Here is a 69,167-nt window from a genome sequence, read left to right on the forward strand (position 1 = left end):
AAAGGCAGACCAGACCGTAAGGGGGATTCTTTGCCTGCTCGTAGCGTCGCAGCCAGGCTGAGAAATAAGGATTTTTTAAAACTGGACCTGTGGCCAGTAGAACCTAGGTAGTTTAATTAAAAAACTGGCCACTGGCCACTCACCATTTTTAACCTCAAAATCAGGCTTTCATCATTTATGGTCAAATTATCTATTCTTGACAATATATGTGCTAGGGCATAGGCTTAGTAAGTTAGTTATTTTGGGTATTTCAAAATTTTGGAGAGTTAAATAAAGAACTATAAATCTTGAAGGGTAAAAACTTTGAATTTAGCATTTATTTTTTAAACTGGCCCAGCTAATTTTTAAACTGGCGATTGGCCTGTGATAGTGCCTTATTTCTCACACTGGTCGCAGCTACGTCGCGCCTCGAAACGGTAGACCGTTTCGACAGGACTTTTGGAGTCGACTTCGATCTATGTAAGAGGCGACCCAGCGCAACTGGAAGGCTGTGGTCCGTAACAAACAGAGCCTCCGCGACTATTCTGCGAAGGAAAGACCAGTACCCGAACCCTTGTACAATAGGTCAAATCCAGGCAGATTTTGGTGGGTTCCTATGTAAGGATCCTTAAAACGTATGTCCCGAAGCTGAGCTATGTCACGAAAATAATAATTTTTCAAATAATCATAATCCGTTAGGCTAATACCCAAGGCACCACGTACCTTAGGCACAAGTCATCTAGCGACTTTTAATGCCCTAAACAGGTGCCCGGGTTACAATGCGTAGGAGGGTGGTGACAAGCCCTTCATGCCAAGCGAGCCAACAGCTCCCTACACTAACTATTATACCGTTAACTTTTACAAGTTTTTATGGAAAGGGGAAACCTAAGAACTCGGGGAAAAACCCCTTTAACCAGAACTTGTAAATTCTAAGCAGAACGAGTGGTTCCGAGTTTTAACCCAGTGCCTCAAGGTGGAATCGAACCCGGCTCCTCTTGCTGCGAGGTGAAAGTGCTAACCACTCCGCCACTCCACAAGCAACAAGTCTGATATGTTTTTCCCTTAAACCGAATCAGTGAAAAATCCATTGATTTCATCAGTGGTGGGGCCCCCAGGCCGTAGCTAGAGAAAATGGCGCTAGGGGCGAGCTGCAATTTTGGCGCCCTCTAATATAATAATATGGAGCAATTTTGGCGCCCCTATACCCTATGCCCCCGGCCGCCCAGCCCTAGCTACGGCCCTGGGGGCCCCACAGGCCAGTAGCTAGTCCTTAATCCGGCACTGGTCAAAGCGCGAAGTGAGGTGGCGGAGTGGCAGCTAAAAGAACCGAGTTCAATCCCAGCTTGTGGCACTGGGTGAAAACTCTACCTCTCTCCTCACTGGATAAAGGGGTCACCCACCGAGATCTTCAATTTCCACTTACCATAAAAACTTGTTGAGGTTAACGGTAATAGTAAATGTTGGCTCGTGTGGCATGAACGCTTTGTCATAACCCGGCCACCTGTATTAACGGAATTAAAATTCGCTCGATGACTTGAATGTCTTGGGTATTAGCATAAGCCTATCATAAGGTCCCCAAAGCAAAGGTCTACCATAGGGGCCCATATTAACGGCGTTGTCCTGGAGATAAGAAAAATAACGTACGATGATCGGGCCGTAGCGCCATCTTCGTTTTCAAAATTTCCACACCTAAAATATTATCTTACTTGGTAGAGCAGCCACACTCGGGTTGATAAATGCCACACAAAACGCGTCTAAATCTCAAATTTAAAAACTAAATACCTTCAGAAACAAGTTATACAGGGTGTTAACTAAAAACGATACAGGGCCAATTACTCAAAATGGGTTTTATGTAAGAATTCGAAATTTGCAGGTTACATAGAAGGTGCAGGGAGACAAATGTCAATGAAAATTTCAATGACCTTGAACCAGGTCTTCAAGGTCATTAAAAATATCTCGAGAACCATTAGGATTAGAAGAATGGTTCCAATTAGAAATGTGTTCTACGTTTAATTTTAAAACTCAACAGCTTTGACCCGATCTAATTTGACCAATGGGAAGCCGATAAATGGTAGACCAAAAACCATAAGGTTATGTGTGGTATTCTAATCAAGACACGACATTTAACGGCTTATAAATCTAAAACTACCAGATCTAATGGATCAAAATTGTCGTGACACTCTAAACTGAATGGGGGAGTTCAAAATTTGTAACTTATGATGACATTGAAGCATGAGTTCAAAGTCATTCAAAATTTATCTCGAGAACCATTAGGATTAGGAGAATGGTTCCAATTAGGAAAATGCCCGCCAATGTTTTTTAAGTCAACTTATCTTTTACCCGAGGTAAATAAACCAATAAAACTCCAAAATTAAAGTTAATTAATTAGTTTAAGACGTACCAAGTATTTTTAATAACAAAGTACCACAAAACTAAGTAGACAACTTAGACGTCGATGTCTTAGCGTATTTTAATGCAAATCCCCGCCGTAGTACCAGAGAAGCTCAGGCAGAATTGGGAAAGTTAATCTTCAGTTTTTTCATTATTTATTTATTTATTTATTTAAATTATTTGTAAATAATTTTTACGTTTATTAGTTGCTTATTTATTTCAATTACTTGTTTCGTTTCTTTTGTGTTTAAAACATTTAAATTCAAAAAGTTAATAAAAATACTTGGTACGTCTTAAACTAATTAATTAACTTTAATTTTGGAGTTTTATTGGTTTATTTACCTCGGGTAAAAGATAAGTTGACTTAAAAAACATTGGCGGGCATTTTCCTAATTGGAACCATTCTCCTAATCCTAATGGTTCTCGAGATAAATTTTGAATGACCTTGAACTCATGCTTCAATGTCATCATAAGTTACAAATTTTGAACTCCCCCATTCAGTTTAGAGTGTCACGACAATTTTGATCCATTAGATCTGGTAGTTTTCGATTTATAAGCCGTTAAATGTCGTGTCTTGATTAGAATACCACACACGACCTTATGGTTTTTGGTCTAACATTTCTCGGCTTCTCATTGGTCAAATTAGATCGGGTCAAAGCTATTTAGACTTAAAATTAAACGTAGAACACAATTCTAATTGGAACCATTCTTCTAATCCTAATGGTTCTCGAGATAAAATTTTAATGACCTTGAAGACCTGGTTCAAGGTCATTGAAACTTTCATTGACATTTGTCCCCCTGCACCCTCTATGTAACCAGCAAATTTCAAATTCTTGCATAAAACCCATTTTGAGTAATTGGCTCTGTATCGATTTTTAGTTAACACCCTGTATTATTTCAAAAAGCCAGTCTTAGGTTCTGATCAATCATTTTGCAACGATAAGTGTTAATTTTAAGTTTGAAAGAGAATAAAATGTTGAATAAGCCTTGGCTACGGTGCTACCCCTGCAGCACAAAAGAATTGTTTCAGAGTCGGGCCGACGTCGACGAATTATTAAAAATCTGTGGTCGGCCGACCGTACTATTTTGAGTCTAAATGTCCTACCTTTAACGTTTGACTGTATGCCAACTTAAAAAAGTAATCCACTGTAGCAATTTGAGGTCGGCAAAAAAGCTCGATCAGCATGGTCGGCCGACAGTTGGCCGACCTTCCTTTTTTTAGTCGAAATGTCCTAGCCGCATATGGGGCCGACAAATATTGTCCTAGTAGAATAATGGTCGGCCGACCGTCGATCGACTAGAAAATTTTACTTAATATGGATATATAACCGACTCTTAAATGACTACTGGCCGAATCTGAAATAACTCTGAGCCGACTTCAAGTAGACAGTTTAGCGACTCCGAAACGACGTTGGGCCGACGACCAATTTAACCGTATTTCCGACTCGGACCAAAAAATGTACCAATTTGATTTCCTAAAAAATATTTAGCTGTGTTTGTATTGGTAACATCTTTTTATAAGTTTGTAATCATGAATCATCGATTTATCGTAATTTCAGATTCAATCCCAAAGGTTTAAGAGACGGATAATGTTTTAGCAGTGCTCGCAGAACATTCCCTCGATTTGAATTAACAATATATTTCCCTAAAATATTTAATTACACGAATATGACCTACTTGCGTTAAGAGATTTTTGAAAAAGCAAACATTTTCAGGCTGAATATATGATCTTTTTCGACAAAATAGAGTAAAGAAAAGAAATTATTTAAAAAACTGTTTTAATTTGTTTTATTAAATCGCTAATTTTCACAGTTCTGTGCGATTAATTTAAAAATAAACTGTTGGATATAAGTCGACCATTAGTCGTGTTATAAATGTGCAATGGCTTTTTCAAGTCACGAGAGCAATTACAATTTAAGGTCCACGTTCGGATACTAATTAATAGTTGCATTGATAAGACTTATTGGGTCGGTAAGTGGTCCAATCTATTAGGTCACCATACCGACTTTAAAAGGGATAAAAAACGTACTTACCTGCAATTATCGCAAAAACGTTTACGACTTTTAGAGTCGGCATCTGGACTAGGACCGAAAAGCGATTTTACGACCAAACCCCGAGCCTAAATCAACTCTCTGTAATTAAGGTGCGGCGTTACAGGGTTAACAGACTTACCAAAGATTGTCAAAACACGTGGAATAAAAGTGACTACTCATATTTTATTCTACGTGTTGGTTGGGTTCGAGTAACAATCTTTTAAACATTGGCGGCTATTTTCCAAGATGGCGGACAATCCTACAAGAATTGATTCCGGTGTCTTTGTTTTTCGTATAAACCCTCTAGCATCAGAATCGATACGCAATAGAAATACGCAATTTTAGGCAGTCGGCTCGACGACGTTTTGGAGTCGGTTAACCATCACATTAATAGTCGTTATAGAGTCACGGTTTGAAATTGGGCCGACTGTGGCCCAACGTCGTTTTGGAGTAAGAAACAGGTACATTTTTAGTCGGCACAGAGTCATGGTTTAAAGGCCGGCCGACCATAACTCCCTAGGGCATTTCGACTGAAAAACCAAAGGTCGGCCGACCGTCGGCCAGCCTAGCCATTTGAGGGCTTTGTCAGACGTCGGCCCGAATTAAATGTGCTACAGGGCATAATAAGAAAGTTTGTTTCTTATTTACTATCTGAATTTCGTTACTCTTATAAATTAATACTAAACTTAGTAAGGTCGTTTTTGAGTCGGCAAGTAGTCCAAAATATTAGGTCACCATACCGAACTTAAAAGGGATCAAAAGCGTACTTACGCGAAATTATCTCAAAAAGGTTTAAGACTTTTAGAGTCGGCATTTGGACCAGGACCGAAAAGCGACTATTCGACTAAAGCCCGACGCTAAATCGACTCTTTGTGCTACAGGGGTAAGGGCTAGCGGCGGAAATATCTCCCGCCTGGTTCTAAGTTTAAAAACAATCGCGCACGCCTTCTGCGCATTGATCATGCAACGCGTGAAATTCATTTGGGGAAATGCCTAGTTGAGGATGTGGCCACTATTAGGTGCAGATTTTGAATACCTACCTCTTAATAACGGGTATGTGAAAAATTTGGCCTAGACCTTTGCTTATGGGGACGTCATCACAAGAAGAAAATCACCCCCTAGCGAGGTGCTGTCCAAGGCTGCGTGTGACGCGGTAGCAAGCGGACGCAAAACGGCGACGAAACCCTTAATGAAGTCTGTCTTGTGAATAACTCTCAGTAAAACTTTTGCATGTGAAGAATAGGAAGTGTCACACTAATGAACAATATTATACACTTATGCTGATGGCAGGGCGTTAAAGTCAACCGAAAAGTCGCCTATGTGGCTGGTATTTCGATGATGTCAAGCACATAACAGAATGCCCGGCTCTTGGCTGTGGACACGAAGGTCAACGACTGGAGAGTTGAAGAGTTTGACTTTTCCTTTGGGGATGTACTCGGTCTGAGTCTAGGATCTTGAGGTGGTGTTGGCCGTATTATTAAAATGGCGACAGAGAAAGATTGAATGGCGTAACAGCGCTCTACCTTAGTCAGAATATGCTTTCATTTGTTTATGTTAGGCGGTTTTCGTAATTGGGACCACTCCCCTTTTCAATTTTTCTATTTTATTTGATATATGTTTTTCGTTAATGCTGTGCCTTGGTTTATATTCCTTGGGCATCCAAATACAAAAGGGTGTATGTACGACACAAATTAAATCTCGTAACCTTTGGATTCGCTAAATCCGAATTTCGCAACTGCAAGACGTCGTCTGAGCAAGAAATAACATGTTATCATAAGTAATATAATACTCTTACTTTAATGAAAGTCTGTCTCAGAGCAATTGCACAATCGAAATTTTCGTTTCTCTCTGCTCACTTCATTGGCAAAATTACTGTCAGATAAGTCTGATGGCTATATATACGATCAGGAATCCATAACGCTACTTGGAATGAATAACGGCTTCGATTCCCCGCCGTTGTGGCGGAACATAGTAGGCGAATTTGACGTCATTTAAGGCAGTATAAGCGTTTTAGCCCCTCCCACAATGTTCCGCCACAAAATACCACAGGGTATATGGGGAGATACTCATTCCAAGTAGCGTTATGGATTCCTGATACGATTGAAAACGAGTTAAAGTTTCAAATTGGAAAATAACTATACCCACAAAAACAAACGGGGTGTTGTAGAAGTAAATTTTATGTTCCAATTCAACAATTCACCATCATATCTTAATAATAATAAAAATAATAATCAGCTAGGCTAATACCACAGTTCCTAAGTAAGTTTTATTTTTACTATAAAGCGTTTAATTTTTCAATAGAACTTGGCATTTCGGTATTGTTACATGACAGTTCCAAAGACAAGTAACAAATCGGTGAAAGTTGTCAGCCCTCAGCCACGTTATGGTTTATATGGTCGATCGTTGGCGAAACAGACTATAATTAAAAACGTAGCATTGCGAGAATAAGAAGTTTCATACTAATGTTATTATGCTACTTTTGATGTTATCTACATGTAGCAAAGCTGAAACCCAGCAGTTGGCAACATCCTTTTGGTGTCATAGACGTGTCATTTGATACTCGGCGCTGGGGTGGCGGAGTGGTTAGCACTTTCGCCTCGCAGCGAGAGGAGCCGGGTTCGATCCCAGCTTGTGGCACTGGGTGAGAACTCGGAACAACTCCTTCTGCGTAGAGTTTGCAAGTTCTCTCCCCACTGGTTTAAGGGGTTTTCCCCCGAGGTCTTCGGTTTCCCCTTCCATAAAAACTTGTCGAGGTAATAGTTAGTGTAGGGAGCTGTTGGCTCGTTCGCGTGGCATGCAGGGCTTGCTACCACCCTCCTACGCATTGTAACCCGGCCACCTGAATTAATGGCTTCAAAAGTCACTTGATGACTTAGGCCCAAGGTGGTGCCTTGGGTATTAGCCTAGCTGATTATGATTATGATTATGATTATTTATGGGCATTTTCTATTTAAAAGGGAAAAGTTATTAAAAGACATAACTCAGATAATAATACAGACTAGCAGAAACGAGTCTAAGTGGCAATGCGTCGCCACGCTCTTCCAAGGTAGCGTCTATGACAGTGCCGTATTAACCCCGGGCCAGGTCCCTATAGGCTTCGAGCTTCTTTAGACCCCTCAACTTCCCCCTCCTAGTTGTGATTCATGGGAGCCTGCTTGGCCCCTGTTCTTAGTGGGCAACTAGTTTTCAACCTAGTCAGTCTTATGGACATGTGGCTCTATCCCAACATGATCACACCTCAAATTAGAAAACAAATGACTAAGCCTAGTCGTCGTAATTGTTACCATCAGGGCCGTCTTTACCTTCCCTCCTGAGCTAATAATATCAGGCTCCCTTTTTTATAGGGCCGGGTCTTTACAATTAAATTAATAATAATCAGCTAATAATTATAAAAAAGTATTAAGGGCCAGACGGTACCCTACCGGAGCTCGGCGCCATACCTACCCCAATGCATGGCCTGGTTACCATGGAGGCAGTGGCGGAGGTTAGAGCAATGTCAGAAGGCCCACAATAAAGCTCAAACCGGGAGCCGCGGGTTATTGTTAATACGCCACTGCACGGGGGAACGCAAATCAGTGTAAAATTAGAATAAAATCCAAATATTAACTTTTTATAGCTTCTATTTCATCCAGCATAACCCTCTAATATATTCCAGTTCAATAAATTCTAATATGCGTAATTTCGTACCATTAAAAGTCTACTAGCTGCTAATAAGCTACCTATCTAGTTTTCGACAGCAACCAACAGAGAGCTTTAGCGAGAGTTTTCGATCGTAAATATTATTCGCTAGCGAAACGGGTATAGGTGGCGCTGCCGTCGCTACCCCTGCAGCTTGGTTTTCCAGCGTATAGTGGTGATCCAAATCAAAACAAATCCAAGAAATATGGCGGTTCACATTAACGCTAGAGGTGGGAGAAGTTGTGCGGTCCCTTTTTGCAATAATACTGCGCTTAAAAAACGTAAAACTGAAGAAAATAGTTAAGAACCAAAGCCAGGATTATCATTTCATAAATTCCCAAGTTGTAAGAAACTTTTAAATGTATGGTTAACAAAGATAAAGTCGGGGAAAAGGCCTAGTAAGTGGGCTCAGATTTGTAGCGCCCATTTTACAGCTGATGACTTCTTGGAAAGAAATGGTGAGATGCAAATAATATTAATTTTTTTAAAATAAATTAATCGAAAAACTCATCAATAGATGGTAGATCTGTAAGAAGACGTTTGAAATGTAACACCATTCCCTCCCAAAAATTGCCATGTAAGCCAATTAAAGAATCAACCGAAGTTAGATTAAAAGAACGAGCTCAACGTTACGTAAAGCGTTCTAAAGGTATTCTTATTTTATGGTAAACTTTTGTGAAATAATAAATAGAATAATAACACAAATTTAATTTTAAATCAAGCAGTTCTATGTTCAACATCACCAATAACAGATTCCATTGCTCCAAAAGTTGTTGAAAGCGCAAGTGAACCAGCTCCGGATGATAAAGTTTTTGTCATTATCAAACTTAGCTATGCTATCTGAAGTAACAACTGAAGCTCAAGGAAAGGACCAATCTCACAAACCATCTAGAGTAATAAATGCGTCTATTGGTGTTCAAGTTTATTTGGACCATGGAAAGTATTTTGCTGGGTCAAGAGTTGGAATTTCAAGCAATGGAATGAAAAATGCTGATTTTGTGTCTCTTACTGGCATTGGGAAAGAACTATTTGAAAGCCTTTCAAGTGAGGTTTTAGGGCTTGAAAACCAGAGCAAGCTCTAATTTTCTAATGCCTGTAAAATATAGGGTGCTGTTAACCCTAATGAAGCTTAAGTCAAATTTGACATTTGACGCTTTGGCTTCAATATTTGTCATTTCGAATCGAACAGTTTCAACATATTTCAAAAGAACCCTTTGTGCCCTTGCTGAAGTTTTGAAGAAATTTATCTTTTGGCCGGATATGGAAAATATCAGAAGTAACTTTCCTAAATGTTTTAAAGAGTTTAATAATACTCGCATTGTGTTGGACTGCTCAGAAGTACCTATGATGAAGCCCAACACATTTCACGACAGAGTGGCAACCTACATCCATTATAAAGGAACTCACACAATAAAAATTCTCATTGGAATTTCACCTTCTGGCATGATCACGCTCGTTAGCGACCCCTGGGGTGGAAAAGTAAGCGACAAGGAAGTCACCATTGAGAGTGGGGTCATAAATCTTTGTGAACAATTTATTGATGGAATTATGGTTGACAAAGGTATGCATAAAAGTGTAATATGCTAAAAAAATATTTTAAAACTCATTCAACTTAAATTTAGGCTTCCTTATTGAAGATGAATGTGCGGCCAATGGCATAGCTCTACACACCCCTCCATTTTTGAGAAAAATAACAGTTTAGTAAGGAAGAAAGTGTAAAAAATCAAAAAAATTGCATCAGCTCGTGTTCACGTGGAGATAGCCATTCAAAGAATCAAATTATTTAAAATTTTAAATGATAAATTTGACCTTGATTTAGTTCCCTACTGTGACGAAATTCTGAAGGTCATATGTGGATTAGTAAATTTACTAAAACCAATTCTAGCAGATGATAAATTTGATGATTAAGTTTAAATCTTATTTAATGACGATGATGATTATTTTATTAATTTTTATCAAATAAGTTTAAAAATCTTAATTGATCAAATTCATTTTACTTTTCTTATATAATACTAATTGGCACAGTACAAAATAGGAACTTTTTTGTTTTAAAAATCACTTACTCTTGACTAGTAATGGTAAATATAATTTGAAATAAAAATTGCACAATTTGACTATGTTTTGTTTCAAATAATCTTAGTCTCTTTGAATATCAATTAAAAGATAGATAGCCCTTGGGAGAATACAAGAAAAATGAGCATGTTTTTATGTTTAACACATAAAGGCCAAGCTGAATTTGTGCATAGTAGCTTCTACAATCGTTAGTTGGTAAATAAATTCCGTCTTTTCCAATTTTCAAGAAGTTAAATTTGTTTTGAGCGACAGCATCTTCAATTGATATTTTCTTCTTAATCTCGAGTAATTTTATCTCTCCATTTTCCATGTATAATCCATCTGGACTAAAAGCTAGAAATGGATTATTTAAGTTAATTAAGAGGCCATATTCCAATACTTTTTTAAGCCACGAAAATTTGGCCCGAGCAACTTTCTCCATTTTGTTCCCATTTTGATCCTTTTGGGCTTCCTCTAAACATCCGTTCTCCTTCTTCTAAGGCTCTTGGCTTTTCCCCAATGTATTTCCAAATTTCAACCATGGTGAGATTCACTATTATGGAATAAATAAAGGTTAAAATAGGATAATATAATAGAATACCAATTAAATGTTAGCATACCTTTTTGAGATGTCATCTTTTATTTGAACAATATTGCTCCAAGGCCTATTCTAACAATGTTTTAAGTAAATCCAAAAGGACTTCAAATCTTAATGACAGTATATAATTAGAACCAAACATTGTCTTTAAACTTGACATTCAATCCTACTTACCAAGAAAACACTAATTCGCTGTTAAAACGTATATAATACCATATCATCAGTAGCACACCACTATTTGCTGAATGCTGATCACCACTATACAGTTACACGCAGTGTGGATAGGGGGCGCTGCCGGAGTTTTCGTTAGCGAATTGCTTTTGGTCATTTGGTCGTTTTTTTATCTTTTTTTTGGGATTTTTAGCTATTTTTACAATGATCTTCGAATTTAATGCCCTTTTTGAAATATTTCATGGTTGATTTGGGCAAAAATAAATAATATTACATGGCGAACTTTCGAATATCTCTCGTTTTTGACGTTTATTTTTAAATATTGGAGAATTTTGGGTGGTTTATGGCGTTTTTGACTAGTTGTATCGCAGAATAAACATTTTAATACTTCAACATTTCATTCGATCCCAAAGCCTATGGGGTTTTACCCTGAGCGTACACCTCCTGATTATTTCCAAAATCTAATCATATCTCCCCCGTCATCGTGCTACTTTAACTACGTTTAAAGTTTTGAAGTATTTGAACAAAATTTACGTGTCACCACCGAAGGGTTTTTGAGTAGTTATAAATTTAAGATTGGTAACATAGGAACGAATATTTCGGCGAAATCCTTCCCCATACGAAGGGAGTTTGTTATTAACTACATCTGAGTTTACTGGACTTAAATTTGCATAATGGGTAATTATCTACTTTAAATAAGTGGTGCTATTTTAGTTCCTTTGGGGATTTTTTATTTAAATAAGAATATCCTTTTTTTCAGCTAGGATGAAAGACTACGTCAGATCACGTGGTTGATTGACGCAAAAGAGCTCAAAAATTAACGGGGGAAGCCCAAGAGGAGGGGATGAGAATTTTGTTGCTTGAAAAATCGTTAAAACTTAACGGTGCAAATCCAGATACAGTTGTAGCTTTCTAAGCACTAGGTTTTGTTTCCATTGAATAAAAATTGGCTAAAGGGGTCAGGGAGTCCGCTTTACTCTATTTCTGATAGACCTCTTTACCTAAAGCCCGCAGATAGAAACTGCCCGGCCGCGAATATTAAGGTGGGGGCCGCAATCTATCTCTGGGTCAGTGCGGTCTGGCCCTTTTACTTGAAGCTAAAACATGGAACTTCCAAATATACCCGTACTTTTAGTTACGGCGAATGTGGGATCTATTTTTCAGGATGTAAGTATGGTTAATTTTATGGAAATATCCTTAAGTATTTTTTCGAAGCTGTTACCGTTAGCAACAATTCAACATATCTTGAAAGGCCGACACGCCTAATGCAAGGCTTAGCATTAACCCAAATTTTCCAATCCATGCTTTACCAAGCCTTTGCTTTGCGTTTTGAAATTAATGATTTTTAATGAAATCTCATTTCGCTGATAATGGTGTCCTCTAAACCAAATATAATAACGGTAAATAAGTATTAGCGCATTATTGAGATTTTTGTTTAGATATGAGTTAGAGGCTGAACACCACAACATAGATGATTATGCTCACCTATTATTTGCCTAGGCCAAAAATGTAAAAAAAAACGTTATTTTAGTTGCAATAAAAGTGTGGGGTTTCTCACCATAGATAATGGAATTGGACCATTTGTTTACTAATGTTCCATTATACTTTGTTACTCAGCACTTGATATTGCAATTTTAAATTGAGCTGTTGATGTAATGAGGAAGTCTGTTTTCATTACTTTTTATAGAAAATTGCAATGATTAGGAAAATAGGCAAAAAAAAACATAGTGCAGAATTTACTAGTTGACTTTTTTTTTAAAATAATGCATTCTTATTTAATTCATAATTAAGAATTTAGTTGCATATTCTCTGTACTATTAAATATATTTAAATGTCAATAATTACATTTTTATAGCCCGATTTTTTGTTGAAAACCTGGGTTAAAGAGTTTTTATCAGTAAGTTTAGGTTTTATATTTCTTATTCTTCCAAACTTTGGTTTCATAATTTTTAAAATCTAATATTAGACAGTAAAGAAGTTTCAGCCTCACTTTCTGGCATTACATTGTCAAGAAGTTGGAGGAAAAAACTATGAAGAATCCATGATATACGTTCAAGATTTTGTCAGGTATCTCTTCGCTTTCAACCTCAAATACCATCCCTTGTTTAAGCTTTATCATCCAATATTCAATTTTTAGGTAATGCAAAATTTTATTCCCACTATTTAAGGACACTTATGGCCAGTGAAGAGTTAATGAACTTTGGACAAGTCCGGGTATTTTTAGATGAAGACTACAGCTGCACGGAAAAATTTACGGTAATTTATGAGTGAAACATCAAACGTCACTTCAGTCAAATAAAATCCGTAACAATTTTAGGCTCTAGGAAATTTATATTTTGTTCACAATTCAGTGGAATCCGTTCAAATATTTGACTTTCAAGGTAATTAAATTGGTACTTAAATTTTATTATTGAGATTAAATTTTTTTTTCAATAGAATTAGTATTTGTACCAGTAGTGGGAAAAGAGGTTCATTCTGGTAACATTGAGAAGGTCACAACTAAAGAAAAAGCCAAGTTTCCTAGAGAATTTTTTCCTGAGGTAGATCGAATTTATTCCACTTTTATAAAACATTTGCAAATTGTTTAATTTTATCAGAAGCTAATTAATAATTACCCCCTCCTTAGAACTGTTGCTCTAGGGTTGATGTGCAAATGGTTTTTCCCTGGGGATTGTTGTGAGATTTTAGTCCAGGTTGAGGAAAAATAATGAAAAACGGGGTCAGGGATGGGATTTATAATAATATATTTATTTATATATAATTCATGTATAAAAACTGAAAAATAGTGAATTTTGAAGGTTAGCTTCTGAGATATCACACTTTGAACTTCGAAAGTGCAAATGCATGAGTTATGAGTAATTTTCATAAAGGTGCTTTTGCACATAAAAGGTGGATGCACACATAAAGCTCGCAAGCGAATTTTAAGCATGCACGCATGCGTCGTTTTAAAAACCAAGCTCGCGCTCGAGCAAGAGAAGGGTGTGCGAAACTAGGATTTTTTCTAATTTTGCGTCTCTTCGCGTGTCATGCGTGCAGCCACCTTTAATGCTGGTGTTAAATTTCAAGCATTTTTTACTTGGATTTATTATTAAGAAAGTTCAAAGTTGTAAATACTTTCTTAATTTGTTAATTTTAAATTATTAATGAAGCAAAATTATTAAATCAATTTTAAAATTAAATTTTGGAAAAACACACTGAAATTGACACGAAGTTAGTGCGAGTGTCTTAATCTATAGTTTGCAGAGTAGTTTAACTTAAGCAAGTCTACAAGCTTGTGATTGTGTCATGAACAACATAGGGTTTTTTTTATGTCCAAGCTACAAATATATTAAAAACACACGGTTGTTACATTACAGGAGCTATAAACTTAATCTAAATAGATGAAAAACAGTATGTAAGCTACTGCGGATTAACTAGTAGTTTATCTCATTCGTTGTCATGAGTGAAAACGCTTTTTTATTCTCAAATTTCAGAATCGAAGAGAGTTTATAATAGCTTATTTTATTTTCTGATTCAATAACTTTTGAAAGCATATTAATTTTTAAAATCAAAAATTAGCTGGTGAGTGAGGTTCTTGGATGTTGTTACTGTGAAGTCACGCACCGTGTTAAGTTGATATGTGGTTGATATAATCTGGTTAATAATATTTTCACATGGTTATAGTTCCTATAATGGCATCATTAGTGCATATACATTTATTAATATGATTGTATGAAACGATCTATTAAGCCAGGCTAAAAAAATATATTGTTCATATTTTTACCTACATGGGATATGAATATTTCGGTGATACCGCCTACTAGCAACTAAGTCTTAAACGGGGTATGCTGTACACTTGTTGGTCGGTCATATATAAGTGTATTTATATCAATACCTATACAGTATTGATTTAAATTAATGTAGTGAATTGTACATTTGCTTGATTTAATTATCATCTTGACTACAAGATAGTCCGCACATTCAATTAGTAATTAATTAATTATCATCTTGATTAATTTAGCCTTTCAGTTTTCCCATGTGGTAAAGGCAATAATTTATATATACTTACGGAAAATGAATATGTTGTGGCTGATTTTATAGTTGCTCCCAATACACCACATGGTCTGTGAGTATGCTGCTCCCAATACACCACATGGTCTGTTAGTATGCTGCTCCCAATACACCACATGGTCTGTTAGTATGCTGCTCTTAATACACCACATGGTCTGTGAGTATGCTGCTCCCAATACACCACATGGTCTGTTAGTATGCTGCTCCCAATACACCACATGGTCTGTTAGTATGCTGCTCCCAATACACCACATGGTCTGTTAGTATGCTGCTCTTAATACACCACATGGTCTGTGAGTATGCTGCTCCCAATACACCACATGGTCTGTGGGTATGCTGCTCCCCTGCTCCCAATATACCACATGGTCTGTGGGTATGCTGCTCCCAATACACCACATGGTCTGTGAGTATGCTACTCCCAATACACCACATGGTCTGTGAGTATGCTACTCCCAATACACCACATGGTCTGTGAGTATGCTACTCCCAATACACCACATGGTCTGTGAGTATGCTACTCCCAATACACCACATGGTCTAAAACTTACATCTGCCAATGTAATTGAAACACACTCTTTAGAAATTAGACTGCTGTTTTCCTTCTCTAGTAATTTGGGAAACTACATTTTCCCTGCATATTCATTCTCACTGACGAGGAGTGTACCCGAGGTGTAAATCACCGATTTTGATGAAACTCGGGGGGTATGTAGACCTTGGGGTAATATGAATTTTCACCAAGGGAAAAGTTACGCTGGGCTTCGGTTTTGCTATGGCAACCAAAAATGTTTTTGACAACTTAAAATGAAAAAATCTACAGTTAAAAAAGCATGGGATTTTCTCGGTTTCACAGGGGGGCTACTTGATGAATTTCACCCAAAATTGTTCAAATTTAGCATTTTAGTTGAAATTAAAAATTTTTATTTTTTTGGGTTTTCTTATCTACTTAAGCTTTCCCCAATAATATTAGAAAACTTATTAGTGTTTCAATTTCAATAAACAACCCTTCATTTAAATTTTGTAACAAAATTGGATAAGCCTTCATACAAAAGTCCTTAACTAGTGCTGGGGGTGTTGGCTATAGAAAACTTATTTATTGTACAGATGTGTGGTAGCATAAAAATTTAAATTTAGCCAATTAGACTAGCTGTCAGCTATGGTTCCGCATATACTTCTATGTTCCCTCAGTTTCTCTTTTGAGATTTCAAATGATCAGGGTTATGAAAAAGCCTGTGTGCATGAAACATTCTGGTAGGATTGTCCGCCCTTTTGCAAAATGGCTGACATTTTCAAAACTCATGTAACTAGAAAATTACCAAGCTGAATTGAACAAATCAGAAGTCATTCTTATTCTACATGTCATACCTATCTCCTGAAACTCAAAAATTCATAAAATAACTTTACATCACATAAAAAAAGGGCAGGGGCGTGGCCTCTACTTTTTCCCAGGGCAGAGTTGTAGTTCACTCAGAATACTTATTTGCGATGCACGGACTCTTACGGTGTCACAGGCAGGTTGACTAAATATTCAACACCCTTTTGTTTTGTTTCCTATCTTGGCATTGCCATGTGCTTTTAAAATGGTTTTTGCCCCCGCTCTCATGAAAACGTTGCCATGCTTCTGAATAGGTTAATAAACTGCCATTTTTATTGTTTTTTATTAATAAATTTATGAAAAATTATTCAAATATTGCTGATTTTCCACCAAATTGTAGAAAATTTAATTTAAGAGGGTAGTATTAGGTTATGTGCACTGACTTCTTAGCATACCCTAATGGTCCTTTTGACATCCCAATAAAGAAACTGAGGGGACATCAAAGTATGGGCAGATATAGTTGAAAAAAGTAAAAAATAAAAATATTTGTACGTACGACCATACTTTTCAGGGGGGGGCATGTGCCCCCCCCTGGCTACGCCACTGCATTGTCTCCATATTGTAGTGGCTATTACCACTAATTTTTTATATCAACAACATAGCTAGCTCATGGTTTGAGACCCCAAATTGGAGGAAATATTTTTTATTTAGTTTTATAGAACTTGTTGTTTTTGATTACAAAATGTGTGAAATTATATTTATCTGCCTAAAAAAAATTTAATCTAATTTACTCTTTATCATAGAAAATTTTAATTTACCTCTTTTAAATCCCAAAAAAAACTAATATAAATTCATTTTATAATAAATATAACACATTTTATAGAAATCATAAAAAATAGGGGAATAATTCATTATTTGATTTAAGTACAGACTTAAAAATTATATTTTTATCCTAATAGTCATTCAGTTTTTGTGACATCAAAAAAGTTGTGTACTTTAATCTCAAAATTATCTCTGTAAATTTGAAATCAGCTTTAATATCCCAAAATTCGCGTTGAAATTCTATAAAAAAATTATCCTAAAAAAGTAGTTAAAAATTCCAGAATTGTGATCAATTACAAATTTTCTAAATCAGTTGCTTAACTCATGTCTGCCCATTTACTAAACAAACAAATTAATGATAAGCATGTAGTGTTTTGATAAATGACAAATAGGTATGCACCAATATGGGTACAGCCGATATATAGGCTATTCGTGGCCGATAATATCGGCTGATATTAACAAAGTTAATAATAATAATAATAATAATCAGATAGGCTAATACCCAATGCACCATCTTAGGCCTAAGTCATCAAGCGACTTTTGAAGCCTTTAATTCAGGTGTTATCTATCATAACCGTAGTGTACATTATAAAATCATTGTAAAAGACGGTTCAGTACACTGTCAAACCATTTTATTATATTTTTTCATGAACAAAGTTTGCAAGAGCATATCCGAATGTTTCTTCTCATTTTACATGATACATATTTTCTATCACAAATCGAATATCGTGGTTTTTTTTTTGTTTACACTTGGTAACCTCCTGTCTAATAAAAGGTATGATCTAGCTTCTCAAGTCTGGCGCGGCTTATCAAATAAAATATGAGAATTTTCTTATTTTTAAATGTGAAAAATATTTTTCTAATTGGCCAATATCGGTTTCGCTTAAGCCGATATTAGAAAAATAGGCCAATATATCGGTTACTGATATATCGGTGCATCCCTAATGAAAAACTAAGCGTTACAAAATCATCAAAATTTAAAACCCCTTTATAAATTTTTTTAATTTTTTAAGAATTGTAGCAACCCATTGCTTTACTAAAAATAAAACATTTCATATGTCCAGTACTTCTTCTAAAATTTTTGTAATGGTATGAAATCAAAATTTGAAATACAGTTTTTTTTTTTAAGTGTAAATGGTCCAGGAAAGGATTTATGAGAACAAGATGGATTCTCAATGGAACAACGTTCGACCTCATTAACATCCATTTATTTCACGATGCCTCTAATATTGTGGCAATGGAAACAGTAATTTTAAAACGCATTTAAGTTTCTTTCGTCAAATTTTAACTGGACTTTTCTTATTAATGTAGTTCCCATCATCTTATACCAAAAATAGGCGGCATGCATTCGAATATACTCTAAGGAGATTCCAAAATGATAATTATGGGAAGGTGCCATTTTTTATATTTGGAGATTTCAATTTTCGCCTCGACACGCCTGGCATAATCCATGTAAGTTGAGCATTTAATTATATTATCTCTTAATCTAGTTAATTTTTTTATTTATACAGAGATTGACTAATAAGGCATCACCAATTATGGTGAAAAACCCTAAAAACGGCGAAGTAGTTAAAGTAATGTACCGGGATCCAACCAATGAGAAAAGAGTTCTTTTAACTCTTGAGAAAAAAATGTTTGAAGTTGAAAGTCATGAAGATATATTTTTGAGGAATTCCCAAAAATGGGTAAGTACTTAAATTATCTGGAAACTAAAACACTAAGCTATTCACTGATATTTTCATGTAGTAATGGTAGTTGATGTTAGTGTAGTGATTAAACAGCATGACCAAAAAAATAACTGCATTGGTTTCTGGTGGTTGGAATGTTTATCTTCATTATGACCTAGTGCACTAAGTCGCCAGTGTTTGTAACTTGGTATATAAGGGAAAACTATTCAGATTAAGGTAGCTATTGTATGGGTTGAGATTTCGGTCGGGACTGAAGCAAGGAAAGAATGAAACGACAAAAATGAGGTCATGTTGGCATTTATTAATTACATTTACCAAAATGAAAAATAATATATTTTAAATATTTGATACTGAAAAATTATACTTTGAAATTTGAAGTATAATGAATATCTACATAAGTGTACGCTTATAACTAATTCTTTTTTCAATCTAATGTCAGTGACAGACTTAAACTGTTTCCTTGATTTAACATTTTCTATTACTGTTTGTGTAATAGGATTTTATATAAAATATTCTATGCCACCAGCTTTTATAAAGATAAAAAATGCTTACTGAAATAGCAAAATTGCACATACTTAGAAGCCAGGGCTCCTGGCTGGGTTTATTAAAAAAAAAAGGTTGGGATCTTGGCTTTTTACTAAAAATCATGAGTGTTTTAGTTTTTTTTGTTTATAAAATAGCTAAAAACTAATATTTCCAAAAATAAAATTGTATTTAGTTTCAACTATCCGCATCATATTTTAATTCTTTTTACTTAAATTACATTATTGGTTGATGGTGAATGATAAAATACAGTTTTGGAATTGATAATTAGTTTAAATTAAGTTAATTTACTAAAACTTGATTTAAACCAAAGAAACCTGCAGTTTTAGTTTTTATAAAATATTTCCAACCATGTTAGAAACAAACTGTCTATATTTAATGATAAAATTAATTGACTGAGGGATTAAATTTTTAACAGTATCTTCCAGGTATAAAAGACATCCCAAATGGAAATAAAACTAATATTTTTTTATGTTAGAGAGCTGTATGGAAATAGATTTTTATCATTTACTTTGATACCCAAGGGTAGGGATGGTTTTTATATAGAACCTAGGGGTTTCAGTCTGTAAAAATTGAGCTGAAACAAATAACCTATGACGATACTAAACTCAAAACCACAACATATTACTAATATGATATTAATGATCTTACGGGGACCCCGACCCTGACCCGGTAAGTCGGGGATCCCCGGGTTTTTAACCCCGACCCAACTCGGGTCGGGTTGTTAAATTTTTTGGTCGGGTTTTCCAAATAAAAAACAATTGAATAAACGCCCGAGCGAGCGCTTAGCTACAACCAAAACGGAGAAGGACGGCGCAAGCCACCAGCCTATTCTCTCAGCGACTTCTCTCGTTCGAAAGTACAAAGGTCGTGTCACACTCGCTAGGCTCTCCTCTCGTTCGCCATGATTTTGATTTAGTTTTTGGTTTTAGCATAAGTCTATAATATTGTTCAATAAGTTTGTCACTTTGGGAAAAATTGTACTGAGAGCTAGTAACGAATTGACGTCATCACAAGAAGAAAATCTACCCCTAGTGAGACGGTATCAAAGGTTACGTGTGACGCGTTAGCAAGGGGAATATTTTACTGAGACCTAGTAACGGAGCGACGTCATCACAAGAAGAAAATCTCCCCCTAGCGAGGCGCTGTCAAAGGCCGTAATGCAGTGTCTTGTGAGTAGCTCTCAGTAAAATTTTTACACGTGAAGAATAGGAAGTGTCACACTTATATTATACAATTATGGTTGAAGCGACTACTCTCGTGACTTTTGTAATTAAAAACCGCTTAAAAATTAAAATTCAAAAATCCCGACCAGACCCGGTTTTCCGGGTTTTTTTCTCTCCGCGACACTGACTCAAATGTCACCTCGTACGATCACTACAACATATAACATGGTTTGCTTTTAGAAGTCTTATTATCATACTTCCCAGTGATTATAATGGAATGAAGAACCCATAGATAGATGTACATTTATGTATTCTAAGTATATCAAAACCTTCTAAGCTTAATCTAAATACTGGAAAACTAAAAATTCATTATTACTCTTAGGACCTATTCGCACAAGCCAACATTTTAGCCTAACTTTTAATATTATCAATTAGTTTTGTGTAATAAAAACTTGGCCAACAAAAATGTGTATCCATCGTTTGCAGAACAGTTTTTTCCATTCACACAGAGCAACTTGGTTTGCAACTTCAAAATGTTGCCTTGTGTGTATAAGCCTCTTTAATCACCACTTAAAAACTCACATTGGTGAAGTTGTTCAAGCTGTAACTCAAATATCAATGATCTGGGTAAACTACCTATTCCAAAGGGCTAAATTTTTGCATATATTTTAGTATAATATTTTCGGTTTAAGTTTATAAGGCACTGGAAGAATAATTTTTTTCTTTTTATTAAATTGGATAAATATTTAGAGTATGTGTTTCTTTTTTAAAGCTTCAAGATTATGACAAAGAGGTCCAATCGTTTAGAGACCACATTTTTGAGTATCAAATAAATTTTCATCCCAGGTATTCACTTTAAAAGAAAAATAGTTTAAAGAAAAATAGTTATTTAATAGTTGTTATCCCTTGATTAGCTATCCATTTAGGGAAGATGCGGGTGGCGCAACATCCTACATGCGAACGCGATGTCCATCTTGGTGTGACAGAATTCTTCTGAGCAAATCAGCCAAAGCCCTTGTGATGGTTTGTTTTCGTATCTTATTTCCTCTAAATGTCTTGCACCCTAGTTCTCATATTCCAAAGTGATCTTATCTTTTTATGATAGAATCCTGAGGAAAATGAAAATTCTCAGGTGGCTTACCAATTATTAGGCGCATCGGTCTGCATGGGAGATCATAAGGTTAGTAAATATCTTACCTTTTTGTTAAAAACTTACTGCCCTCAGTAGCTGAGGCTGCTTAATACAAAGTGCATATTATCATTTATTTAAAACGATTTAACCTGCTAGTTGACAGGAAGGATCAAAATTAATACATTACCATTTTATTAATTTAAATTGAATGTGGAAGTTTTTTGTCCAACGTTTTTAAATATAAGCTTGAAGCTCCTTACTGTTGTGTAGCACCATCTTCAGCATAGTCGAAGCAAAAACCTTCCTCATTCCCTTTGCCTCAATTTTTTTCTTTCGGAGATAATGTTTTTTTTATTTATAGTGCTTCCATTTGAACCTAATCATTTTCTAACATATTACCATATCTTTTTGTCTTTAAATTGAATCTAAATCCAATGATGTTCTTCTACGTGGACAATATTTCTGTAACTGGACAGCCTGTATTGCTAAGCTTCAAACTCCGCCCTATGGCAGGTAGGCCTTCTCGTCCTATTTCCAATCCTCCTAGCCCAGAGCCATTCCCAAAAACCTTGTGTCGAAGAGCTATATCAACCCCTGGCCAACTCTCTATGAATTTCAACAAAAACAATGTATCAAATTATTGTCCAAATGGTGACACTTCTTCGGAAACTAGTAAAGAACTTGAAGCTCTTAACAGAGACTTCTGTAGAAAGGAAAAACCTACCCATCCTGCTGCTCGGAGGGTAGTCAGTGAAAGCGCGTTTCAAAGTCACGAAAGTTATTTTAAGAAAACTATTGATAAATTAAAACTTAATGGAAGCCCCTTTAATCTTAGTCGAAAATCTAGTAGATGTACAGGCCATCATTCTTCATCGTCGGAAGAATGGTACACTAATAATATTAATGCAGAAAAAGAGGACGACATTGATAATTTGCAACCCAAAATCAAAGAAAGTGGGTTGTTAACCAGTTCTTTAACTAGTGACAGAGAAGGTCAAATTGATGAGCCTCATATAGGCCAAAAACACACTCTTGCTTCTGACATTCAATCACAAAACTTAGAATCATCAAACAGTTTAAGGCCAAACACAGAAGTCAATGTTAAACAAAGTCCCAAAGTGGAAAGTGTGGCTTTTGAAAGCTCCCAGAATGAAGTGGTTTTAACAGCTTCTACCACAAGTCCTGTTTTGTCACAAAACCCAGATTTGAACTCTGTCAGTGCCAATGACCTTGATTCTTTGAGTGCCCCATCCTCTAGTTCATGCAAAATGGGAACCTGTTTGAAGTGTTGCTCTATTTTGTGATTTATTTTGAAACTCGGATTGTTCTCACACTTTGCAAATGTCTTGTTTTCTTCCAATTTTTTGCTCTTGAGTTTGAAGTTATTTAAAATTCTGCAAAATTGTTATTTTTGCATGTGAGTATTCATTTATTTTCTTACTCTTACTCTTACGAGCACCATGGTCCATATGGAGACCTAAAACATTTCTATAAAATTTTGTAGTTTCATGCAGAGACATTTTCTGCCACGTGTATTTTGGCTTTATTAACACGGGCATATAAGCAATTTTGTTCAATGAAGTGAAGCACCTCTATATCTTTTGGTCACTCCTTCAGTAAATCCTCACTGTATTGTTATTTTGAAATTTCTTACTATACCTCCACAAAAATTGCACTTCGGCCAACCCTTTTTGGCTTTCACATATCTGCAGGTAGACTGTGATAGAAATGTTTCTGCATTGACTTCTAACCGGACGGCGTTACTTAAGATGCACTAAATTTTGAATTATGTCAAATGCACACTCTAATCGTATAAGTTAATCTAATTGCATGATCTGAAATTAAAAGCAGAAATTTAGTAGTTTTAGTTATACAACTACTACATAAAAAAAATTTATTATGATTTGAAACAATTTTTTCTTTTCTTTTAGTAGGAATGTTGTAAAATAAGAGTACTTTTCCTTGCAGCCACATACCCATTCTTCTATATTAGACAGTAACAGATTGTAAGAAAACTGACTGTCTTACCTTAACAGCGGCTGCTTCACCTTAACAGTCATTGCTTTTGTATTATTGCCCAAAGTACTCTACATTATGGGAGTAAAGGGGGGAAGGAATGTCTGTGAATAGTACGCTTTTTAATAAACAATCTAGTAGCCAGTAATTGGCTGTGCATGATTTTCTAATGAAAAATATGCATATTTTTGGAAATGATTTAAGTCTCTTTTATTGGGCTTAAGTTAACCTCTAATAAAGAATGGTCAATTTAGAATTTAAATGGAAATATTTTAATTTCTTTCTTGTAGACACCCAATGTGGGTCCGGATACGGGTCTTCAGATGGGCTTTGTTCTGTTTCTCCCCTCACCCATCAATGCCAATCAACCTCGAGTATTTCGTCCTCGCAACCTACACAAGCTCTCGGTGCGTCTTCTGTAGCCAGTGACACTGTTACTCGTTATATTCACGTGAAATACCCTGGTTCTCCTGTACGTATAGTCAGAGAAACAACGGTTTAAAAAGAAAAGAAAAAATGGAGAGTCTTAAGTAGTCTTTTTCCATTTTGCCAATAAGTATCGCTGCCCTTAGAGGGATAATTTACTTTAAGTTGGCATTTAAAGGTAGCTTGGGGATTCATATTCCTTTTGAAAAAAGGGAGAACCTTTTGTTTTAAGAAAAAAATCCTTTTTGATGCAAAAGTACAAAAACGTGTTCTCTGAGGGAAAGTTTGCGGAGGTCATAAAATTGTTTGTGCCCTTTTCCTATGTACCTGTTTTCCAAAATAATGGTACATGGTATGTGTAATATTAATTTAATAATTTTGTTAATTTGGGTGGTTATAAAACAGAATTCAACCATGTAGAAGTTTTAAGTAATCCCAAATGTATTATACTTATGGTTTATTTAATTTATATTTGTTATTACTTAGGCAACTGCATGATATTAGTCGTACAATGTACTTCAAAAAAATATCAGTCATTATTTTTAATTGCGGGAAAAATCTACACTCCATAAATATTTTTTTAAGCAACTTTTTTTTCTAATTTTATATATTTTATTCTTTCTTCCGTGGGTTAAAATTATTTAAATTATTATTCTTTATATGTAATCTATCTACATACTCACTTGGGTTGTAATTTTAGACTAGGTTAGACTTTTTAATTAACCTAATACCTAGGTTGTGTTCTGATTTTTAATATTATTGGGAAGAGAAATGCTAGAACTTTCTCCTTAAAAAGGTCTTCGCTCCCTGCCATTACTCTAGGCTTTAGAACATTATGAAAAGAATAGTACAATTTATGGCCTATGCTAAAAAATACTACATAATATACAATATAAACTTAAAAAAACATGTGAAATATCAAAAAAATTGTGGAAAAGTTTTCAAATTATAGTTTAAACTAATACCTTCATTGTCAGTGTATATTATACATCTTAAGCCCCCAAAAGTTTTGGCGTTGTATTATGTAAAGTATAATTTAATTTTATACTTTGCTATTTTTGGAAGTTCAATTAAATGTTATTGTAAGGTTTTTCATCGTTTATGGTGATATGACGTTGCCCCAAAATTTATATAGTTTAGCTTTATTTGTAGTATACACTCGAGTGCCAACCGTAGTTAAGATAATGAAACAAAAAACCCACTTGGATGTATTTTAGAATATTCATGCTCCTGCGAAGTAGTTATCAATTTGCTCGTGTGTTTCAAAGTTTGTAATATAACACGTATATTAATAATTGTAACTTAAAAAATGGGTACAAAGTATATAATAATTACCAATATGGTCAGTGTGTATAAATTTGTGGCGAAAAAATATGCAACTGTTATTATCATCTTTAATTTTTACCAACAGAGATTTTTTTCTATATTCAATAGTGTTATTGGAGATCAAGAATGATTATTTTATACTTTTTTTTTATTTGAGCTAGTACTGAATCTCCTTTAGTTAACATTTCACTGGTTAAAGAGCACTTGAAAAGTTGAAATAGACAAAATGGTAGATTATTAGCTCAATCTGTAACTTTATAGCAAATTAAAATTTGATGTATTGGTTTTTGTGGTACTGGTAAACCCCCCACCGCGTGAAATTGATTGAATTGATATTGTAGATATAAATATCTTGTAGATTTCATATTTGTAACTTTATTTGCTGGTCAAACTTTCAGAAAGTTAAGTTTTGCTCCTTTTTTTTATAGGTTATTAGATATTTTACATATAAAATACTGTCTTTAGTGTAACAGTATAATTATGGCATAATTAGTGTCATTTTAAGATACCATAATTGTGTGTTTGAAATTTTAGCTTCACCTACTTAGGAGTTTAAAATCTTTCTAATTTAAAATATCAGTATAAAGTTAACCCAAATTTATATAAAGCAATATATTAAAGACTAAAAAAAAGTGTATTAAATTTAGCTAATTTTGTTTTTTCCATCCAAAAAATGGAAGTATTCCCAATTGTCACAATTATGTTTTGCCATATTTTAAAAGAATTTATATGACTATTTATACTTGTAAATATAAAACTTCTAGTCTTAAAAAAAAACAATCTTATTAGCATGCCTACTTCAATATTGTATAGACAGTTATGAGTAAAAACAAATTTGTTTTAAGAAAGTGACTTTTCAATTTCCTACAAAACTAGCCTATATAACTGATTAATCCACACCCTAGGAACCATAAAGCCTTTTGAAGTATTACAATTTCTATTCATTACACGGTTTGATTATGAATAAGCCCATAGTGCCTTTTGATATTACAAAGAATTAATAATAATAATAAAGTCTTTATTTACAATAATTTACCGTTAATTAGTTAATTACAGTAACAAGGATATCCCCTTCAACAGAGCTGATTTACAAGGGGGTTCCAAGAGCCTAGATTGACATAAAAAAAAAGCTTTGGAAGAGACAAATTGAAACTAAATTTAATTTAATTATTATCAACTTCAAGTGGAGTACGAAAATCTAGTATGTAGTCAGGTGCTTATTCATTGGAAACGAGGTACTTATATACCACAGTTTGGTTAAACGTTGATGGTCTAATGGGAATATTGAGAGTATTTAAAGCTTCTGGGGCGGTTGACTGTCGAGGCTGTCCTAGGATAGTCTCGCAGATAGCATTCTGTTGGATTTGAAGTTTTTAAGTTTAGTTTGTTATGCTAAACCGTAAAGAATGTCTGTAATCATACAATGGTTAAATAATTGACTTAAATATCATTATTAATTTTGCTACATCAAACAGGGCCGAAGAGAATGAATAGTCCCAGATCATATATTTACTTTCTCATAGGTTTTGAGAAGTTTTTAAACATCACTGAAAAGAAAACCTAACACCAGAAATTCAGCTGTTAGTATCTCATCCTAAAAGTAAAGTTCCCCTAGTGGTGTGTAGTGCAGCCTTTAAATAAAATTTTTTTCAAGAATGTCATTTTAAATTTTCTGAAATTAGGTTTTAATTAACTTCTAATTTATATATAAGAAATGAACCTTTAGAATTTTGGAAATATTAGGGTAGAAATGGTAACCCTATACATTTTAACCATATATTATAACCTGCTAATGGAAAGTGAGCTCATATTCTCGAAATACGATCCCTGATTTCACATTAGAACTAGGGATTCACCGATATATCAACCTATTTTTCTAATATTAATATTGGCCGATACTGGTATTAGAAAAATATTTCCAGGAAAACATTTAAAAATAATAAAATTCTCGATTAATTAACTTATGATAATATTTTATTTGACTGGCTGCGCCACATACGCCAGACTTCAGAAGCTAGATCTAAAACTTTTTTTTGTTACAGGGGGTGACGAGAATAAACAAATAAAAAACAAAGATATTCGATTTGTTATAGAAATTGTATCACCTAAAATGAAAAGAATCATTCGGATATGCACTGGCGAACTTTTTTCATGAAAAATTAGAATAAAATGGTAGGACTATATTGATCCGTTTTTTACAATAATTTTATCATATACACTACTGTTATGATAGATAAATTTGTTAATATCAGCCCATCCCTAATTTGTACTAAAATATTTATAATTAGTGTTTATCTACAAGATTAAACAGAAAATCAGTTTGATGTAAAATATAATTTATTTGTTAAAATAAGAAGGAAGTGATTTTTTTGAGATCTAACCCTCTAGGTTTTTTTTTATCAAATATGAAAATTGCACAATATACAAAAAGTACTGATTTCAAAATCTTTAAAATTCTTATATTTAAATGCCTTAACCAATTACTAGGCTTCACAACTTTTTCATCTAAAATCAGTAAAGTTAAAAAAATATATAAAATATCTAAAATATATTTTTACATCACTTTCACAAAGGAACAGTTTATATTTTAATCAATACTTATTTTTAGCTCTTTAACAGTATTTATAATTTTCACTTATTAACGAGTAGTAGTAGCTTTATTAAGGAGTTTTGTCTACTTTAAAGTAAATTTTGAACGTTAAATGTTTCACAGGTAAATTGACAAACTTCCTGATAATTTTGAAGATTTTTGTATTGTTGTATGACAAAGTTTTCATGCGAGTGTAAGCAAAGATAGTAAAGAAGATAAATCTTAACTGGTTTTCACAAAGTGTTTAAAATTACATGAAGGTTTGAAAGCTCTGCTTTATAGTTAGGAACTTATGCTTACTAATATTTAAAGATAGTGACGTTATCAAAAGTAATTAACTCTAATATATCCAGAAATTGCAGTTAATTACTTATCTCCCATTTTACTCAATACCAGTGACTTAAGTTTTGGTCATCATGAAAATGGGGTCAGAAAAAACACAAAAATATTCAATTAACAGGCTTGTTCTTAAACCTGCTACAAATGGTGCTTATCAGAAATTTCTTTAATAATGTGAAATATAAATATGATTATGACAATATTTCTCCAATTTTTTTTAGCACTGAGATTCATGTAGGAATTTATCAAGTTGGGCTTTTGTCGCTTGCAATTGTGTTTCCAGCATTCGACCTCGTTTCCAAGATTGGATATAATTTTCGTGTAATTGCTCTTGGTAAGAAGAGACTCTTTCTCTTTCTTCTTTCCAACGTTTACGATCTTCCTTTAAAAGTTCCCTTTCCTGTTTAAGCTCTTTTTTGGTTTCTATTAACTCTAATCTCAGCGCTTCAACTTCTAATCTCAATTGCTCTTCTTCACACATTGTTTGGCTGTTAGAATTCCAATTATTTTTCTGTTTCACCTGGAAACCATTTACGTTACACACAGACGATGAAATAAGACAAGTTTGTGTTACGGAGCTGCCATACTCCAATGATTCTGTCATATAACAGTTTTTCTCGCTTGCTTTTTGGGTTGGCAAAACTAAACTTTGTCGTCTGTTTGTCATATCTCGATCATTTGATACTCTCATTTCGTTAGTTGAGAATAGTGCTCCATTGTGGCAATTAACGCATTTCATGTTTGGCTACAAAAATAATGATCTTAATTAACATGTTAACTGAATAATTGTTAAATAATGAGGAAAATCTTATATTTAAATCGTTTTAAGCTTACGCAAATCAGTCATTTAGGAGGCTTAGGATATTGCGATATTCAAATTTTAAAAAGCAGGTTTGATATCAAAGATTTTAATGTTATTGTTAGGTTTTTGCTTAGCTCATCAAATACCCGGAACTTACTAAGTAACTCCTGGATCTGTAATTAATTACTTAAGTTTTCAATAATTATTGTTTTCCATGTGAAATGTGTTTTACCCATCAGTGCCCAAAAATTCGTACTTGTTTTTTTCTTACACTCAAATGGATTGGGATTTTTTTTTTGAGTGAGGATAATGATTTAATACTAAAGGAGTTTGCGATAGGGCAAATGTCCCTTTATTTTTGATTACTTTTGATATAAAAATATTAAAATTAATATTTACCTTTATTTCTGAATACTTTAAAATCTGTTTTGCGGTTTCTTGTCTCAATTCCTCCATCTTCTGTTCATAGTGATTTTTAATCTTATCTATCTCAGATCTCCAAATCTGTTCTTTTTCAGCATAAACTTTAACTATAACTTGTTCATTTTCTTCCAGCGTTCTTCGAAGTAATGATATTTCAGCCATTTTGTCTTTCAGAATTGTTTCAACGTCAGTCGAGTCCCTTCCACTTGCACCAGGCTGCCCAATGCTTATAGGTGAACTCCATAATCGTTTAGTTACTTTTGTACGGTTAAGTCTGCTTAAACGAGGGCTTTGGCAATGTAATGATTCATCACCACTGCTTCCAGCTTGTTCGTGGTCTTCGAGGAAGCTTAGCGACCTAACGTCCGAACAACAAGAGCCAGACCCAGAACCATAACCAGTTGATGGTGACGACCAAGTACTTAGTGGAGGCTGTATTGCGGTTGGTTGTTGCGATTCAGGTCGGTGAGCAACTGGCCGAATGATTGGATGATCTGCCTTTCAAGTTATTGAATATGTAAGTATCATTAAGTGATAATCTAATTTAAGTAATTGGTTCTAATACAAATATTTCTAAAAAAATTTCATGTTTGTGAAATTTTTAAAAATATTATACAAAATATTTTTAATAATAATATTTACTTGTGGTGCTGCTAAAACACCACTGATTGGTGGTAATTTTGGGGGACAGTCTTCACTTTCATCTTCACCAGAGAAAATTAATTCCTGCGATGCCGAATAAAAATCTTGAATTTGAGATGGTAACTCCATAAGAACTCACTATTTTTCATGAAAATTAAAATTTTTGTGATTAGTGGCTAGGTCAATAGTATATTTTCACTATAGAAACTTAACCACTTTATGGCTTAATTTTTTAAACCACCCCACCCCTTGTATATTTTAAATACTAGTTGATTTTTTTCCTGTTTAGTAGTAGTTTTAAGCTGATTTGCCCTAAAGGCTTTCAACCTATGAAGAAAGTGGATTGCCCAGGGCTGTAACTCGCCCCCGCGGAGTGTAATGATTGTAAAGTTTAGAGGAAAAAAGTTTAAATAACAGGTTTCACCCAAAGTAAAAACCTGCTCTTGAGTTTTGTTTAATATTTCACCCCCCACCCAACTAGAACAATACTTTTGTGATTAAAAAAATATATATTTTAAGTCCAAGGATTTAATTCAAATTAATAGAAAATCTTATTTAAGAAAATTTTCTTTTGATCTTATATTATTATTCTTCAATTTTCGAAATGTAAATAACATGGGAACAAAAGAACAATTTTGATCTGTTAAATAAATTTCGGACCCTTTCCGTTTAACTTTTTGTTTAAATCCAAAAACTATAAGATTCAAAAGGGTTTTACCCGCGAAAAGTACATAGTTAATTAAAAGTTGAAATATTTACTTACTTTAGCTATCTAGTTGTAACAAAATAAGTGACAAAAACTTTTACCAACTTCCAAGTAGCATAAAAAAGGACGCTTAAGTTACGGCGGCTTTTAAAAAGGAAGAGTCAGAGACGCGTTACGAAATCTGCTCGACTTTTTTCACCCCCCCCCCTCTCTCTCTTTTTACCGACCCCAGACGGTCGGAGGTCCGAACCATACCTTTGGGCCAATAACGTAGCGGCGGGCCAACAAGAAGTCGCGGCCGGCCCGTAACCAGCCGCAAAAATTCGGGGGTGATAAATTTTTTTGGGGGTGTGCCAATGCCTTGATACTAAAAATCGTAATTTTTAACTCTCACTCCTTAAATTAGTAAATATACCTAAATTAACTTTATTTTGTTAATTTCTAAATTATGAATCTCATCTTCGTTGAAAACGAATATTTTATTAAAAATACAGGTAACCGATGTTATAATTAATATGATATTAGTTGTTATTACTTTTTAATATAATTTAAGGATTCGCTTTTTTTCATTGAATTTAAAACAACTAATCTTTAAGATGATAACCTAATAGTTTACTTTAATATAGTAGGATACACGTCGATGAAATAGTAAGCATGATCTGCAGTCCTATGAACGATTTACCATTGTTGTAGTATAGTATTGTCCAATCACTTTTCGTGTATCCTGGTGTATCCCAAAAATACTAAGGCAATGTTATATCTGTCAAACCACTTTTGATTGGCTAATTCGGTATTTCTTCAATTGAAATATTTAAACTTTTGGTGCAGTGAAACGCGCGAAAACAAATTTTTTCGAAACTATAGTAAAATCGTTTTAAATATTCATCCCCTGGCGCCCCCATATACGGGCCTGAGTCGCGGGAACATGTAACAGGCGAAACCAGGACCGATATGAACTGGGATGTACGTTTTATGATGCGTGAAACTGGTAAGGAACACCGCGTAATAAATTTACAAAGCGTCGCAATTCCGCTAACTTCTTTGACATGGAGAGAATTGGGATTTAATAAAAAAAAAATGATTTAAAAATTGTAGCTCTTCAACTATTACCATAAGTTAATTGTTAATATTATACACTTATGTTATTATGGTTTAATGTTTTTAATATTTATTGAAATAACAAAAATGATAATGCAAAATTTAACATAAATTAGTACAGTTTTTAATTACTGTATTTAAAGTTTTTATTCATCTGATATGGAAATTTTTCTTGCCAGATAATTCCAATATTCCTTGCGAATCTTGTCGTGATTTTGAGCTAAGTCTTGGCACAGCTAGGTACGCAAAACTCCAGTTAATTATAATCCTGATACGAGGAAAAACCTATTACCTCTATTGCCCTTTGCGGTTGTTTAAGTTCTTGTAGGCAATCCACCATGAATGATAGTAAGTGAGGAGATCGACAGCCACTATTTTCGTACATTTCTTCACTCTCTTTCCAGCATTGATTAAAACTGGTCAAATGATTTGACTGTAAAAGTCTTTGATGCGTATCGAAATAAAGGGAAACTTAAAAATCGCGTTTCCTTGAAAAAAATGCAATTAATACTTCTATACCCTCTTAAATAGTTCCATGAACTTTCATTATGTGGTACTTCCTTGATTTTTTTCAACGTATAGCTATAGTTAAAACGAAATGTTTTTGATTAAACATTTATCATTAGTTAGATATTAAATGAACTAACTTTATTTCGGATTCCAACGTTTCATTATCATTTAACTGATTTGTTTCAGATAAAATAAAATATCTTTGGTTCCACGCAGAGTTATTTCTAACATCCTCAGTTAATAATGTGTCTGTGAATTCTAATTCCCCATCAAAAATGTTATATTCCTTTAAAAACCACTGTCTGAAAAAAAGTAAAAAGATAATAAATTCTAAAAGATTTTTTACATTGGTCTATGATTTAAAAAGATAAATTAAAAAAAAATTAATTAGTGACACTACTTTGTCACTAATTCATCATTTTTAAAATAGATTAAAATGTTTTAATAGAACCTGTGTTGCCATGCATGGTAATTTTTTGAATCCATGGCTAATATATTCGCTGTAAAAGCTTTTTCTTTACTAGGATCATTTAACCATTGGACAATTACTTGTCGGTGGTGCCTGATGATTAGAAAGGCAACAATTGAAAGAGTTTAAAATTTACCTACAATCATGTATATGAAATAGAAACTAACCAAACTTGGTAATTTTTTGGATGGTCTTCTATAACTTGGCCAATGTATAATAACTCTTGCTTTAAGTCAGTATTTAATGCTTTAAGAATTATTCTACGAAAATGCCTGATTAATTTGAATTAATTACACACACTATTATTTATTAAATGGTAATAACATAAGTCTGTGGATTAATTTTCATAAGGATGACTCTTATTAAAATATTTAATGGGACCCTATCTTAAAGTGACACGCGTAATGTCAAGAGAGATGGAGAAGCACCTTCAATCGAGACATTGATTGGTAAAAGTACTGTAAATATACTTATGGAACATTAATTATAGACTTATGATAATAATAGTATTAAATTACCAAACAGTGTAATTTGCTGGGTTTAAAATTGTACAGTCTCGTGTGAGTAACAAAGATCTTTCACTTTTTTCATCATTAAGTAGAATGGCTCGAAAATAATCAAATAAATCCACAACTACAGTAAAATATTGTACGTTCATTATCATAATTGAAAAATTTAATTACATTATATTTTGTTTACATTTTTCTGAATAAGCAATACGCACGACTGGAGCATCACCTTCATCTTGTGGAACTGGTGAAACATCATTCCACTCAGATCTGTTTTTATACATTACCCAACCATCGTCCAAAGGACTTGGACTTAGTTCATCGTAAAGATTAGCAGACATCCCAATTATCTTACTTCTAGTTTAATTGTTTAACTTGTATAGATATATTTGTTTTAGGGCCAGCTTGAATATCAACTTTGCTGTAAAGGATATCCTTGCGACTGTAATTTGTAAATAATAAATATTTAATTAGATATCTGTTTTTTAAGCCTTATCCTTTCAGTAATGCATCGTCTGCTTGGGTGGAGCTTTTTCAGTTTGCAGTAGCTTTGCCAGATCGTAAAACAAATAACCAAGATCCCAAAATTATCGCTTTCAGAAAATGAAGTATCGTACGATTAAAAATTCGCGGTAAATTTGAAATTTGTAAAAACACAACAATGACAACACAGCGTGATCTACTTGGGCGCATTCTTCTGCATAGGTAAATAGCTCTTTCTATAATATAGTCAAAACATGTATAAAAGTGGTATTTTTATTGCAAGAGCTGTTCAATTCTTTAATATAAACTGACTCATGCAATTTTTCACGTGGTCTATTAAATGCTAAAATATTACGCGCTCGTATCTTTAATCTAATATATAATGATGAATGTTTCTTTGTATATATATATATATATATATAGATTCCTATAGCGTTGTCCGCTATAGGAATCTACAGTTTTCAACTTAGGTCGACCACATTTGGTATACTATCTCAGCTAGGCTAATACCTAAGGCACCACTTAGGCCTAAGTCATCATGCGACTTTTAAAGCCATTAATTCATGTGGCCGGGTTATAATGCACAGGGCCGGACTGGCTAGTAGTTGGCCCCACGGGCTATGCAATCGTGTTAGCCCCATTTCCCATTAATGCCAAATATTTCCTCTTTGGCCCCCAATTTGAGTTGGACCCGATCTGATCGCCGGTTAGCCGCCTCGGTCAGTTCTGGCCTGATAATGCGTAGGAGGATGGTGGCAGGTCCTTCATGCCAACAGCTCCCTACACTTACTATTACCGTTAAGTTCGTTAACCTCAACAAGTTTTTTTTGGAAGGGAAACCGAAGAGCTCGGGGGAAAACCCCTTAAACCAGCAGGGAGAGAACTCAACGCAGAAGGAGTTGTTCCGAGTTTACATCCAGTGCCAAAAACTGGGATCGAAAATGCTAACACTCCACAAAAAAATCTCCATTTAAAAAAGCATGGGATTTTCTCGGTTTCACAGGGTACTTACTTAAAAAAATTATATTTTCAAAACTTACCCAAAAAGATAAATTTGACCTATTTTGGGTAAAATTGATCAATTTTGATTAAATTGTGACTCCCAAAATTACTAGGATGAATAAAAAGGTTAAAATCTAACGTAGTCCACCTTTTTACTGGTTCGTAACCGTTAGTGAGGATTTTTGAATGGAATAAAGGTGCAGTGGTATACTTATTTGTGATTATGTTACATATGATAATAGCTTTTGAATAAAAAATCTGGTCCGAACAATTAATAAACTGGTCTTTGACCCAGTGACCACCACTTATTTCCCCGATCCCTCTAAGCAAGGACAGTAGATACAGGGACGAGAAAGTGTATTGGCGGCCTCTGTTGGAATATATCACCTAAAACGACCTAAACGCAAGGAGAGTTAGTTGAAAACAAAAAAAATGGCGGTCACCTAATTTTAGCGGTTCTTGACGAGGCTTAAGTGTTCAAAACAAATGGGCATTTTTTATTTACGCTCGTAGTTTTATTTTTAATTTAACAGCAAAATGGTAAAAACTATAACTACAATAATACTGTCCATGGTGAACCACGTCTTAACAATGGCCGCGGTTTGTTTACATCTAACTCCCCGTGAATCTGAAGACGATTAAAATCGAATTTTTCCCCCTGCTTTCTCGTCCCTGTATCTACTGTCCTTGCTCTAAGGCCACTCAAAACTTTGGACTCACGATTTTTAGCGCCATCCCATGACAGCCAGAGCAACTACTTTTTTTTGGAATTTCGTCTGCTAGTGGTTTTAAACTTTGGAATTTCTCAGGCAGTAACGGATTTTAGTCGCGAAAGAATCCCGAACGGATTTTAATAGTGGAAACAAATTCAATATGAGTGTTTAAATAGTTTAAGTAGAATGCGTTTTTATAGGAGTTAAAAAAACTACCGCTTTGATAATTGTCGTAGTGATTATAAGAATATAACTTTTTACCCAGTCCCTAAACCTGGTAGGAAGCCGGGAGTAGTGGCTCACTCCTGTAATCCCAGGCGTCCGGGAGGCAGAGTTTGTGGAAGGTCGTGTGAGGACGACCACTAATCCCCCAACGGGTGGTTGTCATACTTCCGCCACGGGTGTCCCAACCCTATCCCCAAGTATCCCCCCGTTGGCGTGGCCGTAACACATATCTCGCACCTGATTAATCAAATGGACGAGCTGACTGAATTGTCCCACCCGTCACAATGGCTCATAACGAGCTTCTAAAAAAAAAAAAAAAACCTGGTAGGAATAGAGTAATGGCAGAAAATTTTTAAAAGTTGCAAATTTTCAACGCTAGATGTCAGTTTTTAACTTATGTCCTATAGTTTGAGGGTGGCATTCATGCTGCACTCCGATTTCCACTCCAGAAGACCACTTTCATCCTCCTAGGTCTACGTAGTAGGTAGCGATAGCTTGTAAAGTCTTTGAATAAAACTAACATGAACACGTAACCTCCCGTATTTTATAGAATATCATATTGGATAAACCATACGATGATGTCGCTGACATTAGAGTACACACAATTCATCCGATGTATGAAATCAAATAAATAAATATTAACCAACATAGTGCATTAAGAACAATCCTAATCACCTTGTCATTCTTCCTGTGAAAAATCTATTTTGTGAAATCTGTTTAATGGCAATAGGAGCAACAAACACTCCACAACACACAAGGAGAACGCAACCCGTCAAAAGTCGTGGATTTTCTTGTGTACATTTTTCATTGGTTAGATGGTTTAGCGCCTGCGGCCGTCGGAACTGGAAAATTCGGAAATTGTCTTCCCCCCGCCCGTAAAACGTGCAGGGCAAAGGTTCATCCAATGAAATTTGTACACAACCGTGCGTTACCGTGTTTAAAGGCTAGCTGCGTTCTCCTTGTGTTTGTTGCTCTTAGATGGCAGTATGAAGTAAAATTGTCTGCTAACACTCGCTACGACTTGTTTGTCACCGTATGTAGCGCCAATCATAACTAGCTTCTGTTAAACATTTTGGCAGAAAATGCATGTGAAATTCGTTGATCCACCATAAACAGTTATTTTTTTACAACATAGAAAAATAAATTTAAAAACTTTCTAAATAACCATATCTGTTGATAAAAAAAAATAAAAAAATTAAAGGGGCTCAAAAGTTCAGTGGCACAGGGGGGTTGACTCACGAATACTGGTTTTAAATGTTTCAAAACGAGCCAAAATATCCATATTTACCCAAAACAGGTAAAATGTTAATTATCTCTTTTAACATTAGATAAATTACTATTTAAATATATATATTTACTAGATGGGTAAGCCTGTCCGAGCTCTAAATAGTTGGGTTAATCGTATAATGCTTATAAGGTTGTAAGGAAATTTGTCTGAAATACATAATAAATAACTTTTATTCCTTTATTAATAAAAATAAATTCTACACCTAATATTTTCAGAGGTGAGCTGAACTACTACGAAATATTGAAAACGAGCTGTAAGTTACATATAGTATGAGGTATAAAAAACTTATTTCTTCCTTTTCCACGAAGGCCTCGGCCGTCAAGACCTACGTCCTTCCGATCCTCGACTACTGCTCGGCGGTGTGGTCCCCGCACACAGCGGCGGCCACCCATAAACTAGAGATGGTTCAGAGGAAGGCGGTTCGCTTCGCCACCTCCCTTGGCTACTCATGGGACGTCAGCGTCACGCGGGTTCTCATCAATGTCCAGTGGCCACCCCTTGTGTCGAGTCGACGTGTTAAGCGCCTTGTCCTGATTCACTCGGTCATCAATAAATCCAACGGCGCGCTCACCGACCTCTCTAACTCAATAGTCCCCTCTGCGGGGTGCTCGTGTCGCGCGGACTATGGTCCTGCCCTTCATGCGGACAAAACTTCGCAAACACTCCTTAGTTCCCTCGTCGGTCCGTGACTGGAACGCGCTGCCTGACCATTTGAAGTGTCTGCCTCAGACAAAAGTTCGGCCCGGCACTTCGGGAGTTCCTCGGTTTGCCATAAGTGCCTCTGTGTGTTTAATGATCATTTCATTTTACGTCATTTTACGTTACTTTTCTTGTAAATCTGACTGTATATACTTTTTTTTTCTGTATGTCTGCATTAAGTCACCACTATGTACCTTATCTTTTCTGGCGTGATGGGCACCGCCTTTTGCCAGTTAATAAAACTTTAGAACTTTAGAACTATTTTATGAAATGCACTAGCTAAGACACTTTGTGTGTTTAAAGTCAGTAAAGTGCGAAATTTACGGTTGACTCTGCCCGCCTCTGCCAAGGTCGAGTGAGGGGTTGGGGGGGATGAAAAGCTGCTTGTCTTTCTTATTTTTTCCAGCTCACTTGCGTTGCCCTAAGAACGTTATAAATAAATGGTTTATTTACCTTTCGAAACGTAGATCCTTAAATTGACAGCTTGCTCTAATAAGTAGTTACTTGTTATGTGATGCGAGCTAAATTCGTTAAACTCTGATGTTAGGGGATATGAAAAAAAACCCCGATGAATCAATAACGCTTTTCCATTATTATTTATATGGGTGCCTATATTATACATAAAGAAGGTCCGAACATTTAAGAAAATGAACCTCCAAGGTACGAAAGAGATGGCGATACTTTCGTCATCCGCCAAACAAAAAGCATGATCCATAGTTATAAGAAATGTATATAAAGGTCTAGATAAATTTCGGGGCGTCTAAGCCTAACATAAAATACGGAATTGACACCTAGCAGACACCGAGGAAGGCGCGTGACCAACAGCGCGAGCTCTCTTAGCATTTTAGTACTAAGTGCTTGACCTTTCCGCACATTGAGTTGGGAATATTAATCTAGAGGTCCAATCGAAACGCCAGATTTCAGTATTTCGCGAAACAAGTTTTTTAAAATAAGAATACTGTCGTCTGCTCCGAAATGACGAGAAAACGTTATCATTCTACCCGTGGCGCCGTCTATCTCTCTATGGTTCGTTCAAATAAGACGCGTTTTCTGGCAAAAAGATTTTGTTTTTCAAAAATAATGGATGGCGCCACGGGTCATATAATAACGTTTTCTCGTCATTTTAGAGGAGACGACACATTCGTTATTTTCAAAAACTTGTTTCGCGGGGAGCAGATTTGATTGGATCTCTAGATTAATATTCCCAACTCAATGTTTCCGCAGGCCGTAGTCTTTAGACACCATCTGTTGGTGACTTTTAGTATAATTTTAAAGCAGGAGACAATGGCTCTCGCGACGATAGCACAAGCTTTCTTACTGATAGATAGCGCCTTATAAGGATAGCCTGCAGAAATTACGCGTTTCTGCTAGCTGTCACCTCCGTATTCACTCCCTTTGAAATATTTTATCTAGACCTTTATATACGTTTCCTATATATATGGCATGATCAAAGCTACAGTCATAGATAAAATAACTTCGTATATAGATAGGAAACTTCATGTTGTAGAAGTGACGCCAGAATTTGGCCGACATCTGGTGGCGGCACCCGAATATTATTATTTGGTGAAGTTCGCACTACACGAAGTCCGTACTAGAACCTAGGTGTAACTCAATCCCAATTGCAAAGGCTTAAGCGAGCTATATGTATTAAAAGTACTTTTTCTTGAACTGAGAGCAAATTTAAAAAATAGCACTAAAGAAATAGCATTCAGTAAAGATTTCAAGTTTGTTTTAAACGCTATTTCTGGTATATTTGAAGACATTCACCTTGCAAAATACGTTTATTCCCAAAACTCCGACCTCAAATTCCTCAATACTTTCTACACTCTTGAGAACACAGCCAACTGGCGCAGTCACTAGATGTCAGGGCAATCTCGTGTGAGTCAGTTTGCCCCATTAAAGTTTCCTATCTGTATACGAAGTTATTTTATCTATGGCTACAGCTTCTAATTGGGCCACTTCCCGCCATTCGAATGAGCGTTTTAGTTTTTTCTCCGATTTCTATGATTGAAACCTTAGTCAAGTTTTTGGGCACAATCGCAAAAATTGATACAATGGTTACGAGGGGTAAAATGTGGTGAAATCACAAATATTGGCACTGCGAATTTTCTACTCAACGAAATCAATATTGGAATAAATACATGTAAGGGAAAACGCCTTGATGGCGTTATTTCTCATTCTCCCATTTCTATGCTTGTCATGGTCCAATTTTCCGGCGGGAAATCGCTGGTGTAGGAATTCGGCTGCACCGACCTTATTTATGCTTCTCTTAATTCTGCAGCCGCTCTTTGGACAGCTATACCCAACTTACCCATGGTATATTACAAAACAAAGCTCAATACTCCGGACAACAAAGTACAGTAATAAATTTTAATAATATTTGCTCGAAGTTTTTTAATTTCTTCAAATTTGTTTTACCCAGTCGCGTATTTTGTCACTCTTTGCAATGCAGTGTATAGGTGGTTCCAGAAGAAAATAGGGGGAAGTACGCTTCTAGTCAGTTTTAGCAAGGCGTCACTTTTCACGAATTTTCGCGCCATAACGGTTTGCCGGGAAATCGCGGATGAATACATCGTTTAAAAAAACAATTTTTCTTAAATCGAACAATTGTAACATATTTTCCTTTTCATTTTCTGCTAAATGAGCTAAGGTGTCTTTGCTTTCGACGTTTATCGCCGTGTTGAAATAAAACCAAAGTGGAACTACTTTTTCAGTTTGGTTTATTTTGCGTTAAAAGGCGTTTTCGTGGGTCACACGACGACTTCTACGGCTCAAAGCTACAGATACGTACTTCCCCTATTTTCTTCTGGTGGTTCTCATAAAATTAATATTATTTAGTTTTTCCCCTTCCAATAGACGTTCAATAAAACATCTTTCAGGAAATCTCCAAGAAGTAATATTTAAAAGAGCCAGGTCTTGCAAGTTACTGTTTATATAGTACAGCCCCGATCAAAAGTTTCTGGCCGTTTTCTCTTGGCAGCCATTTTATTTCTATTTTAGGTAGAGAAAATTAAACCTAATTTAATTTGTAAGTGCTTTGTTTCACTTAAAAATTAAATAAGGGTTAATTTTCATGTTTTCCGTTATCACTATTTCTTCAATAGCTTTACAACCACAGCAGATCCGATTTGAAAAATGAAACCATATTTGGTTTCCGAATATTAGTACGCTTCGAACAAGCGTAGACACGACAAAATATATTTATTTTTACATAACGTAATTTTGGAGGGGTTTGTCTATTTCCGGCTTTGCTCGCGCCCTAATTGTGGTAGGGCATTAATTGTCACTGCATATTATTTTCGTGAGGGTATTCTTTCATAGAAGCCCTCATTCGGCTCTCTACCTAAAATAGAAATAAAATGGCTGCCAAGAGAAAACGGCCAGAAACATTTGAACGGGACTGTACTTGAGGAAATAATGGAAACTTTTCACCTGTAAACAGAACGTCGTGTTATAGCAAAGCCTTAAAGGGACTTTCAAGAAAGACCTAGTCGATTTGAAATACGTCATTCGGTCGTAACTTTGGCTTTACAGCGAACGGCGACCGAATGACGTATTTTAAATTGACTAGAGGGTTTCTTGAAAGTCCCTTTAATATATCAAAAAAATTTCTGGTTAAAAGGGAACACGTCTTGTTGCATACCGTGCAGGTGAAAAGTTTCCTTTAATTCAACTATACAAGCAGTAACTTGCAGGTCCTGGCTCTAGGAAATATTATTTTGGCGATTTCCTGGAAGATGTTTTATTGAAGCGCTTATACCGCGCATCATGAATGTATTCATTTTTAGAAATGAATATATCATGGTACATTATTGTACGCTGAAACCAAATTATCACAAATAGAATATGTAGCATAATTACATATATTATCAGGAAACTATTTCGGTATACACTTGGAATGTCTAACTAAGATTTTTACGGCCGTGATGAAGCTCGTAGAAATGGGCGTGTCTTAAAGCGGGAAAACTCCTTTTATTTAATTATTTATTTATTTATTGATTTAAATACATAATAGACTGCTAAGCTACAGTAAGCTTTTGTGCAATCTTACAGGTTGTGGCTTATGGAAATACGTCAAACATGAGAAAAAGAAAAGATGTGAAGGCAATAGTACAAACAGGGGATAAATGGGAACAGGGCGGGGTTACTGAGAGTCTATGAGATGGTTTCTAATGTTGCCATCGGGCGTGAGGTGCAGTGGAGTACCTCGCTGGGTAATTTATTCCACAAGGTAATTGTACGGACGGAAAAGTGCCATTGACGGGTGGTAGTACGGACATGTGGTTTGACTATCTTGGCATTATGAACTCTCGTTTTTCGAAGAGTGGCGAAGTCGAAGAAAGTATCTGCCTTTAAGGCGGAGTTACCAGTCCAGATATACCAGAGTTGGAGAAGGTCGTTGATAGTATGTCGCAATAGTGGCGCGTCAATGGCAAGTTTGGAGTTCCGCATCTCAGGCGTATCGGTTTCGAGCCCTTTCGTTAGTTTGGTGAATCGGTTGTGGGCTTTGGTCAGTTGGTCTCTATCTCCAGTCATCTGCGGGCTCCAGACCTCCGAGGCATAATTTATTTGAGGAAGCACGAGTGACTGGTATAGGGTACGTATCAGGCGCGGGGACCGAAAATAGAAGGAGCGCCTGGTTAGTCCCATCAAAGAATTTATTTTCTTGACAACCTTTGTCGTGTGATGAGAGAAGGTGAGTGATGAATCGACCCATACTCCAAGGTCGCGGATGGGTGAATCGGGTTTGGAAAGTGACATGCCGTTCATGGTATAGTTGAAGCGCAGATTTTTGCTACCTAGGTGGTTTACTCCACTTTTCAGGATATTGTAGGTCATACCGTGGTCCCTTGCCCATGCACTCACAGCGTCAAGATCCTCTTGGAGGGATTGTTGGTCTTGTGACGTAGCTACAGGTTGGGCGAGTTTGGTATCGTCAGCAAAGAGGTACGACTGGGAATGGAGGACGACTGTGGGCCATGAGTTTATGAAAATGGAAAAGAGAATGGGTCCAAGTACGCATCCTTGTGGGACACCACTTGTCGGTATAAGCGGTGCGGAAATACAGCCCTTAAGGACAACAGCATGATGGCGACCTGTGATGAAACCGCACAGCCATTTTAAGGCATTGCCCTGCACACCAGCTTCTTCGAGTGACGCAATTAGGCCAGAGTGTGGGATAGTGTCAAAAGCCTTGCTGAGTTCCAAGTAGATGACATCTACTGGGGACCCAGAGTCAAGGCATCGAGTCCAGTCATTGGTAGCCATCAGTCGTTTCGAAGTACAAGAGTGTTTGGAGCGAAATCCGTGTTGTGAAGGGTGTAGGAAATTGTTGTCAGTCAAGAAGGTTCGAAGCGGATTATCAGCCAGCCGTTCTGCAACCCTCGCCAGTAGACAGGTTTTGACTATTGGGCGGTAGTGTGTTGGGCTGGTACGTGCTCCTGCCTCGTGAATTTGTGTGATGGTAGCATATACTTCCAAACTTGCGGGACTACACCGGAAACTTTTGTTGATAATTACAGTTACTGGTTGCGCAATAAGAGGTGCTAATGTTTTCAATAGATAGGGTCTAAGGGGTGTAGGCCATCAGGTCCGGCTGATATGATCTAGAGCCATTAATTGCTTGAAGACTGACGTTTTAGTGCAGGAGAAATCGGTGAGATAGTTATCTTTGGGAGTGATATGGGTTGGATGTGTAGATGCGGGTCGGGTAGGTGGTGGGATCGTGTTGGAAGAGACTGCGGCAATTGTTTATTTAGAAAAACTCTCGCGCCTCGCTACCCTAATTCGACCAAAACTCGTCATAGTTATTATATTAATAGCTTACCCGATTATCTCTTTTATAACCACACAAATACCGGAAATTAGGTATCACTACACTTCTTTCCATAGAAATCTCATAGGTAACTAGAATGCTGCCGAATACGGCCGAGCTTGTTGCCAGTTCGTTTTGAACCTTCCGCCAATGAGAGGCCGTAGAGTGGTTCCGCCAAGGAGGATAATAATCCTACTTGGTTCCGCTACTATCGTGGGAGCTAGGTGACGTCATTCTCTCTGGTGACATTAAATTCTTGGCAGAACCACTCTTTGAGCTCTGATTGGCTGAGATCTGGCTATCATCTGCCACGGCGTTTGGTCCATTTGCCAGTTACACGGCAGCATATATGAGATTTCTATGCTTCTTTCGCGTTGAACATTATAATTACTTTAAAACATTAAGTACTATAACAAATTGAGGTTTTTAAATCCATTGCTTTACAAGACTATTTTGCGCAGGAAGATCGCTTATTTGTTACCATGACGACGCATTATTTTCGCGTCAAACCTCGAGTCAATGAATTAGAAATGTCGTGTTACGTATTACACTTGACGTAGTTAAGCCCCGCCTTTTTCCCGACGCGCTTTCGTATCACCGTCCCAATGGAACCTTAGACATTCCAAGTGTTTACCTCTATAGTTTCCTGATATTATGTTACAATGATTATTCGCGACCGAAAACTATCGCTACGCGCCTTTTGGATCGCCATTGAAACCTAGATAGGTAGCGGCTAAAGCAGGCGCTATTGCCTTTATTTTCATTTTAATTCGTAAATTTGCCTTTATAAATAATTATACCTGCATTTTAATATTTTTTTTTAATCGTTTGCTAATATTTTGATAAGTTAATTTAAAGGGCCACTCCGGCGTTTGAAAAATTCAACCCGAATACAGCACGTGGTAGCAGATACGACCAATCATATTCTGGAAACTAGCGTGTGAAACAGGTCAAATTAAAACGCTGGTGTGGCTCTTTTAAGAAAAAAAACGTTCTTATGACTTTTTAATTTGTCTGTAGCAGACGCTAGAATCATAGGCGCTAGCTCGGACTCGGAGACGCTAGCGCCGTTACGCCACCTAGACTCGTTTCGGTCGCTAATAGCCTTTCCTTTGAATTTATCGTATGGTCGGAAATTATCGATAGCTATCATACGTCTGGCAACGCTGATATGTATATTAAAAAATGCCCTCTGATGGAAATGGTGCGAAACTCTAGATCTTTCTTCTTCCCGGACTCCAGCGATTTCACCCGCCGCCCGCCGGCGTGACAAATAGGCCTAGCTCGCTTCGTTCGTTCCTTCCCCGACGTTCTTTCGATCAAGCGAGCAAGCTAGGCCCAAACGAGCCCAAACCTGGATTATCTTAAATTTCCAACCTCACGGTTCTGTAACGAATAATAAGATTGGAGTTCCATAAATAACAAAAATGGAAACCGCTAATTTCAACTACTTTCAATCTACCTGCACCTGGAAAGCTACAGAAGGAAAAAACATTAATGAGGCAATTGCTTGGTCTGATCGAAATGAAAAGTAATGCCTATTTCCGTGTTACTTTTTGTAATTTTACTTAAAAGTTTCCATAATTCATTTATTTAGCTCAGACATTGAAGAAACAATTCAAGCTGAAAACTGTGTGCTGCTAGAATCACCAACTGAAGCTTCAGAAGCTGGACCTCCAACTAATGAATGTCGGCTTATGCTCTTGGCTCACCCGCCTTACTTAATTCAGAAAGTAACTGTTTTATGTGAAGCCAGATTGATAGAAGTCTACGGAAGACACAATGAGTATTTAAAAACTATTCGTAACCAAATTGTGGATGAAGTTGATGATATGGTTGTTTTCCGTGGAGATGTGCAATTGGATAGGCCTAGCCCCGAATGTGCTCTTAAGGTATGGTGCCTAACAATTAGCTCTATACCCTATCACTGTCATTTTTCCTCTTGGGTGCTATTGGAAGTAAAGAAAGAGACGAGTGCATCGACAATTTAGGGCCCATTCATTTTCATGGCATATAATTGCTAATTGGTCTAATGCCATTGATAGGGAAGAAAGTTTATAAGGTTTGTTGTTACTATAGCGACCAATGGTGGAGCAATGTATTATTAGGTTTCTGTGTTCACTTTAGACACTGTTTGGAACACTAGTGGTATGATTAAAGGACCACACTGGTGTTTGAAAACCAATTGAGTAGTAATTGAGTAACTCCTTCCCTTGTGAAATGTATGTATAAATGATGTCTTCAATACTGTTTTGCCATTTTTTCAGCTCTAGTTCTACTCTAGAGACATTTACAGTGGGCCTCTTTTATCATGCCACAATATGAATCCTAAAGCTTTGATGACGTGTAACACCATTGTAGATATAGTCACAAGAACCTTAATTACATTATGTACATGCTATTTTACAGTTTACAGGTCTGAAAGTTAAAACCTCTATGTGGCTTTATGGAGTTACCGTTAAAGTTTACCCCATGCAAAGTAACACTCCCCCAGCTTCTACCCTGTTAAATCCTCCAATCAGTGGAATAGACCGAAACCGAAATAATGCTCAGTTTATGTCTGTTATGACCTCTCTATTTGGTCCTCAAATTGATCATAGACCACCTGCTGTAGCAGTTACCACTCCTCCACAACCTGATATGATGGGGTTATTTATGTCACTAATGCAAGCTAACCAAGCTCAAGCCCCATCAATGCCAATAGATTCTACAACTTCTCAACAAACTGTACCAGCTCTTACTAGTCCCACCCAACAACAGTCTGTTATGCAGTTAATCAGCCAAATAGCTCAACAACAAATAGCTCAACATTATCCAGTGCCTAATGTACAATTACAAAATGGTCCTGAATCCCAATCTCCAGCTAACACCCAGGGCCAAGTTAATGGCTTAGCCACTAATGCAACGCTTCTCGAAAGTGGAATCTTAAATAATGATGAAAATGTTCCTAATGCCAATAATCAAACGCAACAAAGACAGGAGCCTGAAATGGATACGAAGTCAATAAATACTCAAATTGATGAAATCAACACAAATGTTGAGAAGAAACCAATGGAGTCTGCACTAAATCCCCCTAATAATTTGACTGTTGAAAAACCAGGCTCTTCCACTGCTGTTCAGCCTGCTGGCTTAAGCAAATCAGTTGGTGGCACACCTTCATGGTATAATATATTCTTTAGTTGTTTTCAGTAATTAACTGCTTTACTTGAGTTTAGCATATTCCAAACTACATTTTCTTTGGGTAGGGATTTCCTTTTGAGGGAGGGGGAATAGATGGAGCTTCCCCTCTAATAATTTCACTCAAATGACAAGATTAAAATATTTGATGAACCCATTTTTTTGGAAAAAATATTTTGACACAAATTTTCCAAAATCAAGGCCTCTGGCCCCTTCAGTATGAAACTGTCTTTGGCCAAAAGATAGATTACTAGTATTTTAGAGGATTTGGGGGCTACAATAGAGTTATGGGAATATGAACCTATGGCCTGTCTTATTTTATAGAAACACCTATTTGTCTGCCAACCAATATGATTTAAGCCTCAGGTGGTGCCTTGGGTTATTATTTGTAGATGGCTTAGCTTCCAGATTTCCCAAAGAAAATGTTTTTTGTTAGGATTTACCTTTGGATGCTTTATTTCCATTGAAGTAATAAATTAGTGGAGTAATTGATTTTAATTTACTGTAGTGAAGCTGCGCTAGAACTTCCAGCTGAGGTTGTTGACCAAATAACCGATTCAGTAGTGAATAATATTGAGTGTGGCTTAGAAAATATGGAGCAAAGGCTTTGGGGCAAAATTGTAAATCGACTTCAAGAAATGGAAACTCGAATAATGGCTAGAATGGAGGAAGTCATCGACGCTTTGAGGGAAGTTGAAGATGAAGCTGACGAAAGAGAAACTCCAGAAAGGGAAGATGAACAAGATTTGGAAGAAGAGGAAGAAGATATAGACAGTGTTTTAAAAGTGTGAACAATCCCTCAGTTTTTATAATAACCCCTATTCTAGTCAGAATAATGTTGCGCTAGTTGACAATCCCATTGCTTAAGTTTCAATTTGAGCAATATTTTTTAAGTGGGTTCATTATAGTAGGTCTGTTTAGAATACAACGGGTTGAAAATGATAAACTTAAGAATTTTTTATCCACTTTTACAAATGCTATTGGGAATATTTAAGGCTATATTGAAAAGGTGGTAAAATTAAATAACACCATAAACAAGCTATGGTGATCTTGATGAGATCTGCTCTTCCGACAGTGAATACTCCCGCTTGGCCCATTTACTTTAATTTTATCATTACCCAGTTACAAATTACCCAAAATAATAAGCTGGGCTAATTATCCTCAGTTGTCTCAAGAGTCATTTCTTAATTATGTGACAAGTTAACAACCCACTTTATTGCATATTGGTACTATTATGGGTGAACTGAACAAGTTAACTTTGAAAACTGAGCACACCGATACTGCTCTAGATATTATTATTTGGGTGGACCATACCTCATATATAGTTGTCCACTCAAATAATAGCTTTGGTAGGGAACGAGCTCTGAAATTTTTGGTGGCTCAGGCAGGCAATGGTGTAGACAAAGGGGGTTTTTTTGTTAATCTTCTTTTGACATGGTACTAAATTTCCACCCCCACTTCAATTTTACACAGTCTGATTCCTACCTGCCCTTAATGATGAATTTCTTGCTATGCTACTGCAAGCTGGCCATCCAAAACAACCAAGAATTCTGGCAGGGATCTCTGTGCTACCAATGAAAAATGTGATGGCTCTGGTAACCATCAATATGAGTTATCCAATACAACTTTTTAAATTTTTGGCTATCATTTGCACATACGGAACTCAAAAATAAAATTTTGTCCAATGCAAAACATACGGTGATGTGGACAATGTTATTTACCAATGAGAAAAAATATTCAGCGGCAATGTTGCACCCTGTTAAAACTACAACTAGGACATTGTGAGCTGCCACTTTCCATCGATATGCTTTGACAGGATTTGTACAGAACCTGGATAAGATGGGGATTTTCAAATTGGGGAAAAAAGTCAGGGATTTTATTAGTCAACACACGTGTGACTTTTGTACTCCACGACTAGTGTAAAAGTTAGTTCTAGTAATTACTTAGAAAAAACCGATTTTTCGTACACTATAAAAACTCTTAATTACCCTTAAACATGTAACGCACCTCTTTAAGGGAAATTAAAAGAGTTTTTATAGTGTATGAGAAATCGTTGTTTTTTCAAAGTAATTACTAGAAGTAGTCAACACACATTGCATCGTGGAGAATATTTTCAATATATCTTCTCTTGCGGGCTCATGGCAGGCACCGTTTCCCCAGAAGGGGAGAGATGCTGCTATAAAATATAATTCAGTTGGGGATATTACCAAAAAGGTTTGAAATCCGAAAATTTCGTAAGAAACCTGTTTGACCCAACAAATTTCAGCAGAGATACACAGTGGCGTAGCAAGGGGGCAGTCTGCCCTGTGCGGCACTTTTTATGAACTGTCCCTGGCAATTGGTATAGGAGATAGAGACTGAAATCTGGTGTACATTGAGAGGGGCGGAAAACTCTGGGAGCACCCCACATCTTCCAACGCGATGGAAACACATGTCGGTTTTTTCTTCCCTACCTCTTGTGCCCAGGGAAAATTTTGGCATTCTCACCATATCACTTAAAGGGAAAATAAGCTCAGGTATTTGGTGTGGAACACCAACGCTTGCAGCTCTGGCCGCTCTTGCCTTCGGCTTTAAAAATGTTTGGCGCCACTGTACAGGGACATTTGAAAAATTGAAGGGGTCTTCCGTAAAGATTGCTTTGCAGGTTATATTCCCTTTAAGTATCAATAAATACATAATTTCCCAAAATATACAGGGCTAATTTCTAATTCTGATAGCCCAAAAAAAGGTCCCTTGTCCAGATCATGGTTATAAAGTGGATTTGTTTAATGTCAGTTGCATTTAAGTTTTACTTAATATTGAATCTCGCATTATGTTCCTTGGAAAGTTTAAATTAATTGTTTATAATTTTTTTCTTTGTGGGTCTTATGTGAAAATTATCAGTCGAGAAACGATTGAGTAGAGCAGTAAATTTAAGGTGCTATATGAGACAATAAAACAAGTTTCTTAAACAGACGTTTTTATTTCGGTGTCCAATTAAAACCGTATCAAATCAACTTTTATTTTAAAATTCTTTATGAATTGATCCGAGTTCAAGTAACTTTGCAACTTCGTTGGTCCTAGTTGATTGGAATGCAGTACCTATGCTCCACACTTGTACTTTGCCATTAACTGATGCAGTTGCAACAAGTTGGTAGCTTAAATGATTATAAAAATACTATAGTCACCCTTAGACAAAGCGATAACGCAGTGGTCCTGCATGTTTGATATAGTGTTATAAGGAGGTATTTATGACAATAATTCCTAGGGCGAGACATTTCGGGCCCCGGGGCAAATTATGCATCGTGGTCCCCTCTTAACTGAAATTTTCAAGGTAGAGAGCTAGGCGATGGGCCCTTTTCCGCCCGACCCTGGGGATTTTACCTTCTCTGTACAGACGGTCTATCTTTCTCACAATTCTCAGTGGATGAGAACCCAAGAGGGTTCGTCTCAGTTTATAGACCGTTGAGAACGAGAACCCGTAAAATTAGGTTTCGGTATAAGTTTAACGAGGACATAAGAGTTAGTTTTCCTTTAAAGCCATTTTATTTGGCATTAAAGGGGCACAAAATCATTTGAAAAATTCTTGTGATAACGGATCGAACGAAAAATAATTTGAAATTTTCGAGCCTTATTACCGAAATTCAAACGTTTTTGTGGCCTTTAACTTTAAAGTTTCTCATATTTATCATATATGGTATTATGAATGAATTAATTTCAACCGTGAATATCAAACTTCATTAGTCTAGCCTCAGATGCTAGGATGGGAGGGGCATATAGCGTTTTCCATTTGTCTGCTCTCGAACACTGTAGATCGCTCTGATCAACATTTTATGTTCCATTAGCGTGCTCGGATCTGCTCCGATCAAGTTTCTCGTGTTCCATTATTTTGTCGCTCTCGGGTGCTCCGAGATCGCCCAAAACCGTTCTGCCGATTTCGACAGATCAACGGATCGAGATCGAGATCGGAGCAAATTTTCGCGTGTTCCTTTTATATTTTTTGGCAAAATGGCAGACCAAGACGCGAAAATTCAAATTACTAGCAGACGAAAAACCACAAAGCGCGGGAATATGTTAATTGAATCTTCCATTTTCGGTTTTACTCTAGTCGATTGGGGTGAGATCTCAGACGTCAGCGACAGATTCAGAGCGAATCTTGAGCAATCAAATGGAAAACGCTATTAGTTATTATGACCATGTTAGGACATTGGCCGCTCAAAATTCGTATCGAAGGATAACGTTTTGGAACTTGACTAAGCGTTTTCCATTGGGAACCTCCGAGCACTCGAGTGCTCCAAAATCAAAATCGTATTCCATTGGGAAAAAAGGGGCAACTCCGAGAGGGAGGATCGTCTTCCATTGACCACGGTACTCCCTCCCGGTGTGCTCCCAGCTGCCCCAACTCAAGAGTCGGAGGGAAACAAAAGAGTGCTCCGAAAACGTTTCGTATTTCATTGGGAGCTACCAGGGCGACTCCTCCGAGCGCCTCCTACAGAGAGCAGTGACGTCATTCAACAAATCCGGATCACACTCGGAGGTTCCCAATGGAAAACGCTATAACTTCTCAAAAAAAAAAAAAACCAAACCGACTAGCTTTCAGAGTAGCGCCAAGTTTAAATACACATCTTTTTGATTGAACGAAAATTATAGTAAGAATATTAATAATAAAATCCCGCAATCCCGGAAATTTTTTGTGGATCGAGTCAAAGTCGCCCGATTGGCTTAAGCATGGACTAATTAATTAGTCCATGGCATAAGTGATTACCTAAAACGAAGAAAAGCACCGCGCCCATCTTAACCCCAGATGGTAAAAATTGTAATGATATTGTTCGATATTCACGGTTGAAATTAATACATTCATGATGGTATCCCCTTGCCACAATAGTAAACAACAAAATCCAAATAAGGAATAAAAACTATAACTTTCAGAAAGTGTTACAAGTGTAATATTATTTCACAGTACGCAACGTATCGGCATTGCCGTGCAACGGGGTAACGGCACGCGGCCGCACCGCCGCGGTAATGAACACTTTCCCGCCTGGCTCCTCCCTCGAGGAAAATTTATACAAACTTTAAGTGTTTTTTTTTCTTTTATATTTAAATTTTTGTAAACTTTTCTTACGATTAAATTAAAATTTCACAGTGCTAAAAATACGGTTTTACTCCATGTATTTCCGAAAGTTAGTAGCCTAACTAACAATATAACAGGATAGTGTTTCTATTCCTTTTCGCTTTTTATTTTGGATTTCACGTGATAATTTTTGATTAGGGAGCAGGGACGCGTTTAAACTTTCAAGTAGGAAGGAGACGTGTGTTTTGGAGGTAATAATGAAATAATAATAATACTAACGTGCCTAAACGTGTTCTATGGTTCTGCTTTCCCTTTAAGACTCACTTTTTTTTGTTAAATTCCACTGTTGCTCCCGGACTAGGCAGCAAGGACTCGGTATTAAAAGGAGCTTGGGCATTATTATAAAGATCATGAATAGTGAACTGCCCGCTAGTTGAGATGGAGCCAATGACCATTGGACATACTGGTGACCAGGATATACCCTTCAAGCCCGATGAATTTCTTAATGAAACTAAAGGTTCTGGCTATTGTTGAAACATAAATAGTGGTAAATATGAGTAGGTGTTTTTTATAATATGTAGGCATAAATTTACTTGTAATAGAGTATAAACTCTTATTTCTCCATCACTGCTACAACTACAAAATATATTACGAGTGTGTGGGGAAAAATCCATGCCTTCAATATATCCCTCATGTGGGACGAAGAACATGCCTATTGGTGATTTTAATGCCATTCCATTGGGGAGAATACCTATGATTTGTAAGATAACTCATGATATATTTTTCCCCATGATAAATTTTTAAAACAAGTACTAACGATTTGTTTGCACTTGGCTGTTCAATGAGCACTGACATATAACTCCCCCTTCAGTTCCAATTATAAATATACTTTGATCCTCGGGGTTGAATGACACGCAAGTAACTAAATATAAAGTTTTACTAAACATAAATTATAAAAACTTACAAACATTGTACCTCCAACTTCAGCATCAGGTTGTTTAGCCATAGATCCTTTTGGCAAATACTTTGAAATAACAATAAAGCTATGTTTAATTAAAAATTCCTGTTGTCAATTTTAGTGTTCTGGGCACAATCAATCTTCCACTAATTCATGCAAAAATAAGGTTTTACCCATCAAATATTTCCATTTTGTTCAAATCAGGAGATATCTTCCAAAATAAAATTTTTCCATCCAAACTTGCAGATGCGAGCTGTGTGGAAAATTTGGGTGATTAGCAGTTGTTAATAGTTGCATTTATACTTCTAACCATTAATATTTCTGGTGCATCGGGATGTACAACCCAGTTTAGACTAGTTACGGGTTCTTTGTGTCCATTCTGACCAGCGTATTCAGTGCTACCTAAATTTGGATCATCTTCATCTCCTGATGTATTATAGAGACTTATTTGACCTTTTAATAGATATTAGTAAAAATCTTTGAAAGAAGTTCTTGTGTGTTTTTATATACCACTAAATTTCCCTGCAGCTAAGAAAGAAGGCAAATTTGGGTGGAAAGACAGTGACATTAAGCAACAGTCTGTCTCTATTATATTTAGAGGTGCAGTTCCTCTTATGCGTGACATATTCCATAGGGCACACCCAGCATCATGCTGACACCAGCTATTATGTAGGTGTTTGCCATAGGCAACTGCCAAAGTTGATCCATTGCAGCTCCATGATAAAGATGAAACGTCCAACTTAATGGTATAGCAAACAATTATTTCCGTTAGGTCAAAAAAAGTAGTTTTAAAAATAATTTGATACTTCTTCGCTCCAAATTTCATGCTGTACTTCCAAGATCTTTTCAGTTTCAAAATTGCTCCCGCTACCTAAGGGTTTGTAAAATTTCAAAGCTTTACTTTTGGAATTTTGTTTCAACTGATTCGTAATTTTTGGTTCCACTTTTTGAAGAAATGCTAGTAGTTGGAAGGAATTGTACTCCACATTTTTGTCAAAAGTAATAACTTGTTCATCTGTTTGAGTCTATTATAGAATCTGGTTAACCAACTTGTCAAAAATTTATTATCACAAATTATCCTCACATGAACTTCACTCTGAGATGGATATTGACTTGATTGATTGCCAAATTCAGTTTCATCAGTTTGCATAGCATCTTCGGTCAATTCCCTGAAAGTATCTCAATTTAAATTAACATTTAATTTGTTTTCAAGTGACTTACCTAATTTGTTTCCAGCTGGGGTTTATATTGATGGAATCAGCATTATCATTGTAATCAGAAAACATTTCTATTCTGAGGTATGGTTTGAAAATGTTTGTTATGATACTGGTTGCCATGGAAATGCATATATGGCGTTCCTATAGATACTACTATGAAAGATGGATACGGACATTCAATACATACCTAAGAAACTGGGAATAAAATTAAAAACTGAGGGTCATGGCCCAGCTTTAATCCTTTACTATGAACAAATTCCATCCAAAGGATCTCGAAGAATTAAACAATGTTATAGAAAGAGGTCTATGCCAGTTAGAGGTTTGACAAGTACAGGAAACTCTGTCTCAGCTACGGCTGAGGATCTCTGCATTCGACATAAAAAATATCTAGCTAGCATTCCTCGATTAAAGATTGAGAAAATGTTGAGAATTATACAGGTAGGCACAATTAGATGAACTTGGTAAATTAGAGCAATTGTCAGAAGGAAGGAATTGTAATGGCATAAACTCAATTTTCTTTACATAAGGAATTATTGCAAGGAGGAAATTTGGAAATGGTTTTGGAAAAAATTAATCAAGAATTCTGTCTAAATCCTGATGAAGATCTAAATGCTGTTGATGAGTTTACGTTAAAGAGGAAGAAAGAGCTCATGGATGAGATTTTTGAAAAGAATAGAAAGAAGCCAGGTGATCTCGATTTTGAGTACAATGTTGAAGTTGATTTTGATCAACTAGAAAAAATTGAAACTAATGAATGGGATTCTGGAAGCGACGATTCAAAGTTTTTCAATTAGCCTCACATTTCTTCTTTGTAGTGAGGTCTTGTAATCTCCTTCGAAAATGAAACTCCTCAAGAAACGAATGGCGTGGTTTACAATCAGATTCCTACTGTTAGGGGTTGGAATGAAGTTCAAAAGTAGGTAAAAATGGGATCATTAGAGTTGTTTTTTTGGAAATGATTGGCAGTTTTTGAAATATAATACGTTGTGAAATACAGATATCTTGATTTATTTCAGTAAAATTACAAAAATAATTTCATATTTGTTTGTTTTTTTAATTTTTAAAATTCATTAAAAACTGCGTAAATTGAATCTCCAACACATACTTGTCCGGGTTTGACTACACCGTAATAAACGGCAAATCGAGGCGATTTTATAGCTTTCAAAGACTCTGGACCCGTGGCAAATCTCTTTCGGTTTACATCATCATGTGACATTCGGTATCTTTAAATATATTTCAAACATTTGGCCAGTTATTTAGGAAAATCTTTTAATATTCAAGATTGCACTAACTTTCTCAGTGTTCTTAAAGGCTCGTATAGATTTTTAACTCCAGTTTCTGGATTTACTGTTGTAAAGACGCACCTAAAGAAAAGCATTGTATGAAGTCACTTAGCAGAAAATAAACTTTTAAAAACTTACCTAGTGCAGGGATCCATGTAAACTAACTTAGTTGTCCCAGCAATAATGTACTTCATGTCATCCTAATATAATAATAATTTGAGATTACTCTTAATTTGGGCAAGTTTATTACTTTTTACCTCTTTGTATGCAGGACATTCGTTAATTAATAGAGATGGTCTAAAGTTTTTATAAGAAACCTTATCTTCTAATGCCAGCCTCGAATTTAAGTCGGACACTGATTCAGCTGAGAGTATATTTACAGCAGAATCATCATGATACATAATCTAGAATCACAATTTTGGTTTATTAGAAACTGCAAGAATTAATTTCGACATTGGTAAATAATAAATTACTGCTCCGGGATTAGGAAAGTTTGTGATATTTCGGAGCATTTTTCTTGGTTCAAATTTCATTAGATATTGAGCGAATCTAACGTCATCTAACTGGACATATTTTTGAATCCAATTAGCTGCCTCATCACCACAATCAAGAGTATTAACATTTTGCCCATAAACCCTTGAAATGAATGTCCATAGTAAACAAAAAATTTATTTTGAAAGTATTTAAACCATACATGCAAAGTTTTGTTGTTTGGCCTGGTTTGGGTTCATTTTGGCATTTCAGTATTAAAGTTGGCATATCTTTTGCATTTAAATGCACTTCATCCTTATTGATACTAACTGATATCAATGCCAATGTTGGGTAATGTCTTTGGGTGATGAAGGTATTATCACCTTTAGTGATGATCCATTGACTAATTAAAAAAAATAGTTATGTAATTGAAAGACCAATTTGATGTAAAATTCTTAGTTACCGATCTCGAATGTGTGAACATTTTAGCCCATATTTCGTTATCTCTGCTGTTTGGACCTCTACCCCGGCCAAGGATTTGACAGGGTATATGATAATTTTTTCTACTTTGGCTGATTCTTTGAATTGATTTTCATATGGGAAATAACTTCGCCTCTTTTTCCACAAGTAAATTCCTAATAATGTAGCTGCACCTGCGGTAATTACTATTCCAGTCTTTTGGGGAACTGTAAGGTTATTTAACATTTTGCCAAGATTTAAAACGAAGTAATGTAGATGGAATCAATCGACACACTTAAGAAAAATTGGCTATGGCCTTGCTTGATATGTTATTGATAAATTATTTCGTCACATGATCATCCTCTAGTTTCTTTATTCCTTGCGAGTACCGTCAACTCCTTAACATTTCTAACTTTTGGCGCGAGTATTTAAATTCAGATGTATGAAGAGTTTCGTTAAAAAATAACATTAAAATCGCTTTGTTTCGCGCCAAAATGTGATCGCCGATTTTGAACCAACACTTACAGAATAGACCGAGGTGTCCGACACTCCATCAAATTTCGTACACGCCAGAGCAAGGGCGTATCCAGGATTTTATTTCAGGGGGGGTTTTGACGGAAGTTTCACTGATTTTTACTAGGCAACCCCCCCACTCATCAGCATTTCGGGGGGGGGGGGGGGGTTGAACACCCAACCCCCCCCCTAAATACGCCCTTGCGCCAGAGATTTGAAAATTTCAAAATTTCAAATTTCTGATCAAATTTTGGCAAATCTTTTCAAATTTTAAACGTTTTTGGCAAAATTTAAAAATTTTATCAATTCAGACATATTTCTCAAATTTAATAAATCTTATAAAATTTGATGGTTTTTCTGCAAATTTTTATGAAATCTTGCAACAAATTCATAAATTTCTATGGGAAATTTAAAAATTTTAAATTTCTGATGAAATTTTGGTAAATCTTTTCAAATTTATCAAATTTTTTGACAAAATTTAAAAAAATTATCAATTTCGACAAACTCAAATTTAACAAATCTTATAAAATTTGATGGTTTTCCGCAAATTTTTATGAAATCTTGCAAAAATTCGTAAGTTTGAATTGAAATTTTAGTAAACCTCGTTTTGGTTTCCGTGTCGGTTGCTCGCTCGTTTTTACACACAATCCTAAGGATTTGTGTGTATTAGTCTCACGTACAGTGTTGCCGTTGCCGCCGATGGCGCCGTGTCGCGCATACCTCTTCAACGGTTATAACTAGAAGAGTCAATGATATCTCGTTCGAATGTACAAACATTACCATTGATAGCCTTTCATAAAGTTTTCAAATCGGAGCCCAAGAAGTTGGGCATTTGCCCAATTTACTATATTCGGTGATTTTGCTTTATGTGGTAGATATTTTCATTAAAATTAAGTCCGATAACGTTAAAAATAATTTATTGGATAAGTTAGGATTCAGCGGACCTACAACTTCAGTTATATCAGTAAATATTAAATTTAAGTATAGTTTTCAGGGTAATTTACGGGACCCCAATTTTCATATTTTTATATTTTCGCCTAAAAATCTACATACAGTTCCTTAATTTAAGTCCGATTTTAGTTATATTTTTGAATAGCTGTGGTTTACATATAACCTAGAATTGCAAAAACGTTCCTTAAATTTAATCCTAAGTAAGGTTTTTTGGGCAGCGTATACGGACCCCCGCAATTTCCAACATAGTGAATCCGCGTGTGTACTCTACGCACCCGTTTCCCTATGGCGTTTTTCGAGGCCGTTCAGAGTGGGCCGCGCTTTCAACGTATGACCAGAAGTAACAATTAAGTCTGACACTGATCTACCTAGTCTTCGGCGTATGACCAGAAGTAATAAGTGTGACACTCAACGTAACAAATAATTGTGACACTCAACGTAACAAATAAGTGTGATCAGAAGTAACAAATAAGTGTGATCAGAAGTAACAAATAATGTGATCAGAAGTAACATACGTGTGATCAGAAGTAACAAATAAGTGTGATCAGAAGTAACAAATAAGTGTGATCAGACGTAACAAATAAGTGTGATCAGAAGTAACAAATAAGTGTGATCAGAAGTAACAAATAATTGTGATCAGACGTAACAAATAAGTGATCAGAAGTAACAAATAAGTATGAAACTGATCGAACTAGTCTTTGTCGTATAACCAGAAGAAATAAGTGTGACACTCAACGGCTGACTAGTAGTAACAAATAAGTGTTATCAGAAGTAAAAAATAAGAGTGACACTGATCGAAGGAATCTTCGATGCTTTCAAAGTATGACTAGAAGTAACAAATATGTGTGACCGTGGATATATTTTGGTTGTGATACCGGCGTTGCAGGTTGCTGTGAATAGCTCAAACAAACTTAACACATTAGAAGGATTGTGTGTATTCTGACCGTCGTACGTCTTGTTGTTTCTCGCTCGGTCCGAATACTACGAACAAAAGAGGTCGTCTTGGAAAAAGTTTTCCAATAATTTATGTTCCTACAATGAGTTAAAAGAGCGCCAGAAAGCTTCAAAAATTGGGCTACAGAAAAAACCAGCAGGGAAATGCGATTTCAGGGGTACGATGAATTCGCTTAACAAATCTGGGTATCTTGGCAATCTAACAAGAGGTACAAAATGATATTGAGCATGGCATTAAACAGTTCCGAGTTGCAAAATACGCAGAATAAAATTTTAATTTTTAAGCGACTTGAATCCTTTGGCAATCAACAGAACAGATTTTTCACCGATTTTTTGCTTATAGTCAGTTGCAGGCTAAGAAAGACAAAATATATAGTTCAGTCGGCGCAAGGATACCTCAGACCATTTCCGGCCAGTAGACCGCGCGTAATTTAAATTTGACCACTTTACGGTCAATTTTTTTCGCGCCATCTAGGAACCGAAATTGGAATCTATTTTTTAATTTCATGTTGTCATGAGTTTAATTACTGAATGCAGCTAAAGAAGGTTCGATAATTGAAGCTCCAAATATTTTAAATAGCCCAAGAGGTAAAAAGCATGATAAAGGTTTATTGTTAACAAGTAAAGAGTAAAATATAATTTTAAACGTCTATAGCTCATTAATACAACGTTACCCCCAAGAAAGCGTGGTAACTATTTTAAAAGAAACTGCCGATTTAACTGGTAAGACGTAGAAATAAATTTACAAAATTAAATAATTATGCATACTATTTTAAATTTAAGAATGATAGGAATGTCTTATCTTTTAAATTTGCTCGCCACCACAATTATGAAATAAAAAAATAAAGATTCCAATTTCGGTCTCTAGATGGCGCTAAAAGACGACAAATAGAGCAAAATTCGAATTTGACCGTAAAATGGCCAAATTCAAATTTCGCGCGGTGGAATGACCGGAAACGATCTGAGGCATCCTTGCGCCGATTGTACTATATATTTTGTCTTTCTTAGCCTGCAACTCACTATAGTTGCGAATATAGAGGGGGCGGGTGGCAAATTTATGGTTGGCCCCGGGTGCAAGAAATACACGCTACGCCACTGAAGCTAAGATATCTCTTAAAAAATTCGCTGGGTTCGTTGGGCAATTTAAAATGATATAATTTCAAATTTAAATATCGAACTGCAGTAATGTTTCCTAATTACAAACAAAATTTGCGATTCTCATAAGCTTCGGTCACACGTTGGAATCGATTTTGAAACGGTTTTGGATCTGTATGGAAGAAACGTAGTTTTACGTCACAAAAACGATTTCGAAGCTCTTTGAAACGGTTTGAAGATAATTAACGTGGTTCACAATAGCTTTTGAGAATGGATTTCCACCGTTTTGGAATGGTCAACTTGAAATTGTTTTGAGCCACTTCAATAAAGTGATCGTTGAAAAATTAAAATATACTTTTCAAAATTTATTTTGATTTCTCAAAACGATCGAACATGGTTCTCAAGGCTCGAAACTTTGACGAAAACGGTTTGAAGCGCCTTGAATCGTTATGAGATAATGAGAAAAATGGCTAAATACGAACCGAGCTCGAAAGAGCTATAGATTTTAGAAAAAGTCAAATTATTAAAATATTAAAATGGCGATCACGTTCAAATCTCATTAAAATTTTAAAATCCTTATCAAATCTCGTTAAAATTCTCAAATCCCTATCAAATCTCAATGAAATTTGCAAATCCTTATCAAATCTCATCCAAATTTTCAAATCCTTATCAAATCTTATCCAAATTTTCAATTCCTTATCAAATCTCATTGAAAGTTGCAAATCTCATTGACATTTGCAAATCACATCTAAAATTTGGAAATTTTGTAAATTTATGAAATTCCGTATAAAATTTCAAATCTGAACGAAAAGATTTGAAGATTTTCAAATTTCGTACGCATATTAGACGAGTGTCGAACCCCTCTTAATAGATCATAGACATAGGAACTATAATTATACCTAGACGGAATATCGCTGGCTAGAAGGCACTCGCTTTTTGTGCCTGGTTTTCAGTCCCGCGCGCGTATTTCCGGGGCGCCACCAAATCATTTCGTGGAGAATGGAGAAACTATAAAAAGCGGAAAATTCGAACGGTGGACGCAAAAACGTACTAGGCTTACCGCGAATTTTAAAATGGTTTAATTTACAAAAATAAAGTTAGTTTGTATAAAGGTAAGAAAATATTGAATTTTTGGGAAATATTTTACGTAAATTTTAACTTCAAAAACCTGAAAATGGTACAAACTTGTATGGTTCCCAATGGACGCTTTAATAAAAGATCCTCGGTTTCTACTCCCCTCTCCAAATTCATCTGGGAAGGAGCTATTTCCGGTCGGTCGGTTAAACGGTTAGAATGGCTAGCCAAAAAGTCATATTTAAGCCAATTGGAGACGCGTTTTTGCCCTCATGAGAATTTTGCGTCAGATAAGAAACGCGTCGGCTCACGTGTATAAGGAATATACTAATGTTAATTTTCGATAATATATTTTAAGGTAAAATATATAATGTTACTAAAACTAAGTATAAGAAGATAATATTGTTATTATTATCATCCTCTTATGGTATAAATAATTAAAATTATATGTAATATTTTTATAATACCGGGCAATATTAAAGCTTCTCATGTAGGCAGAGTTAATTCATTTCGTATAAAATTATCTTTTGGAAAAAGATGAAAACTCATTCATTTAAAACTAAATATATTACTTTTGCAGTACGGTATGCAACAAGCGTTTCCTTTTAACCAGGTAACGTTTTTGGCATGTTAAGGGTTAGCAAAAAACCGATGTTACGTTTGAGAAAGTTTCCAGCTTTCTAATATTTCAACAAGCACTATATAAATAATAACTTATGAGTCCTGGCTGTCGGAAATATTACTTCTTGGCAATTTCTGGGAAGATGTTTTATTTAAGCTTCTATTGCAGAGGTCGGTCACCAAAGGAAAAATATCCTTTCACAAGTATTTCTTGGTTTTATTACAACAATTTCAGATCTTTGTTTAAAACCTTGTATTGTCCATTTTTCATAATAAAGATTACGTCAATCTAACTTAAACAATAAATCGATTAAACTTAATATCCAGAAAGTATCATTTTGTTTGTGGAATACACTATATTTTAACACAATTCGTCAGCGAGGAGGGTGGAACTACAATCCACGTGTAGAAACTTCACTTTAGCATACAAAAAACGTTGGTCACTAAAATTGAAACATCAAAAAGTGGACAGAAATTTGTGCGAGGTTTCAGTTGCAACTAACGAACTTCGAGTTATTGAAGAATAATCTCTAGAGAAGAAATGGATGATTTTATTATTTTTCTTACTGATGAAACATCAACATCCAACATCTTTCGAGACCACATAATCCGGTATATGGCTGGTTTTGTTGTAAAGAAATTACGAAAAGCATTAAAATGCCAAACATGTTCAGTTTGTTTACGTTCTTCGATTGGTTTTCGACATTGTAGAGTTGGGGTGGGGACAACATATGCCTGGTCCCCACCCGCTTTTTTTGGGATGGGACCAAGTACCCCGGTCCCCCCCCCCCCCCGTTTCGCCGCCACTGATGCGTATGCCTAGATATACATCTAGGGAGAGAGCGGGGATTTAAATACTTCTATCTTGTACAACCTATAGAGTAATATCAAGAATGTATTTATTTATACTCAGGGATAATGAATATGTCGAGACTATCGACGGACACGTTGAGCCCCTAACCCCATAGAAATCTCATAGGTAACTAGAATGCTGCCGTGTAACTGGCAAATGGACCAAACGCCGTGGCAGACGATAGCCAGATGTCAGCCAATCAGAGCTCAAAGAGTGGTTCTGCCAAGAATTTAATGTCACCAGAGAGAATGACCTCACCTAGCTCCCGCTATAGTTACGCGGAACCAAGGAGGATTATTATCCTCCTTGGCGGAACCACTCTACGGGCTCTCATTGGCTGAAGGATCAAGGCGAACTGGCGTCAAGCTCGGCCGTAGGCGGCAGCATTCTAGTTACCTATGAGATTTCTATGCCTAACCCCGTCGCGCTAAGGGGGGGAGGGAAAAATGAGGCGGTCTTATTTTTTGCGTCCTCGCAGCAGCGTTAATCGCGTCGAAAAACATAATTTTTAAGAACCAATGAGATTGCAGTATTATTTGATTTTATTAAAGCGGAGGAGCATACCGGGGGGCCCAACGGGTAGAATTGGAGAAACGCTAAAAATAATCTCGACATATTCATTCTCCCTGAGTATAAATAAATACATTCTTGGTAATATTTTATAGAAAATATATGACAATTAAAATTAAATTACTTACATTAATTGTTATATCGTAGACTATTTTAGTCAACGACGTCTCTCGTATGCATTGCCCTTGAAATATTGAGCTGTCTTCGTTAACTGTTTCCCTAACGTTAAATATACGATTGCCTAACAAAAGAGCTTGACCTTTTATATACGTAGATTCTCTAAAATATTTTGTAAGTCCTTATAACGCCAAAAATCCCGCGTATTTCGTTATTTGTTTCGTATTACAATTAGCGTTCACCATCATTTAACGATAGAAATCGGGTTTTTACGTTTCAAAATACGCGGCAGATTAAACCGAGGCTTAAGACTGGGCTAGATTCACCGCCTTAAAATTTTCGTCTACGTTGTGAACGAACCAATGGATGAAAAGTTATGAAACTAGCTTTTAAATAAACGTTGAAACTTATTTCAAGTCATATTTATAATTCACTGATGACAAAATTCGCGAAAAGTATTAATATCGTTCCGAATTACAACCTACTTTCTAAAATCTCATTTTGCTTTCTAATACGCGCGTTGGCAACGCAAACTTTACCTAGACGAGCAACTGTTCGATTATCTACATGGCGCGTTAAAAATATTATTTTTGAATGTTATAAAGTTATAAACGATTTTTCAAGACGGTTTTATAGTAATTTAAGTTCATATAAACTGGAAAAATTGTCAGTGAATATTTCTTATATCATTTGGTAGGTTAATTAACGTTTCATTATCGCCAACTTTACATTAATTTCAATGGGGCGGGGAAAAACTTTTAACCAAGTTACGTGCGAGCTCGCCACGAGAGGCGCTTCGTGTCATTTTCGTTTGAAACCGGCACTGGTCAGATGGCGCGGATAGCCCGATTCCACCCTAAAGACAGCCTTCTAGCTTGCCCGTTTCCTTTGGGATTGGCGGAAAGTGCAGTGGTTCAAGTCTCATTTATATTTCTATGAGAGGAACGTCCCATACATACATCGACGTGGAAAAAGATTTTCGAAAAATATGTCCGGCAGCACTTCTCTCTCAAAAATATGGCAGTCGGATAACGCCGCCGAAAATCCGTTTCAACTAATAAATTTAAAGTATAAGGCACTTGTACATTATAATAGCGAAGTAAAATAAAGTTAAAACCACTGTTTGTACAAAAATAAGTTTTTTAATAAAAACTATTAGACGAAAGGCATTCCTCACTATCAAATCTTAACTATGCAAAGGAGTCAAAGGACCCAACCAAACTTTTAAAGGACAATAGTGGACTATTTAATAAAATTGAATGAAAGAAACACGATACTTCATGACTGTGGCTTAAAAAGGAGCCACGGCTCGAAAGCTCGCCGTAAATTTATTTTGTAAATAAACAATTTTAATCACAGTCATGAAGTATCGTGTCTCTTTTATTCAATTTTATTAAAGGGCCCCACCGGCGTTTGAAATTCGTCAGTTTCCCGCGCGAATCGTGGACATAGGGAAAGCTACGACACGTCGTCTGCTACCTGATTTTCTGGGTGAATTTTTCAAACCCCGGTGGGGCCTTTTAAATATTAAATTACAATGACTTTTAAATCTTTGACAATTAAAGATTAGTGTTGTCAAGATGTGTAGCTTGACTGAGAAAGCAGTGATATACTTCGGGTCGATTAAAACCGTGGCTACAAACATTGAGCTGTGGGGGGATTGAAGTCCATTTCAAATACGTCATTCGGTCGCATTTACAATGTTACACTCTGATGACGTTTCCGTGACGTTTTTTGAATCGACTTTCGACACCTCACACCGTCCTCTCTTGAAAGTCCCTTTAAAAATAGAATGTTTGGTTCTGTGGCAGTTGCTCACGGAGGATATTTTCCCAAATCTAACTGAACACATATTTGATGACGAACTTGGATCGCCACACCACGTAAATTTTTTATTGAAAAGGATTATCAAAATATACGTTAACACTAAGGAAAATAAGCAGAGACATTAACGATCAAATAAAGAAAGAAGCAGTTCGAAAAAGGCTCGCAAAGCTAATACTTTTTCAAGGGAAATAAAAGTTCTTTAACATTTTATCAGTGTGTGTAGAATCCCTTCTTGGCGATTTCCTGGCAGGATGATTTATTTAAGCGCCTATTGACAGATTCTAAGCGCTGGATTTTCGATTAGAGTTTTGATTTTCATCGTACAAGATTAAGAAGAATCGTACGGCTGAAAACAAGTCAGTTATGCCCGTGATAAAATATTTTGGAAATATTTACGATTCGTAGCGACAATAATCACTCCCCCAGCTAATCGCAAGAACGGGTTTGGAAGTGAGAGTTCGAAATCTGGGAGATAACTTTAGCTAAAGATCAGTGGTCACCGCAATATTTAGAGATATATTAAGGTTTCCGCTCTAAAGAAAACAGTTTTTACACGGATCGTATTTTATCGTAAGATCGTCTTTTTACCGCGCGACCCAGCCTTTGAATCGTATATCTTACCGAAGGTACAATTATCGTACAAATACGATCCGGATTGTACATATGGCAACTCTGTCAGCATATAAGATAAACATTAATTTCTCAGTAGATGGCGATAGTCATCTGCCGTTATTTTCTTGGCGCTATTTTTAAATAAAGAGCACCCTAACAACAAAAGTCTGATAAGACTTTTTGCTAACAATGACAATAGGTGATTATGAAAAATATCGGTGGTCACGTGATTTGGTTAAGTACTACCAAGTTGAAAGTATCAAAATTGGCCCTTATTGTAAATTCGTCTGGCTAGTTGGGCAAGGGTTAGCGAGATTTCTATTATTTAATTGTTCAATCGAAAGGATTTTTCGTTTTTCGTTTTGAGAGAAGTTTGCAAAGTCGTTAAATTAAGGTAATTGATTTATTAAATGAAATATTTTTAAATTCTATCCAAATAGATTTTAATTCATTTTCAGGAATAATGGAAACATGTATGTAAATATAACCTTGTGACTTCTATTAAAATTGGGCTTGTTTCTTTATCAATACTTGGTCTAGAACTATAAGAAATAAAAAAAATATATAATAAATTTGTTAACTTTATGTATTTTTAATAATTTTAGAAAAATACTAACTTTTCAAACAATCAATCCATGGTTGGTGCTTTTTACTAAACGCGGACGACCGTGGGCCTCGGTAGGTGCAGACGAATTTAAGCAGCCGACGCTTTGTCAAAAAATAACCAACTCCCGTGAGCCTCTGCGCGCAATTCTTTTTCATAATCAGCTATTATTTCTCAACTTACGGACACTCGAGCTTGTTAATTTGCATAAAATAATCAAACGTTTTCTGTCCATTCGTTAGTCTTTGCTTACATTTTCCTTTAAAATAGAGTTTCAATGTTCTTAACGTAGCCACGGATGTTATTACTAATGTCGATTATCGTCACGTTGTGACATTTAATGGAAATTTAAAATTTTTGTAACTTTTTTCTCGTTTAAGGCTGTTTATCCATTGCATTTGGTCACGATGTTTACAAGAGACTGCTACGGTCTCCTCGAAGTGGGTTGCGAGGCACGATTAGCGGAAGCGTCACCTCATCAGATCGGAAAGGCGTTTTTCTTTCTTTTTCAGATTCAGTTCGTTTTTCTCTTTTCTTTGTTAAGCCTAGTTCCCACTTGCCGAATTTTCGGTAGTTCCGCGGCGAATTTAATTTTCGTCGTAGCTTTGCTCTTTAGTAAATTTTATTCGCAAGCGTCAATTCGTCTCGCGAAAACTGAATTTCGCGCCAAGTGGGAATTAGGCTTAAGCGTTGTCAGCCAATTTCTCTTCGTCGCCCGTGAGGGTTGTCAACTTTCATTTCATAGAACTTCATACGGCGACGTGCCGCTGCTTTTACTTCTAAATGGATTAATAGAAGCCCCTGATTAGCGGATACGTGAATGAAAAACGACTTCCGCTTAACGAAACTAACTTCCGGTACCACGCGCTACACTTATATCTAATGGACTTCGTTAAAGGGTCACGCTTACGAATGACGGGTGAAAATGTTGTACCACTGCGTAAATTAAAATAGTTCGCGGTCTGCTTGCTATCACGAACACTACGGGCATTTTGCTTAAAAATAGGCTCAGCTCACGCAGCGCTCGCACTCGTTAGAGCTCATTTGAGAGGGGAAATCGGGGCACCTCTCTTTCACGCTCATTTGAGGGACGATATAGGCGCAGCTCTAATATTGTGGTAATTTGAGACAGGCGCTATTCACGCCTATTCAAGAGACGTGACAGTCGCTCCTCTCTATTCACGTTCATTTGAGAGGCGTGACCATAGATATAAGAAATGTATATAAAGGTCTAGATAAATTTCGGGGCGTCTAAGACCTAACATAAAATACGGAATTGAAATTACGCGTTTCTGCTAGCTTTCACCACCGTATTCACTCCCTTTGAAATATTTTATCTAGACCTTTATATACGATTCCTATATCTATGACAGGCGCTCCTCTATTATTTTGTACTTCTTTTAGCGTTAACTACCGTTTCGCTCTTATTTCTCCACTCAGTTTCGAAAACCACTTGAATTTATGTATATTTAATCAACAATAGTACTTTTCGCCCAAAAAATGTCATCTCAGCAGCTCCCCATGGACATTCTTGTAGCGAGGGTACGAGTATATTTTCGGGTCTTTGCCATCTAATAGTTAACGTATCCAAAGTGACATTCCCCGGTGGCTAGCCGCGTAAATCCCGAAGAATTCCCTCAAGTTTTGGGATTCTACGAAGGTCGGATCCTAATGAAGTTAAGGACAACCGTGGGGGATCGACGCTCTTCCCTTCAGACTCCGAGCAGACTTGTTAAGTGTACTGATAATCAGACTATTGCTTTAGCGCGCTGCGGAGAAAGCCTTTCTGGCAATTAAAGTTGACTCTACGTGTTACTGGTTTTAATCGGCTTAGTTTGTTTGTGAGCGTCGCCTTTATTAACGAGACTTTGAGATAATGATATTAGGCGCTCTGGTAACACATTTTGATTTCATCATATTGACATATTGTTTAACTATTTTTAGTAACTAGTTAAGTGTATTTAAATTAAATTGGAATTATTTAAAAAAAATCAAATCAGCCCGGTTTCTCATTCGTTTATTTTAATTTGTATTATCAGCTAGGCTCATATGGGTTGTTGGGTCCCTCGAATTGGCCAGAAATCTAACTTAAAATTAAAGTTTCTTAATGCAACCGAAAACGTAGTCCAGAAATGATCAGTACTAACTAAAAATATAATATTTAAGCAAGTCACTCTTATTTTATAATAAACATGTAGATTTGAAGGTGAAAATCACCAAAATCCACTAGAATGGAAAAGTGCCCCACTTCCCGATCTCACAAATGTGAACAATGCCGGCGAGGGCATGATATTTCAAATCGATGGACGTATCATGTGTCGTTGTACCGAGAGAAATCGTGCGACCCCCGGCGGACACAGTACGTGAAACTAATACACACAAATCCCTTCTAGGATTGCCGGTAAAAAGGAACGTTTCGTGAGAGCTAGGCTGCCAGCCTCACCACTTCGCGACTTTCATCTTGGACGAAACCAAATGGCGCGCTTGGTGCTTTTACGGCAGCGCCGCTTGTAGCGCCGTAGTGTTAAGTATTGGAAAGATTTCTACCAAATACTAAACACGTGCCCAATATTAGCGGACGACGTTAGGCCTAGCGTTTTTAGCTCGTCACTGTCAAAGCTTACACCTTTATTTCCAATTTGACTAGGAATTTTAATTTTTTTTATGTATTTAAACCTTTCTCACAAACAATATATGCAAAAACATTAAAGCGAACTTCCTATTTAAATTAATTAAATCATGACCGTTTCATTTTCATTCCAATACAATTATTACTGAATAATCTAAAGCCTATTAAAATTCCAAAAGCCTCACTTCTATTAAAATCAGCAGAGCAGACGACGCAATGCGGGTCATTTGACATTTTTTACGCACGTGTTTTTTATTTGGATATAAATATTTCGCGATTCTCTCGGTAGGAGCGCTGACGGGCGATGCAAATTGTGGAACCAGGAATTTTGTTTCGAGTCTAGTAATTATTCGTCCAAGCTTTAATTTTCACTGAAGTCATTTCTACCGTTTTCCCCGTTAAATACAATTTATTTGTTACTCCACGAGTCAAAAGT

General features: G+C 36.1%; 8 protein-coding genes and 1 long non-coding RNA gene across 16 annotated transcripts; 4 read left to right on the forward strand and 5 right to left on the reverse strand.

Moving 5' to 3' along the window:
- Positions 1–8,192: 8,192 nt before the first annotated feature.
- Positions 8,193–9,992, forward strand: LOC149947851 (uncharacterized). Of its 2 annotated transcripts, none has more exons than XM_090172144.1 (5): positions 8,193–8,539; positions 8,599–8,730; positions 8,804–9,125; positions 9,271–9,642; positions 9,704–9,992. In XM_090172144.1, the coding sequence occupies exons 3-5, from the start codon at positions 8,882–8,884 to the stop codon at positions 9,781–9,783; spliced, it is 696 nt and encodes a 231-aa protein (XP_090028270.1). In that variant the 5' UTR covers positions 8,193–8,539; positions 8,599–8,730; positions 8,804–8,881; the 3' UTR covers positions 9,784–9,992. The 2 variants fall into 2 exon arrangements, with proteins under 2 accessions (XP_090028270.1, XP_090028271.1); XM_090172145.1 differs by having other exon boundaries at positions 8,807–9,125.
- A 296-nt stretch (positions 9,993–10,288) lies between these two features.
- LOC149947852 (uncharacterized) lies at positions 10,289–11,040 on the reverse strand. 3 transcript variants are annotated; one of them, XR_016480613.1, is made up of 4 exons: positions 10,906–11,040; positions 10,754–10,841; positions 10,534–10,686; positions 10,289–10,475 (listed from the first exon to the last, which is right to left on the reverse strand). It is a non-coding gene; the product is annotated as an uncharacterized LOC149947852 (long non-coding RNA). The 3 variants fall into 3 exon arrangements; XR_016480612.1 differs by having other exon boundaries at positions 10,289–10,480; XR_016480611.1 differs by having other exon boundaries at positions 10,289–10,487.
- Positions 11,041–11,316: 276 nt separating this feature from the next.
- Positions 11,317–25,504, forward strand: 5PtaseI (inositol polyphosphate-5-phosphatase A). Of its 3 annotated transcripts, none has more exons than XR_016480330.1 (15): positions 11,317–11,580; positions 11,663–12,069; positions 12,758–12,799; positions 12,869–12,969; positions 13,071–13,158; positions 13,220–13,283; positions 13,339–13,442; positions 18,216–18,332; positions 18,398–18,538; positions 18,598–18,771; positions 21,256–21,329; positions 21,398–21,506; positions 21,589–21,663; positions 22,092–23,032; positions 23,922–24,061. XR_016480330.1 is itself a non-coding variant. In XM_090171854.1 (15 exons), the coding sequence occupies exons 2-15, from the start codon at positions 12,007–12,009 to the stop codon at positions 24,131–24,133; spliced, it is 1,401 nt and encodes a 466-aa protein (XP_090027980.1). In that variant the 5' UTR covers positions 11,317–11,580; positions 11,663–12,006; the 3' UTR covers positions 24,134–25,504. The 3 variants fall into 3 exon arrangements, 1 of the variants encoding a protein (XP_090027980.1); XM_090171854.1 differs by having other exon boundaries at positions 22,092–22,128; positions 23,922–25,504; XR_016480331.1 differs by lacking the exons at positions 11,317–11,580; positions 11,663–12,069; positions 12,758–12,799 and having other exon boundaries at positions 13,040–13,158.
- Positions 25,505–28,302: 2,798 nt separating this feature from the next.
- LOC149947854 (uncharacterized) lies at positions 28,303–31,081 on the reverse strand. Its single transcript, XM_090173066.1, has 4 exons — positions 30,943–31,081; positions 30,180–30,317; positions 29,514–30,035; positions 28,303–29,057 (listed from the first exon to the last, which is right to left on the reverse strand). The coding sequence occupies exons 2-4, from the start codon at positions 30,306–30,308 to the stop codon at positions 28,530–28,532; spliced, it is 1,179 nt and encodes a 392-aa protein (XP_090029192.1). The 5' UTR covers positions 30,309–30,317; positions 30,943–31,081; the 3' UTR covers positions 28,303–28,529.
- Positions 31,082–32,041: 960 nt separating this feature from the next.
- On the reverse strand, positions 32,042–33,997 carry Fnta (farnesyl transferase alpha). Its single transcript, XM_090171289.1, has 8 exons — positions 33,662–33,997; positions 33,481–33,595; positions 33,130–33,234; positions 32,945–33,055; positions 32,631–32,795; positions 32,503–32,565; positions 32,276–32,426; positions 32,042–32,219 (listed from the first exon to the last, which is right to left on the reverse strand). The coding sequence occupies exons 1-8, from the start codon at positions 33,810–33,812 to the stop codon at positions 32,130–32,132; spliced, it is 951 nt and encodes a 316-aa protein (XP_090027415.1). The 5' UTR covers positions 33,813–33,997; the 3' UTR covers positions 32,042–32,129.
- Positions 33,998–44,911: 10,914 nt separating this feature from the next.
- On the forward strand, positions 44,912–49,823 carry LOC149947856 (uncharacterized). The gene is made up of 5 exons (XM_090171867.1): positions 44,912–45,227; positions 45,294–45,588; positions 46,106–46,857; positions 47,382–47,658; positions 48,347–49,823. Exons 1-5 carry the CDS (start codon positions 45,124–45,126, stop codon positions 48,449–48,451), a joined length of 1,533 nt encoding a protein of 510 aa, XP_090027993.1. The 5' UTR covers positions 44,912–45,123; the 3' UTR covers positions 48,452–49,823.
- Positions 49,822–54,204, reverse strand: LOC149947857 (cytoplasmic dynein 2 intermediate chain 2-like). The gene is made up of 11 exons (XM_090171866.1): positions 54,103–54,204; positions 53,966–54,050; positions 53,688–53,906; positions 53,392–53,620; positions 53,192–53,334; positions 53,055–53,134; positions 52,899–52,966; positions 52,741–52,845; positions 52,517–52,674; positions 52,248–52,447; positions 49,822–50,010 (listed from the first exon to the last, which is right to left on the reverse strand). The coding sequence occupies exons 1-11, from the start codon at positions 54,165–54,167 to the stop codon at positions 49,878–49,880; spliced, it is 1,485 nt and encodes a 494-aa protein (XP_090027992.1). The 5' UTR covers positions 54,168–54,204; the 3' UTR covers positions 49,822–49,877.
- Positions 53,899–55,538, forward strand: LOC149947858 (centrosomal protein of 19 kDa-like). 3 transcript variants are annotated; one of them, XM_090171872.1, is made up of 4 exons: positions 53,899–54,179; positions 54,246–54,536; positions 54,626–54,785; positions 54,914–55,538. In XM_090171872.1, exons 2-4 carry the CDS (start codon positions 54,261–54,263, stop codon positions 54,940–54,942), a joined length of 465 nt encoding a protein of 154 aa, XP_090027998.1. In that variant the 5' UTR covers positions 53,899–54,179; positions 54,246–54,260; the 3' UTR covers positions 54,943–55,538. The 3 variants fall into 3 exon arrangements, with proteins under 3 accessions (XP_090027998.1, XP_090027996.1, XP_090027997.1); XM_090171870.1 differs by having other exon boundaries at positions 53,899–54,056; positions 54,118–54,179; positions 54,626–55,535; XM_090171871.1 differs by having other exon boundaries at positions 54,626–55,535.
- On the reverse strand, positions 55,091–56,732 carry LOC149947859 (mitochondrial amidoxime reducing component 2-like). Its single transcript, XM_090171868.1, has 7 exons — positions 56,316–56,732; positions 56,076–56,255; positions 55,855–56,017; positions 55,639–55,785; positions 55,520–55,581; positions 55,391–55,462; positions 55,091–55,321 (listed from the first exon to the last, which is right to left on the reverse strand). The coding sequence occupies exons 1-7, from the start codon at positions 56,555–56,557 to the stop codon at positions 55,159–55,161; spliced, it is 1,029 nt and encodes a 342-aa protein (XP_090027994.1). The 5' UTR covers positions 56,558–56,732; the 3' UTR covers positions 55,091–55,158.
- Positions 56,733–69,167: the final 12,435 nt, after the last annotated feature.

This window comes from Leiobunum rupestre, chromosome 4 (assembly GCF_980474605.1).
Source record: "Leiobunum rupestre chromosome 4, qqLeiRupe1.1.hap1, whole genome shotgun sequence".
NCBI lineage: Eukaryota > Metazoa > Arthropoda > Arachnida > Opiliones > Sclerosomatidae > Leiobunum > Leiobunum rupestre.

Bases quoted from the DNA above. Each gene is read 5' to 3' on its own strand.
- LOC149947851 (XM_090172144.1), top strand. From the start codon at position 8,882: ATGATAAAGTTTTTGTCATTATCAAACTTAGCTATGCTATCTGAAGTA. The intron at 9,126-9,270 runs GTGAGGTTTTAG...CGAATCGAACAG, and splicing joins ACTATTTGAAAGCCTTTCAA to TTTCAACATATTTCAAAAGA. The intron at 9,643-9,703 runs GTATGCATAAAA...ACTTAAATTTAG, and splicing joins TGGAATTATGGTTGACAAAG to GCTTCCTTATTGAAGATGAA.
- 5PtaseI (XM_090171854.1), top strand. From the start codon at position 12,007: ATGGAACTTCCAAATATACCCGTACTTTTAGTTACGGCGAATGTGGGA. The intron at 12,070-12,757 runs GTAAGTATGGTT...ACATTTTTATAG, and splicing joins TGGGATCTATTTTTCAGGAT to CCCGATTTTTTGTTGAAAAC. The intron at 22,129-23,921 runs GTAGGCCTTCTC...TCTTTCTTGTAG, and splicing joins CAAACTCCGCCCTATGGCAG to ACACCCAATGTGGGTCCGGA.
- LOC149947854 (XM_090173066.1), bottom strand. From the start codon at position 30,308: ATGGAGTTACCATCTCAAATTCAAGATTTTTATTCGGCATCGCAGGAA. The intron at 30,036-30,179 runs GTAAATATTATT...ATAACTTGAAAG, and splicing joins GTGTTTTAGCAGCACCACAA to GCAGATCATCCAATCATTCG. The intron at 29,058-29,513 runs GTAAATATTAAT...TTATTTTTGTAG, and splicing joins TAAAGTATTCAGAAATAAAG to CCAAACATGAAATGCGTTAA.
- Fnta (XM_090171289.1), bottom strand. From the start codon at position 33,812: ATGTCTGCTAATCTTTACGATGAACTAAGTCCAAGTCCTTTGGACGAT. The intron at 33,596-33,661 runs GTAAACAAAATA...ATTTTACTGTAG, and splicing joins TATTGCTTATTCAGAAAAAT to TTGTGGATTTATTTGATTAT. The intron at 32,220-32,275 runs GTAATAGGTTTT...TTGCGTACCTAG, and splicing joins AACCGCAAAGGGCAATAGAG to CTGTGCCAAGACTTAGCTCA.
- LOC149947856 (XM_090171867.1), top strand. From the start codon at position 45,124: ATGGAAACCGCTAATTTCAACTACTTTCAATCTACCTGCACCTGGAAA. The intron at 45,228-45,293 runs GTAATGCCTATT...TCATTTATTTAG, and splicing joins TGGTCTGATCGAAATGAAAA to CTCAGACATTGAAGAAACAA. The intron at 47,659-48,346 runs GTGTGAACAATC...AATTTTACACAG, and splicing joins ATATAGACAGTGTTTTAAAA to TCTGATTCCTACCTGCCCTT.
- LOC149947857 (XM_090171866.1), bottom strand. From the start codon at position 54,167: ATGTTTTCTGATTACAATGATAATGCTGATTCCATCAATATAAACCCC. The intron at 54,051-54,102 runs GTAAGTCACTTG...AGATACTTTCAG, and splicing joins CCCAGCTGGAAACAAATTAG to GGAATTGACCGAAGATGCTA. The intron at 52,448-52,516 runs GTAAATTTATGC...TTTCAACAATAG, and splicing joins GAGTTTATACTCTATTACAA to CCAGAACCTTTAGTTTCATT.
- LOC149947858 (XM_090171871.1), top strand. From the start codon at position 54,261: ATGGATACGGACATTCAATACATACCTAAGAAACTGGGAATAAAATTA. The intron at 54,537-54,625 runs GTAGGCACAATT...TCTTTACATAAG, and splicing joins AAATGTTGAGAATTATACAG to GAATTATTGCAAGGAGGAAA.
- LOC149947859 (XM_090171868.1), bottom strand. From the start codon at position 56,557: ATGTTAAATAACCTTACAGTTCCCCAAAAGACTGGAATAGTAATTACC. The intron at 55,786-55,854 runs GTAATTTATTAT...TTGTGATTCTAG, and splicing joins ACTTTCCTAATCCCGGAGCA to ATTATGTATCATGATGATTC. The intron at 55,582-55,638 runs GTAAAAAGTAAT...TTATTATATTAG, and splicing joins AATGTCCTGCATACAAAGAG to GATGACATGAAGTACATTAT.